At 37.3% G+C, this 72089-nt stretch overlaps 1 protein-coding gene across 1 annotated transcript; it reads right to left on the reverse strand.

Moving 5' to 3' along the window:
* Positions 1-15985: 15985 nt before the first annotated feature.
* Positions 15986-47288, reverse strand: LOC128664614 (olfactory receptor 1-like). The gene is made up of 2 exons (XM_053719430.1): positions 47058-47288; positions 15986-16942 (listed from the first exon to the last, which is right to left on the reverse strand). Exons 1-2 carry the CDS (start codon positions 47286-47288, stop codon positions 15986-15988), a joined length of 1188 nt encoding a protein of 395 aa, XP_053575405.1.
* Positions 47289-72089: the final 24801 nt, after the last annotated feature.

A 72089-nucleotide genomic window follows, 5' to 3' on the forward strand; every position in this document is an offset into this window, starting at 1 on the left:
CAGGCTCCACAGAGGACAGTTGCAGTATCTAGTCTGTTGGAAGGGCTATTCCTTGTAAGATGACACCTGGGAACCATTCTTTAACATCCATGCACCAAGATTGGTTTCTCTGTTCCATAGGCGATACCCAGACTGGCCTAGGCCTCAAGCTGTGGGACAGCTGGCCTGACAGGGGGGTCATGTCAGGATCTCTCGCTAGAGAGTGTGCATAAGATCAATCTATTTTCTCTTTAAAAAGCACTGTCTTTAGCCAGCATAAGTTCAACCCACTTCTCCTTTAAATACACCTCACATTCAGAACCAGGTGCTTAGTATTTTTAATTAGTTGCACAGCCAGCTAGTTGCTTCACTGAGCTCTTCCTTGTGGATTAACTTCTATTTGCTTACTGCAAACCTCTCCGGACTTTCTCTCCAGTTAAGTCCTTCTGCTACAAGGATACTACAAGATTACCTAAGTACCTTTTTCTTCTCAACATTAGAAGTTCAATATTGCAAGTAATCCTTCCTCATTGTTTGCAGCATCTGCAACATCTGTTTGTATACAGTGCCTACCCTCTTTCACTACTGAGAAGTCAAACCTGTATTTTACCGGAAAAGAATATTCTTTCTTATTCCACTCCTAACCAGGAGACTACTGTGACTTTCATCAGAGGAATAAAGGATTCGGCATATACGAGAATATATAAACTTTTGCATTTACCTTAAGGAATAATTATTTCTCCGGTCTCGGACTCTGACTCCGGGGGGGGGGGCAGTATATGACTACAACACGTATAGAGAGAAAATAAGCAAATCATGTGGGTTTCCAATGAGGAAAATGTGAGGGAAGATATTGGTTGTATTTGTTAAAAGGTGCAATAATATATATATATATATATATATATATATATATATATATAACATACATACATACAGTAATAAATTAACAAACAAAAGTGATAACAGCAACGTCAACTTGGGGTTCTGGGGAAGACGACAGCTGGATGAAAAAAGGCAGCTATTAAACTAAGAATTAAAACTTACAAAACTTAGAGATTTTCACTTTAAGCTGGTAATATGAAGAGACAACAAGATTTAACAGCAGTTAGGGGCTATTATGTTCTAGACCCAAGCCCTGTGTAACATCCTCTATCTGAAGTAAAATTCCACTTATCAATGGCTCTGCTTGGATTAAAATCTTTAATTGATGACCCATTGACAGCAACCATTAATAGGTAATCCAGATTCTCTAAATTTATTGAAGTTCGGTACACAGTCTTTTTGAGGTTCTGGAAACTGAAGCCGCGTTCACATAAAGCAGTTGTAGGTGGTAATGCAGCACATAAGTTTATCAGGGAGAGTAGGGTAGGGAACCTCTATTTCTGCTGGTTCATTTATTTCAAAGTTTCATTAAAAGATAGTCCACTTTAAACAGAAAGCTTCATGTCACTCAGTTTCTAAAAGGTCCATCTTTTCATCAAAGTCATTATAGATGTGCTTCCCAACTATGTGTAACTCCTTCACTCCATATTTGAGCATCTATGCCCTGTCTGGCCAGGATAAGCTGTCACATATAGTTAAAGACTGAACTACATCTGAGAAAAGTGAGTATTTGAAATAAATATTTTTAGTTTTTCAACACTAAAAGGCGTTTGGCCTGAAATTCTTTTTCACCAGGTTCTAGGTTTGTCAGTTGCACCTCATGTAGCTTTCCTTCAGTTGTAAGTTTACTTAATAGTTCAAGCTCATACTTTCCCTTATCTTTAATTTTATGTTGCAGATGATGAGTTCTTTCTACTGAAGGACCTCACACAGAGATTTTAGTTTCTCATAAAAATTAAACAAGAAATCCAAACTTCAGTTGCTTTAGGTCTTTCAATATACCCTTTACTCTTGCAGAACCTAGTGATCTTTCAGCCTAAAATACTCTCAAAATGTGTAACCATATTTTTTCATTTCTGGTGTAAAGCATGTAAACATCAACTTTGCTACATAACCAGCCAACTGTGTGAATATCTTTAAGCTTAAGAATCTCTTCGCTCAAATCTTTTGCAGTTTCTTGCACCTGGTGTAGGCATTTGGCTGAGCCACTGTAATATTTAAATACTATCCGGATAACTTTGTCAAATGTTTTTAAATAAGGCACTTCTTTACAGACATCCAGAATAGCAAGCTGAAGTTGATGAGCCACACAGTAGATACTAATGATCTTTGGGCTGATCTCTTTCATCTGAATAGCCAATCCAGACTTATGGCCTACCATGCTTGCAGCGCCATCTGTTCCTAAGCCAGCAATCCCGGATGTACCTCTGTACTCTAAATGCATTGCATCCAGAAATGCAGTCAGTCCTTTGAAATATTTTAAGGCTGCGGCGTTTCAAGTGCAATTGTGTACAAAAAATCTTCTTGTATTTCTCTGTCAAAAAAATGTTCTGTGGAGGAGCAGTCTGTAGACTCCATAATGCCTATGAATGTTGATTTTTTAACATTGACCAAAAGATCTTCCCTGATTATTTTTGCAATGAAATTAATAAATTATCTACATTGCACATCACTTCCATACTTGTTGAGAATTGGAATTTCAAGTTTAGCTGCCAGGGATAGTAAATCAAGGAAATCTCTAAATGACTTTTCAAATTTGGCTACAAAATAAGCAATGTTAAAACTATGTGTCATGTATTTGAACATAGTTGGATCTATTTTCTTCATGCACAGTGCCATGGGGCATTGTTCAAGTGCAGTTTTAGTCCTACTGTTCACAACATTATCTCTGTGCCTCTGAATTTTTTCATGCCATACCAAGGTTTTCCTTTTAAAAGGAGGCTTAAAACTATCTTTTCATTTTGGATTGCAACTTTGTGGGAACTGACTACAATCTGTGAAATTTATCATATCTGTGTCCTTTGAATAACCAAACCAAGAAAATTGTTGTTACCAATGTGGATTAAAATAGCGTTTCTTTGGATTTGTACCAGCATCACTATCCCTTGGTCTTTTAGCTTCTTGTGCAGGTAAGTTATTTTGTGCACTTGAAGAAGCGGCTGTCATATTGGAAACAGCACTTGTGCTCGTCCTTAATTCATCTTCTTTGCGTTGTTCTGACTGCGACTCTTCAATAGTGTAGAGTATTTGGTTTTGTTTGCAAGAAAGAGCTTTAATTTGAAGAGATGATGTTCAGTAGGATGAGAATGTCAACTTTTTTGATAACATTCAAAACAAAAACAGGACCACAAACGTAAAAGTTGACATATAGGAGTCTATTTAACAAGGGCCAAATGGCCCCTGTTCCCCTTGTTTCCACAAGAGCCTTCAGGCTCACCGGAAACTGGAGTTAAGAAGCAGCAGTCTTAAGACCGCTGCTCCCAAACTCATACGCAGCCTCTGAGGCGGCGTATAGCAATCCGCCCGATCATGTCCGATAGGGCTGATTGACACCCCCTGCTAGCGGCTGATTGGCCGCAAATTTGCAGGGGCGGAAATGCACCAACAGTTCACAAGAACTGCTGGTGCAATGATAAATGCCGACAGCGTATGCTGTCGCATTTATCGATGTGCGGCGGACATGGTTCGCTATAGTGGATCTTGTCCGTCCGCACATTATTAAATAGACCTGATAAGGTGAAACAGATTTCTGGGTTCCTTTTTGTCCAAAGATGGTCTTTGAAGACAGTATCTTCAGAGAGAACTATCCAAACTTCATTTTCTTTGTTACTGCTTCTCCATTCTACGTTGGCTACAGAAAACCCATTTTGATAGCTGATGAATAATTTACATTTCTTAATATATACAGAAAAAAAAAACAATCTGCCAGGAATGAACAACAGCTCAGTGGCTTGTTCTATGGTCCAAATACCACCTGGAAGTAGCTTCTTTTAATCCAATTGTGCTTTTCACAGATGATAACTATCCTGAAGTATATCAGTCTGATCCTGCCTAACAAGATCAGTCCAGCCCTGAAATACCAGGCAATTCTCCTCTATACATGGGGAATGACAACTCCAGACAATCATTTCAACCTTCTGTGGGTCTCATTGACATTTCTTGTCTGAAAAGGATTAAATGACGGGAAAAAAAAGAGAGGGCAACTCTGATCTCCAAACTATCGCTGCTCTTTGGCATAGAGATTTGTGCCAATGGAAGTAATAGGTTGGGAGGGGGGCACGTCAATTAATAGGGAATTATTATTATCTGTAGTCAATGATATTACTCAGAACTACAGTTATGTGTAATATAGTTAAACAATATGCAAAGGAATGAGCTATGATTCATTTTAAAAATTGTAAAAAATTGTAAAAAAAAACCATAAATACATTTTGTACATTTCTGCAAAAAAATAGCATTACAGCGGCTGCTTCCAATTTTTACCTGTCGAGTGTCTGCAGAGGTCTCCCTCATTCGCATTGTGTCCCAGCTGAAGAGGATGCAGTCAGTTCTTTGCAGTGTGAAGTCAAGTTTACATTTGACCAGGAGGAAACCTCGTTAGACAAATAATTGTGACCGGCAAGACCACATGGGACCAAGAAAAACTGTTTCACTGGACAGTGGCTCGAAATCTTCTGAGTTTCTTTATGGATTGCAGAGTGGAGTCTTTATATCTCTGGAATGTTTGACAGTTGATATATGGTGCTTCTGTGAGTAGTCATCTGCTTTGGATAACCACACAATTGGAAGCCTATATATTTTCCTATGCCTTCACATCTGTTGGAATTGGGTGACATTTTTTGGCAATAGACAGTTAGTGAGATGCTTTATATATATTAGTGGATTTTCATAAATTAACGCTGTGCCTCCAACTAAGAAGTCTAATAGTTTTATTTATAACTTCTGGGACTATTATGAGAATGACAAGGTCTTATGATTAGGTCCTAGATATATCTGATGTTTCTTATGCTTTTAATTTATATGCAGAGTCTTGTTCTGTTTTGCTCTTTCTGTATACCTAGCTTTAAATTTGGTTAGATATGTGTAAGATCTAAATATCATTAAGCCTTTTAAAATTGTTTATATCTTAGTTGCATCTCAAATGCTTCCCAGACTTGACAAATATAACAAAGATGGTACAGTATTCCCCTATCTACTTCCCCCAGTGTTACCTAATCTTGAGTTAGCTAAGGGTCTCGTTTGCTGTAAATATTGTCTTTTCTTTTTTGATACAATTTGTATATATCTCTGCTTCTTGCTGCACTCTAGATCATCATAAAATGTGTCAGAGAGTAGTTAACGTAAAGGGAAGTCTATCATCAACACATAACTTAGTGCCATAGTTCTGTTGATAAAATTAACTTTGGAAGAATGGAGAAAGCTGATATTGATCTACATAACAGCTACTTGCCATACCTACCCCCATAGATGGGCTGACTTCAGTCTGAATTCTACTAGCTGTCATATCATTAATAATATATACAAAAGAAGCAGTCTCTATATAGAATAGACTTCCTCCTTATATATGTAAATATGAATCTCATCATTTGATATCCTTTGTGCTAAGATCTTAATAGTTTCTAGGTTTCTTCAGCTAAGCTAAAAGGGGACTTTTTATACAACCAACAGCCTATTAATCTTTAACATATTAGAGTTAAGACTTAATCTGGACTCTGGTGGGTCCATAGGAAAATATATAATAAAGATATACAGTGGGGCAAAAAAGTATTTAGTCAGCCACCAATTGTGCAAGTTCTCCCACTTAAGAAGATGAGAGAGGCCTGTAATTTTCATCATAAGTATACCTCAACTATGAGAGACAAAATGTGGAAACAAATCCAGACAATTACATTGTCTGATTTGGAAAGAATTTATTTGCATATTATGTGGAAAATAAGTATTTGGTCACCTACAAGCAAGCCAGATTTCTGGCTCTCACAGACCTGTATCTTCTTCTTTAAGAGGCTCCTCTGTCCTCCACTCATTACCTGTATTAATGGCACCTGTTTGAACTTGTTATCAGTATAAAAGACATCTGTCCACAACCTCAAACAGTAACACTCCAAACTCCACTATGGTGAAGACCAAAGAGCTGGCGAAGGACACCAGAAACAAAATTGTAGACCTGCACCAGGCTGGGAAGACTGAATCTGCAATAGGCAAGCAGCTTGGTGTGAAGAAATCAACTGTGGGAGCAATAATTAGAAAATGGGAGACATACAAGACCACTGATAATCTCCCTCGATCTGGGGCTCCACGCAAGATCTCACCCCGTGGGATCAAAATGAACACAAGAACGGTGAGCAAGCATCCCAGAACCACACGGGGGGACCTAGTGAATAACCTGCAGAGAGCTGGGACCAACGTAACAAAGGCTACCATCAGTAACACACTACGCCGCCAGGGACTCAGATACTGCAGTGCCAGACATGTCCCCCTGCTTAAGCCAGTACATGTCCGGACCCGTCTGAAGTATGCTAGAGAGCATTTGGATGATCCAGAAGCAGATTGGGAGAATGTCATATGGTCAGATGAAACCAAAGTAGAACTGTTTGGTAGAAACACAACTCGTCGTGTTTGGAGGAGAGAGAATGCTGAGTTTCAACCAAAGAACACAATACCTACTGTGAAGCATGGGGGTGGCAACATCATGTTTTGGGGCTGTTTCTCTGCAAAGGGAACAGGACGACTGATCCGTGTACATGAAAGAATGAATGGGGCCATGTATCGTGAGATTTTGAGTGCAAACCTCCTTCCATCAGCAAGGGCATTGAAGATCAAATGTGGCTGGGTCTTTCAGCATGACAATGATCCCAAACACACCACCCAGGCAATGAAGGAGTGGCTTCGTAAGAAGCATTTCAAGGTCCTGGAGTGGCCTAGCCAGTCTCCAGATCTCAACCCCATAGAAAACCTTTGGAGGGAGTTGAAAGTCTGTGTTGCCCAGCGACAGCCCCAAAACATCACTGCTCTAGAGGAGATCTGCATGCAGGAATGGGCCAACATACCAGCAACATTGTGTGACAAACTTGTGAAGACTTACAGAAAACGTTTGACCTCTGTCATTGCCAACAAAGGATATATAACAAAGTATTGAGATGAACTTTTGATATTGACCAAATACTTATTTTGCACCATAATTTGCAAATAAATTATTTCCAAATCAGACAATGTGATTGTCTGGATTTGTTTCCACATTTTGTCTCTCATAGTTGAGGTATACAGGCCTCTCTCATCTTCTTAAGTGGAAGAACTTGCACAATTGGTGACTGACTAAATACTTTTTTGCCCCACTGTACATATAACAATACTTATCTTTATTAACCCTACAATTTGGTCAACGAAGGCTGAAACTAGTTTTTCTCTTTTGGTTCATGGGAGAATGGGTCATATTTCTAGCATGACCATTGATACATATTTTCTTACATTGTTTTAGTCCCACAATGTTTTTTTTTTTTTTTTTTTTAATAATAATTTTTATTGAGGTTCATAAATAGGTTTACAAACAATTATCATTTGAAACAAGATACAAATCATAGTACTACAACATTTTACAGTACTTATCCAAACTAAACATATAAGAGCTGCATCTATGTCCATAGAATCTTGAGCTTAGTACAGGAGCATATCAAATATCCTAACATATGTTTACAATCCAATTTGTTGTTGTAGCCTAGTATCTAACAATCAAAAGAAAGAAAAAGAAAAAAAAAAGGAGGAACCTCAGATTTTCAGTTTTTTCCATTCCTTTAGAAATAGTTCCCTTAATGAGCCTTAAGGACCTCCCGGGCCCAGTTCTTTACATAAGTGTTGCATAGGGAAAAGCAGTAACATAATAAACAACAGTGAACACTAAACATAAACAACCTGCTGATATGAGGATGAAAAAACATCACAGGGATGTTACAATTATTGAATAACTTATCAGGTTGCTGCCTGAATGAATATAAGTAATATTATACTAAAACTGTGTGAAGGGACATTTTCCCGCAGTGAGAAGAAGAATAACATATAAGTCTTTTAGAGCGGGGGAAGATAGATATTGAAGTAGAAGTAGAACTACCATGTGGCTTAAAGTTTATATATATATAGATTCCTTATTATAAAAATGCACAGTTATGCAATATGAAGCAAGGATATAAGGTTCAAACTTCAATACATAAGAAAAAATATGATTATATTTGCGGTATTTATCAAGAGAACCGCATTAAAACACGTCAAGCATATTTACAGATGCCTGAGTGTATTGGTGGTAAGGGGGGGCTATATATATATAGATATAACAAACAAGAGTAGGAATTAGTTATGAAAACAACAGAAATGTTAAGTAAGACCTCTGGGGCGCACGGTTGGCACACAGTGATATGGTGGGAGTGACAACTAAGTATGGTATTAAAAATTATCTCTAAGCTGGAGTAAAGTAATTATATATATGGCGTATATTAGCTCACAAAAGGTTGCCGGAAATTACTTTAAATAGTCAAACCATGGTGGGGTGGAAAACAGCAGAAATATATGCAAAACTTAAAATTGGTGGATTGGAGGGGGGAGTGAAGGGTGGCAAAATAAGTAATTAGCTTGGGACGTTAGACTGGTGACTGATATGGGTACTATGGAGGATATAAATATCATTACTATAATATAAGTATACTGCTGAAACAAGCAAATAAAATACAAAGCGCTGCCTCGGCCGATGACAGCCCCTTCACTCTAATCTTAGGGAAAGCAGTGTTAGAAGTAATATATATAACTTCCTCAATTCTATATAGGTTATACTAAGTGATGTTAAAGGTGTGTGAAAATTATTCTTTAACTAGCTATGTTGAGCTTAAGCAGAAATATTAGGAGGCCAAGCAAATACTCCCAGAGTATGTACATTGTACTCATATGGTTGAAGATTTAGTTTGAGAGGTCATATACTATACTACCCCGCCGCGTGGGCATGGGCCCTATGCCCCACAGCAAGGCAAAGCACAGTTTTAGACAGATATGCATACAGGTGATATGTATAATAATAAGCTAGACAAACATGCATCAGAGCAATTTCCATCATAAGGATTTGAACACATGTTTTAGGAGCTCAATAAACAGTATACGTTTTGCTTCAAGTCCCTATATCACCCCGCTTTCTCCAAAATGTAATGCAACTGAGAACCATAACATAGAAATAAAATGTACAGTATAACTCGAAAATGTAATGAGTATCTACATCAAACTTAAAAAATGTACCCAAGCGTTCAGCTAAAGTAAATAGTCTCTCTATTAATCAGCTGCTGAAAATAAAAGAAGTGTCCAGCAGTCCAAGTATAGGAGGTTGTGTAGATCCACACAATATTACCCTGCTTCAAAATAGGTCAGGGGCAGCCCAAATCCCATCGATAATCTCTCTCCCTGGAGCCCCTGATCTGCCGAAACATCCAAAGTGCCGCATCCACATGGCAACATGACCATAGCCGATATTTGTGCTTTTGTCACATCTAGTCCAGCATCAGTCCCGCATAACAAAGGGAGAATGTCCATGACTTTGCAGCCACCAGCGGAAGCTGCATGCACCGTGCTTAAAAAAGGTGCCGGCGGCAGGATCAGATCCCCTGCATAACACAACGGTCTTGCACACAGCTCAAAGCCAGGATTCACAGCAGCACAACCCACAGGTCCAAAGGTACAGCTTGGCAATTCACTGACCTGGTAAGTATAAGCATCTCTCTGCCGCATGGGGTCAGAAGGACCGTTCACAGACCCAGGATCAGGGGCGTCAGTGTAATTACCCTGATGAATGGTTGCGTTAAAAGGGTGCATATTGTGGGCGACATTCCAATCAGCTGGCCGTATATTTTTGTCATCTATTGCCTCTATGCCAGGATCGCATTCATTCAGTAGAAGTGTTAAGCTGGCAAAATGGTTATTAAGGAGCTGCGTCACAGCTAGCCTCCAGGCATCCAGGGCCTCCGGCATGGCAAATCCTCTAATCCTGTCTCAAGGTAGAAATGTCTATCCGGGATTCCCAGTAATCCTCGGTATGGCTGTATAGAAGAGGAGCCCCCAGCAATGTAGAAAAGGTTATTTTAAGAGTCAATAAACACAATTTATAGCATATATAACATATAGAAGCCAGGAGCTCCTGACATGCACATCCACTCTCTTTGATAGCTGGCTCCGCCCCCCCACAATGGTTTTTTAATACTTAAGTGTAAGGGTTATAACTTTAGTCTTGTGCTTTCATTGCTATAGCGCAAAATATATATCTTCTATTTAATAGACCATAATGTGTTTTATAGTTAACTGATTTGATCAGGAAGTACTAATGTCATCACTGCTTTTCTGGTTCATATGAGAATGGGTCATTTTACTAGCATGATCGTAATCAATTATTCTATTGCACTATTTGGTCTCATAATGGTTAATTTTATTTAAGCTTCAATATAAAATTTTACAAATCCTGACTGAAGGGTACAAAAGTGGCCCTATATTTGCAGTTATCCTCCTGCTATTGTGATTTATATAGATGGCTTCATCTTAATAAATGAGTTAAAAGATTTATTTAAAAATAGGTTTTAATCTTATGGGTCACAACTGTTAATAGAAATTATATTCTTGTATCTTTGACATTAGACTGTTTGAAGTGAACTTTGTCATATCCATGAGATTTTTTTTATTGTGTTATGACTATGTATATCTGTTTTTGTTATTGATTAAACCCCAATTAAAAAAAATAATAATAATGTGCATCTGATTTAAAGGGACAGTCAACACCAGTTTTTGTTGTTTTAAAAAGATAGATAATCCCTTTATTACCCATTCCCCAGTTTTGCTTATCCAACACAGTTATAATAATACACGTTTTACCTCTGTAATTACCTTGTTTCTATGCCTTTGCAAACTGCCCCCTTATTTCAGTTCTTTTGACAGACTTGCATTTTAGCCAATCAGTGCTGACTCCTAGGTAACTTCACGTGCGTGAGCTCAATGTTATCTATATGACACACATGAACTAACACCCTCTAGTGGTGAAAAACTGTCAAAATGCATTCAGATTAGAGGCGGCCTTTAAGGTCTAAGAAATTAGCATATGAGCTTTCCTAGGTATAGCTTTCAACTAAGAATACCAAGAGAACAAAGCAAAATTGGTAATAAAAGTAAATTGGAAAGTTGTTTAAAATTATATGCCCTATTTGAATCATGAAAGTTTATTTTGGACTTGACTGTCCCTTTAAATAACTCATTATACAAAATTTTTTTTATTAAAATGCTGTATTATATGAATGTTCTGCAGTGCTAACCATGGCAATGTTTCAAATAAAAAGACTGAAAAAAAATGGTATTCTTTTTAAAAAAAATATATATATATACGCTGTATATATATATATATATATATATATATATATATATATATATATATATATATATATATATATATATTGTTACAAACTGCTATTTGTAACTGGCCCTTTAAATGGAAAATTGCCCTGCTTCCCTGGATTGTGGAGAAGCCTATTTGCCAGCCTCCTTCCTCATGACTATGGCCCCTGGAAGATTGTGCCCCTGAAAACGTATTAACTTTTATTGGGTGTGTATGGCCCTTTAAGAACCGTCTGGGGACATACTGTGACTTTGGTGAACAATGCCCCTTTAAGACTATTGTTACAAAAGCATTAGTTTTCATTGTGTACCATTAAGTGCTATGTGACAGACCCTTCGGTCAGAACTGAAAGAGTTAACTTTGTTCAGCTTCAAGAAGCTATTTTCTAAATACAAGTTTGCTGGCATCAGCTCTAATTAAGTTTAGTGATAAACATTCCCATTGTCTAATCACCTCCAGAGTCAGACTGCTAGTTGATAAGATGGACTGCATTGTTTTCTTGTGTGTAACTTGTTATCTGCTGAAGTAATGTAATTCTATTGTGGCCTGTCAAAGGGCGTTGTCTCTCTATCTAAATGTACCAAATGTGTGATTGGGGATTTTATGCATCCCCCTGAGAGTGTCCTTTTTGCATGTAACCGCAATAAAAACCAGGCTGGGTGTTCCAGCACCTCAGACCTCTTCTGACCCTCTAACTTGCAGCCTTGACTCATGTTTGTAGGGGACAGCTATAATCACTACAGGGATTGCTATGCTCTTCATACTCCCTTAGCTACTGATCTCTTGTAAGAGCTCTTGTTCCTGATCCTGCTTCGCTTTACAGAAGGAAAAGGTTCACCTACTGGAGCCTGGTCGTAGGTCCAGGGCGCAGAGCAGACGGCGAGATACCAGCCCAGCAGCGGTGGTTCGTAGAGTCTGCATTACTTATGGTGGCTACGCAGTAGTTATGGTGTCTACGGTGCTGATGATCCTTTGGTGAGCGCTAGGAGCATCCTTTTCTACGGTCCAACTTCCAGCCAGCCTGGAGGCAACCGTAACATTTGGCGGCAGCGGTGGGATGGTGTCCTAGCGCAAGGAGCAGCACCCCAACAGCACTGGTATCGTATGAGAGTTATTGAGGGCAACGCTAGCCACTGCGCAGCGTCCCTACCTACAGCAGCATGGAGCTGACAAGACACTGGTCAGAACCCTGTGAAGAGCACCTCAACCTGATCCGTCGCTATGAGGGCACTGATTTCGTTCCAGAGGTAAAGAGGCGGCTAGTCCGATATGGTCCAGACCCTGCGCAGGAGATAGTCAGTCGAATCATCCGGGAATTGGATACTGAGAACGAAGCGGCACGAGCCTTTGAGCGCCAACTTTGGAGTTTGGGGGTATGGACACCTGGTCTCCAGCGAGAAAGTGAGTTACAGGGAGCGGAGAGCAACGACCTCCCTCCCCAGCGGCAGCCTGAGTTACAGGGAGAGGAGAGCAGCGACCTCCCTCCCCAGCGGCAGTATACCGTGCAGAGGGAAGAGACAACCGGTCTCCTTCCCCAACCCCAACCAGAGATACCCGAGGCAGCAGGCCTCATAGACTGGTCCTGGGAGGACCCCCAGCAGGCAGGTGGAGATGGGACCGCAGTCTCTCAACCGGCCCTACAGGGATGCTGGGCAGGCGGCCCAGATCCCCAGTGACAGACCCAGCTACAGGGAGGGGAGAGCATCGACCTCCCTCCCCAGCCGGAGTGTGCCTTCCAGGGAGAGGAGACAACCGGTCTCTCTCCCCAGCCGCAGCATGTTCCACAGGGAGCGGAGAGCATCGACCTCCCTTCCCAATGGCCGCCGGAGTATCAGGAGGAGGAGGTAAGCAAATCTCCCCCTCCCCAGCTAACTCCTAACTTGGGCCCAGGGTTAACAGTGGAGATGTTAACCCCCACTGACCCCCACATTCCCTTTGCCACCGGGCAGGACTATGCCCCAATTCCCCCAGCAGAAGAGCTGGCATCAGGACAGAGCGCTGCTGGCCTCTGCCCTACAGACCCCCTTGTTACAGGACTGGCCTGCAAACCCCTCACCCCAGCAGAAGCGCTGGCACCAGGGCAGAGTGCCGCTGGCCTCTGCCCCCCAAGTACCACCAGCTATTTGCCCAGCTGTGCCAGGAAGGCCGAGGATGCTACACTTTAATCCTACAACCTGGAACCGACAGGCCAGTACTACTTATTGTGGGGGGGCTACTTTGCTGCTAATGTTTATTTGTGGGTGGGTTGCGAGACTAACTTAGGCACTGACCGACAGAAGGTCAGGTGCCTGGTTAGTCTCCCTCCAAAAGGGGAGATATGTTACAAACTGCTATTTGTAACTGGCCCTTTAAATGGAAAATTGCCCTGCTTCCCTGGATTGTGGAGAAGCCTATTTGCCAGCCTCCTTCCTCATGACTATGGCCCCTGGAAGATTGTGCCCCTGAAAACGTATTAACTTTTATTGGGTGTGTATGGCCCTTTAAGAACCGTCTGGGGACATATTGTGACTTTGGTGAACAATGCCCCTTTAAGACTATTGTTACAAAAGCATTAGTTTTCATTGTGTACCATTAAGTGTTATGTGACAGACCCTTCGGTCAGAACTGAAAGAGTTAACTTTGTTCAGCTTCAAGAAGCTATTTTCTAAATACAAGTTTGCTGGCATCAGCTCTAATTAAGTTTAGTGATAAACATTCCCATTGTCTAATCACCTCCAGAGTCAGACTGCTAGTTGATAAGATGGACTGCATTGTTTTCTTGTGTGTAACTTGTTATCTGCTGAAGTAATGTAATTCTATTGTGGCCTGTCAAAGGGCGTTGTCTCTCTATCTAAATGTACCAAATGTGTGATTGGGGATTTTATGCCTCCCCCTGAGAGTGTCCTTTTTGCATGTAACCTCAATAAAAACCAGGCTGGGTGTTCCAGCACCTCAGACCTCTTCTGAACCTCTAACTTGCAGCCTTGACTCATGTTTGTAGGGGACAGCTATAATCACTACAGGGATTGCTATGCTCTTCATACTCCCTTAGCTACTGAGCTCTTGTAAGAGCTCTTGTTCCTGATCCTGCTTCGCTTTACAGAAGGAAGAGGTTCACCTACTGGAGCCTGGTTGTAGGTCCAGGGCGCAGAGCAAACGGCGAGATACCAGCCCAGCAGCGGTGGTTCGTAGAGTCTGCATTACTTATGGTGGCTACGCAGTAGTTATGGTGTCTACGGTGCTGATGATCCTTTGGTGAGCGCTAGGAGCATCCTTTTCTACGGTCCAACTTCCAGCCAGCCTGGAGGCAACCGTAACATATATATACTATATGTTGCAGCTATCAAGTGAGGACAGTAAAAGTTGCAAGTCCCAGAGCATTTTCTACTCTTCTGAGTGATGTAGCTAGTGTACACTCGGGCCCCTATTTAAGAAAGTCTGGCGGACCTGATCCGACAGTGTGGATCAGGTCCGCCAGACCTCACTGAATACGGCGACCAATATGCTTGCCGAATTCAGCAATGCACCAGCAGCTCACAAGAGCTGCTGGTGCAACGCCGCCCCCGCAGACTTCTGCCAATGGGCTGCCAGCAGGGGGGGGTCAATCAACTCGATCGTACTCGATCGGGTTGATTTCCGTCGATGTCTGTCCGCCTGCTCAGAGCAGGCGGACAGGTTATGGAGCAGCGGTCTTTGTGACCGCTGCTTCATAACTGCTGTTTCTGGCGAGCCTGCAGGCTCGCCAGGAACACGAGGCATCAAACTCCATTCGGAGCTTGATAGATAGGCCCCTATATCTAATGCAAATTCATGAATACACCTGGGACATGCAACCTCTTATTTAAATGGTTTGAGAGCATTTGTGGTTTTTAGTGTGGCTCTGTGATCTCCACAGGTAAAGAAGGCATGAAGTTATTAATCTAACATACAGAAACAAAGACAGCTCACAATGCTTTAAACACAGCTTTCATACACACTCCCCACACAGCCTGCACACTGTCTCTAGTTAATTATAAGAGCAGTCTATAGCACTAGCCTAAGGCTAAGATAACAATTTGCTAGTTCCCCTTCTTCTCTTCCCTCCCCAGCCTAGCAATGCTGCCGCTCCATGGTTCCTATAGGTAATAAATTAGGAGCTGCTGTCTTTGGGAGAAGGGATTTTAGGCTTCTGATAGTTGAGGTTGTAACTGTCTCAGTAATGTTGCTGACATTTGAACACTCTGCCCTGTGATTTTTAACCTATAATCTGTTATGTGCAAAACTAGGGTTAAAATCACAGAGAGTATACATTTCAACTGTGGTGTGTCTGCAACTTCTCATTTATTATCTACACAAGCTGTAGAGTGTCGGCATTGAGTGGGAAACTAACTTTGTTCCTCACTGTATCCGGCATCTATCTCTGGCTGACGATGTCATTCCTAACAGTGTATATATATATATATATATATATATATATATATATATATATATATATTTATATACAAAGTCTGTCTCTGGTGATCTCACTCCTAACAGTGTGTATATATATATATATATATATATATATATATATATATATATAGACTACTTCTGCCATTCTAGCTATGTATCAACTTGCTATCATTTAATTGATTTCTAGAAGGTCTACCCTTGATAATCAATTCATAATTTTGATGCAGTAAATGGTTTAAGTCCAACAGATCCAGCACAAAATACAAAACTAGATTAATATAAGTAATTTAATATTTTTTTTTTAATATAACATTTTTAGGAAATCATATTTTTTATTTGTCTACTAGTAATTTTGATCATAGCCCCCCTTACATCTTTGTTTCTAAGACTATACACAACAGGGTTTACCATAGGAATTAGTGCAACATATGCTAGTGAGAGAATGTTATCTTTGTTTTCAGAAACTTCAGAATATGGGGACATATACAAGCACAAGGCTGTCCCATAAAATATAAGAACAGTTGTGAGGTGGGAAGTACAGTTGGAAAATGCTTTAATTCTTCCTTGAGATGAATGGATCTTCAAGACAGTTGATATGATATATACGTAGGACATCATAGTAAGCATTGATGGGATAAAACCAATTAGCACATTATCCACCAGTATTATAGTTTGGATGAGTGTAGTATCACTACATGATAACTCTAGCATAGCTTTAAGATCACAAAAGAAATTATTAATTAGGTGTGACCTGCAATAAAAGAGATTGGATGTAAGCAGGGACAACAATAATGAATTTAGGAAACCGATCAACCATGAAGCAATTGCCAAAACAAAGCATGATGTCTTGTTCATGATTATGGAGTAGCGTAAAGGGTCGCAAATTGCCACATAGCGATCATAAGCCATAGAAGTTAGCAGTAAAGACTCTGTATTTGCAGTGGCGATAAAGAAGTACATTTGTGCTATGCAGTCATTAAATGACATTGTACCACAATCGGTCATGGTAATGGCCAGCAACTTTGGAAGAGTGACTGATATAAAAGTAATGTCTAAGATGGATAGATTACATAACAAGAAATACATAGGGTTATGTAGATTGTTATCCAGTATAATAACTGTTGTAATAATCAGATTTCCCAAGACTGACATCAGATAGATAACCAGAAGTCCAACAAATAGCACAAGTTGACTTTCAGGTCTGACTGAAAAGGGTAAAATGTTGAAATCTCTCTGCTGTGTTTTGTTGTGATCATTTTCATTACAAATCATCTAACAAAATAAAAAGATGATTAATTAATATGAAATACTAGAATCAAAGTGTATTAAGCTAATGTATGAAAAAAAGAAGAGAATATTCTATTTCAATTTTGTGGTTTAAATGTTTCTTTTTCCAAAACAACCATTAGATTCTCAGAGATGCACATTAATAAAGGCAAATTTTTTTTCTTTCTTTTTTTACATACTAAACAATCCTAAAAGGGAAGATATTTACTCCAGTTGAATAGCCTGATATGTTTAAGCAAACCAAACTGAAGTTCTCTTTTAAAGTATTTAAAAATATAATGACAAAATAACATTGTAATACACAAATGTTCTTCAAATTATCAGTCTAGTTAAAAAAATAGACTTCAAAAGTTTATTGTCGTGTGCAGAGTTAAATTCTGATAGAATTGTTCTGAAAAATATGCCAAGGTTTTCAAACAAGATATTGCAAACCAGCATCTTCTTAAGTATTAATACCTGTATTGTATGGATTTATATTAAAATGAACAGCTAATGTTGCAGAAGCCTGGCAAACTTGACAGAGCTGAAAAAGGTTCAGATTATAAGACCCACTAAATAGGCGAACATTCGGCTAGATTACGAGTTTTGCGTTAGGGTAAAAAAGCAGCGTTAACAGGTCCTAACACTGCTTTTTTACTCCCGCTGGTATTACGAGTCTTGAAGGTTTAGGGTCACTGCACACTTTTTTGGCCTTACCCCAAAATGACTTACGTAAACTTCGTAAAGTCTTTTTTCTATGGGATTTCCATAGCGCCGGTATTATGAGTCTGTCCTGGGAGGCCAAAAAGTGAGCGGTACACCCTACCCTGTCAAGAGTCCTACCGCATATAAAAGTCAGTAGTTATGAGTTTTTTGGTACAACGTCGTAACATAAAACTCATAACTAAAGTACTAAAAAGTACACTAACACCCATAAACTACCTATTAACCCCTAAACCGAGGCCCTCCCACATCGCAAACACTAAAATAAAATTATTAACCCCTAATCTTCCGCTCCGGACACCGCCGCCACCTACATTATACTTATGAACCCCTAATCTGCTGCCCCCAACATTGCCGACACCTACATTATTTTTATTAACCCCTAATCTGCCATCCCCAATGTCGCCGCCACCTACCTACACTTATTAACCCCTAATCTGCCGCCCCCAACGTCGCCGCCACTATAATAAACATATTAACCCCTAAACCGCCGCACTCCCACCTCGCAAACACTAGTTAAAAATTATTAACCCCTAATCTGCCTTCCCTAACATCGCCGCCACCTACCTACATTTATTAACCCCTAATCTGCCACCCCCAACATCGCTGCCACTATACTAAATGTATTAACCACTAAACCTAAGTCTAACCCTAACCCTAACACCCCTAACTGAAATATAATTTAAATAAATCTAAATACAAATTACTATAATTAACTACATTATTCCTATTTAAAACTAAATACTTACCTATAAAATAAACCCTAAGCTAGCTACAATATAACTAATAGTTACATTGTATCTATCTTAGGGTTTATTTTTATTTTACAGGCAAGTTTGTATTTATTTTAACTAGGTAGAGTAGTTACTAAATAGTGATTAACTATTTAATAACTACCTAGCTAAAATAAATACAAAAGTACCTGTAAAATAAAACCTAACCTAAGTTACAATAAAACCTAACACTACACTATAATAAAATAAATTAAATACATTAAATACAATTACATAAATTAAATTAAATTAGCTAAAGTACAAAAAACCCCCCACTAAATTACAGAAAATAATAAACAAATTACAAGATATTTAAACTAATTACAACTAATCTAAGAGCCCTATCAAAATAAAAAAAGCCCCCCAAAATAAAAAAAACCTTAGCCTAAACTAAACTACCAATAGCCCTTAAAAGGGCCTTTTGCGGGGCATTGCACCAAAGTAATCAGCTTTTTACCTGTTAAAAAAATACAAACAACCACCCAAACAGTAAAACCCGCCACCCACACAACCAACCCCCCAAATAAAATACTATCTAAAAAAACCTAAGCTCCCCATTGCCCTGAAAAGGGCATTTGGATGGGCATTGCCCTTAAAAGGGCAGTTAGCTCTTTTGCAGGCCCAAACCCTAACCTAAAAATAAAACCCACCCAATACACCCTTAAAAAAACCTAACACTAACCCCCTGAAGATCGACTTACTGGGAGAAGTCTTCATCCAAGCCGGGCCGAAGTCCTCAGCGAAGCCGGGAGAAGTCTTCATCCAAGCCGGGCGAAGAGGTCCTTCAGATGGGCAGAAGTCTTCATCCAGATGGCATCTTCTATCTTCATCCATCCGGCACGGAGCGGGTCCATCTTCAAGACATCCAACGCGGAGCATATTCTTCATCCGACAACTAAAGATGAATGAAGGTACCTTTAAGTGACGTCATCCAAGATGGCGTCCCTTAGATTCCAATTGGCTGATAGAATTCTATCAGCCAATCGGAATTAAGGTAGAAAAAATCCTATTGGCTGATGCAATCAGCCAATAGGATTGAGGTTCAATCCTATTGGCTGATCCAATCAGCCAATAGGATTGAGCTCGCATTCTATTGGCTGTTCCAATCAGCCAGTAGAATGCAAGCTCAATCCTATTGATTGATTGGATCAGCCAATAAGATTGAACTTCAATCCTATTGGCTGATTGCATCAGCCAATAGAATTTTTTCTACCTTAATTCCGATTGGCTGATAGAATTCTATCAGCCAATCGGAATCTAAGGGACGCCATCTTGGATGACATCACTTAAAGGTACCTTCATTCGTCGTTAGTCCGTCGGATGAAGAGGATGCTCCATCTGGAGGACCACTTCGCCCGGCTTGGATAAAGACTCTTCCCGGCTTCGTTGAGGACATTGGCCCAGTTGGATGAAGACTTCTGCCACTTCCTTGAGGATGGATGTCGGATCTTCAGAACAGTAAGTCGATCTTCAGGGCGTTAGTGTTAGGTTTTGATAGTAATTTGTTTATTATTTTCTGTAATTTAGTGGGGTTTTTTTGTACTTTAGCTAATTTAATTTAATTGTATTTAATTTATTTAATTTATTTAATTATAGTGTAGTGTTAGGTGTTATTGTAACTTAGGTTAGGTTTTATTTTACAGGTACTTTTGTATTTATTTTAGCTAGGTAGTTATTAAATAGTTAATAACTATTTAGTAACTATTCTACCTAGTTTAAATAAATACAAACTTGCCTGTAAAATAAAAATAAACCCTACGATAGATACAATGTAACTATTAGTTATATTGTAGCTAGCTTAGGGGTTATTTTATAGGTAAGTATTTAGTTTTAAATAGGAATTATTTAGTTATTAATAGTAATTTTATTTACATTTATTTAAATTATATTTAAGTTAGGGGGTGTTAGGATTAGGGTTAGACTTAGGTTTAGGGGTTAATAAATTTAGAATAGTGGCTGCGACTTTGGGGGCGGTAGATTAGGGGTTAATAAGTGTAGGTAGGTGGCAACGATGTCGGGGGCGGCAGATTAGGGGTTAATAAAAATAATGTAGGTGTCGGCGATGTTGGGGGCAGCAGATTAGGGGCTCATAAGTATAATGTAGGTGGCGGCGATATCCGGAGCGGCAGATTAGGGGTTAATAAATGTAGGTAGGTGGCGGCGACTTTGTGGGCGGTAGATTAGGGGTTAATAAGTGTAGGTAGGTGGCGACGATGTCGGGGGCGGCAGATTAGGGGTTAATAAAAATAATGTAGGTGTCAACGATGTTGGGGGAAGCAGATTAGGGGTTCATAAGTATAATGTAGGTGGCGGCGATGTCCGGAGCGGCAGATTAGGGGTTAATAAATATAGGTAGGTGGCAGCGATGTTAGGGGCAGCAGGTTAGGGGTTCATAAGTATAATGTAGGTGGCAGCGATGTCCGGAGCGGCAGATTAGGGCTTAATAAGTGTAGGTAGGTGGCGATGATGTCGGGGGCGGCAGATTAGGGGTTAATTAATATAATGTAGGTGTCGGCGATGTTGGGGGCAGCAGATTAGGGGTTCATAAGTATAATGTAGGTGGCGGCGATGTCCAGAGCGTCAGATTAGGGGTTAATAAGTATAATGCAGGTGTCGGCGATGTCGGGGGCAGCAGATTAGGGGTTAATAAGTGTAAGATTAGGGTGTTTAGACTCGGGGTTCATGTTAGGGTGTTATTGAGTTATACGCTGCTTTTTTGCAGGTGTTAGACTCTTTCTCAGCCGGCTCTCCCCGTTTCCTATGGGGAAATCGTGCACAAGCATGTTACACCAGCTCACCGCTGACTTAAGCAGCGCTGGTATTGAAGTGAAGTGTTGAGCAAAATTTTGCTTTATGCTCACGTTTTGTCTTTTAACGCCGGGTTTATAAAAACCTGTAATACCAGCGCTGTATGTAAGTGAGCGGTGACAATAAACTGCACGTTAGCCCCGCACCCCTCATAACGCAAAACTCATAATCTACCCATATGTTTCCATTTAGGGAATCTGTTTGCTTGTATTCCCAGTGAGCTGGCAGCGGAAGTTGTTCGTCTGCTGTTAGCATTTATTATTGCACAAAGAATTTCTTGTGCAGCTCCGGCCGCTGCTTTCGCACAGAGGCATTCATGAGTAAGCCTGCACTTCAAGGGCACTAAATCATCCTCCGCTGCTTGATAAATGGAGCCCTATGTGTGCACAATGCCTGTTTCTCCATTCTTAAAATACATAGCATATTTTTTAAATTAAAGAGACATTAGTAATACCATGTTTATATATTCATCAGATATTAAACACTGTGTGGCAAAAAATCTGTATACAAAATAAATGTATTTATATGGTTCAAAACCACAACCATTGGTGCTTTTTATCATTTCTAATTTTGTTTTGAACAATAAGGGACAGATATATAGTACATGAAATACTACTCATATTAGACAATCACTGTGCAGAATCTAGCTGTGTAAGGGTTCTGCATTTCACGGTGTCATGGCTCCAAAGTTGTACCAGTGCATGGTAAGGGCTAAGTTTGCTGCAAGACTGCTGTGAGAGTCCAGGGTGCACTAAGCTTAGGACTGTGAAAGCAGCCAAAGTCTGGGGCTGCACTAAGGGACACTAGATTAGCATTGCTGACAGTGCAGGATTCGTTGTGTGTTCCCCTGTGTTGTGTTGAAGATGGATCGTGGAAGGTGCGCTATGTTTAGCATACAGGACTTGCATGCCGCTTTTGTTATTAGTATTAACTGTGTTACATGTGCTAAGGCTATTACTATTTGTGACCAGGATGCTGTAAGTGACCCTGCAGGTGTTTGGGCACCAAGGTATTTAAGAAGGTGTTAAAAGGCCCCTGCTAACACCAGTCTGGTGGTTAGTTGGTTATTTTTTATGGAAGTCCTGACAATTGTGTTTCTGGCCTGCACCTTTGATCCTGACCATGGTGTGATTCCTGGTTTATGCTTCTTGTCTCAGCCTTACCTTTACTGATACTGTGGACTGATTATGTAGCTGCTGACCTAAGGAACAGTAATCTTTATTATGAATACTTATTATTATAATTATTCTCTTGGTTTATCCTTTTGCTGTGACATGTGGTTCCTGTCTGCTTGCCTGTTGTGAACCTGGGCCTTACTAACACCTACTCTTCTGACCTCCTGACTACTGGTTCTTGCTGCTCACCTATGGGAGTTGATTCAAGCTTGTACCAGCCCTGGGTCTGGGCCTGCAACACATCTCTTGCAGAGTTGGTTCCAGATTACAACCAAGGTAACTACCTATTTACTTAAAGCATTGATAGCACTCCAGCATCTTTAGGGGAGTGGACAACTTATTTAATAAAGTGTTAACTGTGTTTGTACTGTAAATATTTCAATGTTCTTTACATAGGGGAATAAGTATTTTTAAATATATATTCATATACAGGGAGTGCAGAATTATTAGGCAAGTTGTATTTTTGAGGATTAATTTTATTATTGAACAACAACCATGTTCTCAATGAACCCAAAAAACTCATTAATATCAAAGCTGAATAGTTTTGGAAGTAGTTTTTAGTTTGTTTTTAGTTATAGCTATTTTAGGGGGATATCTGTGTGTGCAGGTGACTATTACTGTGCATAATTATTAGGCAACTTAACAAAAAACAAATATATACCCATTTCAATTATTTATTTTTACCAGTGAAACCAATATAACATCTCAACATTCACAAATATACATTTCTGACATTCAAAAACAAAACAAAACAAATCAGTGACCAATATAGCCACCTTTCTTTGCAAGGACACTCAAAAGCCTGCCATCCATGGATTCTGTCAGTGTTTTGATCTGTTCACCATCAACATTGCGTGCAGCAGCAACCACAGCCTCCCACACACTGTTCAGAGAGGTGTACTGTTTTCCCTCCTTGTAAATCTCACATTTGATGATGGACCACAGGTTCTCAATGGGGTTCAGATCAGGTGAACAAGGAGGCCATGTCATTAGATTTTCTTCTTTTATACCCTTTCTTGCCAGCCACGCTGTGGAGTACTTGGACGCGTGTGATGGAGCATTGTCCTGCATGAAAATCATGTTTTTCTTGAAGGATGCAGACTTCTTCCTGTACCACTGCTTGAAGAAGGTGTCTTCCAGAAACTGGCAGTAGGACTGGGAGTTGAGCTTGACTCCATCCTCAACCCGAAAAGGCCCCACAAGCTCATCTTTGATTATACCAGCCCAAACCAGTACTCCACCTCCACCTTGCTGGCGTCTGAGTCGGACTGGAGCTCTCTGCCCTTTACCAATCCAGCCACGGGCCCATCCATCTGGCCCATCAAGACTCACTCTCATTTCATCAGTCCATAAAACCTTAGAAAAATCAGTCTTGAGATATTTCTTGGCCCAGTCTTGACGTTTCAGCTTGTGTGCCTTGTTCAGTGGTGGTCGTCTTTCAGACTTTCTTACCTTGGCCATGTCTCTGAGTATTGCACACCTTGTGCTCTTGGGCACTCCAGTAATGTTGCAGCTCTGAAATATGGCCAAACTGGTGGCAAGTGGCATCTTGGCAGCTGCACGCTTGACTTTTCTCAGTTCATGGGCAGTTATTTTGCGCCTTGGTTTTTCCACACGCTTCTTGCGACCCTGTTGACTATTTTGAATGAAACGCTTGATTGTTCGATGATCACGCTTCAGAAGCTTTGCAATTTTAAGAGTGCTGCATCCCTCTGCAAGATATCTCACTATTTTTTACTTTTCTGAGCCTGTCAAGTCCTTCTTTTGACCCATTTTGCCAAAGGAAAGGAAGTTGCCTAATAATTATGCACACCTGATATAGGGTGTTGATGTCATTAGACCACACCCCTTCTCATTACAGAGATGCACATCACCTAATATGCTTAATTGGTAGTAGGCTTTCGAGCCTATACAGCTTGGAGTAAGACAACATGCATAAAGAGGATGATGTGGTCAAAATACTAATTTGCCTAATAATTCTGCACTCCCTGTACATGTCTATATATATAGAAGAAAAACGAAAGCGATCCAGGGGCAAGGTAAAAACATTGCACTTTATTGTTCATCAGGTTAAAAATACCCAGGAGGGTCCAAGGTACATTCAGTAAAACATCACAGGCAAACTGAAGGCTGACATGTTTCGGCTAAAGTGCCGTAATCATAGCTAATTCAGTATAGCTGTGTTGCCTATTTAAAAGCAAACCTAGTAAATGATTGGTTGACAAATACACCAATGCCTGTGTTGCTATACAAGAATGTGTGGGATTAACCCTTACTTAAAATTCACATTATTACCTGTACCAATAGTATAAAGTGCTTTACTAGATAATACACACAATAAAACCTGATTTAAAGGTATAAGCACCCAATAATTTTACATATATAATGGGGATACTGGGGTATACTTGAATATAATTTGCACAATCCAAGTATTATATAGCTGACAAAAAGGTCAAAAACACCACTAAGTATTGTATCAAATGCACTTATTTACATATATATAGAAAGAGATACACGTGATCTGATAGATGACATAGGAGGATGTACAGTTCAGGCATCTTCTGAGTTAAGAACTATTCACTCTTAATATGAGTATGTGCGTATTTATATACAGTTTATATACAGTTTTGTTTACACATAAGTTCTTTCTCACATTACGCACTAATATATTTGCATATATTCCATCCTTATATATATATATTGTCATCATATATTGTGTTTTTATATATGTTTGTGCACTTAACCTGTGTAACAATAATCTTTGGTTTAGGCGGAACACCTTATTCCATTTTTTCTTAGACTAGATAGAGGTCCACTCTTCGATTATACATGTATACAAGTGTGTATATTTTGTGCCTATGTGTATATGTATTTATGTACAAGTGGTACAACTTTGTGTCCATATACATGTTGATACATGTATCTTTTGAGTGGGTCCGTCGGTGGATGTGAGTCTGTGTATGTGTGTATATACCTATATCCACTCATACATACACCCAGGGCCGGACTGGGACCAAAAACAGGCCCGGGCATTTTAAGGCAAAGCAGCCCACCCCCCAATTTTTTATTTAATAGCACATATATACCCACTCATATCACGCACGCCATACATATACCCACTTACATGCACGCACACCACGCATACACCCACTCACATGCACTCACCACACATACACACGCTTATGTGCACGCACACACCACACATACACACATTAATGTGCACACACACACCACACATACACACATTAATGTGCACACACACACCACACATACACACGATCATGTCATGTGCACGCACACACCCCACATACACATGCTCATGTGCACGCACACACCATACATACACATGCTCATATGCATGCACACACCACACATACACATGCTCATATGCATGCACACACCACACATACACATGCTCATATGCACGCACACACCACACATACACATGCTCATGTGCACGCACACCACACATGCTGCTGACCACAGTGCTGCTGCTGACCACCGTCCACAGGTACTGGCTGCCAGTGGTGGACCTAATGAAGAAAGGGCCCTGGTGCAAGATTTTTTTGGGGGCTCCCCAAAGACATGTACCCAGTATGCCCTAGAAAAGTATAAATAAATATATATTTTTAGATCTATATAAATATATTTATATATACATATAGATATATGTTTTGAAAAAAAGGCTTTCTGTAATGTGAGCTATACCTAGGTGTAGGCCACACTGGAGGCGCAAAAGCTGACACTATAAAAAGAAAAGCTGCTGGAGTGAGCCGATGAGTGTGTTCACACTACCCTTATGAGTAATCACACCGTATTAATTTAAGAAAAAGGCAAGATGTGGTTCACTTCACAGCGCTAATCTTCTAATATATGTTTAACCGATGTGGTATTGAGTATTGTTATAAATATAGAGGCTGACTGATGTGATGTAGTATTCTATGTTTCTCGCAGCCGTTAGGGATTTGTTTAAGATGTTGCTGTAATGTAACAAGCTAAATCTGGTATATAAAAAACCAAGAATCTAAAGAAGAATCTAAAGTTTCCCAGATTCTTGTTTTTTTATATACCAGATTTAGGTTGTTACATTACAGCAACATCTTAAACAAATCCCTAACGGCTGCGAGAAACATAGAATACTACATCACATCAGTCAGCCTCTATATTTATAACAATACTCAATACCACATCGGTTAAACATATATTAGAAGATTAGCGCTGTGAAGTGAACCACATCTTGCCTTTTTCTTACATATAGATATATATTTACATTTCACACACACACATAATTTATTTTAACATTAACAGCTATTAAGAGCAATAAATTATATAAAAATAAATTGTGTGGGTATTTTATATATATATATATATATATATATATATATATATATATATATATATATATTTTTTTATATATATATATATATATATCTAGATAGATAGATAGATACTTATATACAGTATACATACACACACATGTAGCAGTCTATGAAAAATATATTGTAATTTGTACATAATTTTAAATGCAATATTTAGATATTATGAAAATTACTGCCAATTGCCTATAAGTGTACAGTACACAACCCTGAACAGGCTATTTAAGATTTTATTTACAGAGATTAAAGGACTAAACAGTAAAATATATATATATATATACTTATTAAACAAACAGCTTAAGCCCCTTGACTGTCAGAGAGGGCTGCATATATGCTAGACAGTGCACTGCAGCCCTCCTTGACAATGAATGTGCAGCTTGTTCATAAAACTAAAAAAACTTAAAACAAGAAACTTATGGCTCACTCACAGCCTTGATATCACAATCCACAGGGCTTCCTTTCTTTCTCCATCTTACTTGGATGCCTCTCTGCAGCAAAGATACCCATCCCCCACAACACCACACACCACGGACAGAGAGAGAGAGAGCTCTGACAGCTCATAATTTAAAGCAGGCACAGCTAGGACTTCTAAAATGTAACGCTGCGCACTGGGAACTAAGAAGGTAGTCACTGACTGCAGGGAACGGAACTCAGACCTTAGCAATGTGTCACTGCCTCTGCGCTTCCTCTGCATGCTGCTCCTCACAAATCTAACGCCTAGGCTGACAATTTAAAATAAAAGCCTAATGTACAGCCTGCATTAGCCTCTCCAGCCAAAACTTGTATGAAAAAATGTGAGACATATATAAACAGCAGCCTGCTGATGCTCTTCTTGTTGGCTCCCACCTCTAGTAGTTCCGCCCCTGCTGGCTGCCACTCTAAGTATGATTAAAGGGCCATAATACCCAAATGTTTAAACACTTGAAAGTGATGCAGCATAGCTGTAAAAAGCTGACTAGAACATATCACCTGAACATCTCTATGTAAAAAAGAAAGATATTTTACCTCAAAAGTTCCTCAGTAGTCACCTCCCATTCTAAAGGATTTCTAAGCAGCATATTAGTATGTCTGTCCTGGGACAGCTGAAAGGATGAGCCTCGTGAACTCTCATATTATTTCACCAATCAGGTAAAGGAAGCTTACTATGAAATCTCATGAGAGTTAAGTCAAATCTCATGAGATCACAGTAAGAGTTCATGACCTCAGCACTGCTGATGCTGATTGGCTGCTGTTCATTTCTTTTTTTCTTTTTTTTTTTTTACCTGCAGCTGGGAGCAGGTGAAGTATAACTTTTTACACAGAACTTACGCTGCTGAGCTGAGGAAATTGTGAGGTAAATATCTTCCTTTTTTACATAGAGATGCTCAGGTGATATTTTCCTGTCAGCTTTTTACAGTTATGCTACATCAGTTTCAAGTGATTTAGCATATGAGTATTATGTCCCTTTAATGAAAGACTAACTCACTGACTGCAGGCTGCCTCTCTGCTCTCTTCCCTCCTGCACGTGCGGCTACACTGGAAGTGCTGGGGGAGCGGGAGGTCATATGACACATGTCACTTTTCAGTTCCTCCCAGCCAGGCCAGATCTCGGAGGCCCCTGCTGCTCCTCCCACCCTCAGCCGCATCAGTAGCAGCAGCATGTCTCACTCAAGTGCATACAGCGACCGTGAGACAAACTTGCAAGTAAGTAGATGCTTAGGCCTCTGTATGCAAGTCTGTGTCCCCTGCTCACTCCCTTCTGTGCTGTCCTTAAAAGGCGGTGCAGCCGTTAAACAGTCAGTGCAGATCATTCAGAGCAGCCCGGGGCAGCCACACCAGCACATTAACACAGTCCACTATAATAAACATTGTGGGGCACACACACTCGGTATGCACAGAAAATAGTGGGCGAGGCTAAGATAACCGGCGGCCCACCGGGCATATGCCCGGTATGTTCCATGGCCAGTCCGGACCTGCATACACCCCTAGTTATATTATATTATATAATGTATTACATTTTTATGTAACCTGGATATCATACTATAGTTATAGCTATTTCTTGGATCTGTCCATACCTGCTTTATTTAGCCCTCTCTAATTTTCTAACTAAAATGTTCGAGTTTGTGATGTAATACTCTTATACTTTTTGATTATCTTAACCTTTGTCCCTGTCCAGTGTAGAAGGGAGACATGATCTCTTTCTATATATATGTAAATAAGTGCATTTGATACAATACTTAGTGGTGTTTTTGACCTTTTTGTCAGCTATATAATACTTGGATTGTGCAAATTATATTTAAGTATACCACAGTATCCCCATTATATATGTAAAATTATTGGGCGCTTATACCTTTAAATCAGGTTTTATTGCGTGTATTATCTAGCAAAGCACTTTCTACTATTGGTACAGGTAATAATGTGAGTTTTAAGTAAGGGTTAATCCCACACATTCTTGTATAGCAACACAGGCATTGGTGTATTTGTCAACCAATCATTTACTAGGTTTGCTTTTAAATAGGCAACACAGCTATACTGAATTAGCTATGATTACGGCACTTTAGCCGAAACATGTCAGCCTTCAGTTTGCCTGTGATGTTTTACTGAATGTACCTTGGACCCTCCTGGGTATTTTAAACCTGATAAACAATAAAATGCAATGTTTTTACCTTGCCCCTGGATCGCTTTCGTTTTTCTTCGAACTATTGGCCAGGTTTCCAAGAGGCAAGTGGAGCTCGGCTACTTACTCGTTTGTTTCTAGAGGCAGCTTTGTTTGGAGCACCTGTGGATATAGCATACAGATTACATTGGCTACGGCTGAAACAGAGTGACCGGACACACACCCTAAACTATGGGACGCTGCTGTGTGTGGCAGAAGACTGTAGCGGAGCATCTGGAGGTCAGGGAATTTGGAGTTTGGGCCGCAGACACACTACAGAGTGGTAAGTGGAAAGATTGTAGATCCACTACCGTGTGTGTGCTGAGGATATTTGTCCACTAGCGTAGCATTGTATATGTGTATACGCTGGGCCCTCTGAATAATCCCTACACAGATTGCGTGTATTGAAACTGGGACTCTGTGAACTGTGATCAGCTGTGCAGCGGATTAAGATGTTTTATACAGGAGTGCAGTGTTTTATTTCATGGATTTAGCTGTACGAGTAAGCATCCAGTTTTTGGACTGTATATACATTCACCTATGCTACTAGTGAACTCTTTTGTATTTGTGTCATAGATATATATATATATATATATATATATATATATATATTTATATCTGTATATATCTATAACTATATATATATATATATATATAGGTATTGACACATATTTTACCACTATATAAATATGTATTTAAGAACAAATAGGACATATTCTGCTATGTGAAGAACATTGGAATGTCAAATATTAATATTTCATATCGGGTTAGCGCACTTGAGTAAACGCATTAAGGTTTTATGGGTGTTTTTATTTTCCTTTGAAGTATATATATGTATATTTGTGTATATCATTTTTTAAGTGTGGCCGAAAATATTGTGTGTGTTGTAGCCATACAAATAAAAATAAAGAAATGAACAAATGGATCATTAAAAATGACACAGAACAAATACCTACAGAGTGTTTTTAAACTGCAAATCTGATTTTGTGGTATAGAATGTTCATGTCAGAAATTCTATATAGGGCACACAAAAAGAAGTCTGAAAAGGCGAATGTTGGTGAACATATAAATAATATAATAGAAGCAGATTCAGAATATGAGTGAACACTTCACAATCAAAGCAATTAGTACAAGGTTCAAAAGGTAGAGAGAGACTGTTAGTATTACGCAAAAGAGAGACCTATTGGATTCATCATTTAAAAACTTTGCAACCAATGGGTCTGAATAAAGTCATAGGTCTCGCTGCTTTTCTTTAATCTTAAATGAAATACACTTAATTCACTCACGTCTTCGTTTGTTCTTATCGAAGATGTAAGCCAATATAGACTTTTCTTCTCATACTATAAAACTTAGTAAACAATGTAGTAATGCAGCGAGTAAGGCTAGCAGAATGCTTGGATGTATTGGTAGAGGTATTTGCAGCAGAAATAGTAAGGTTCTTATGCCACTTTATAGATCATTAGTTAGGCCTCATCTTGAGTATTGTGTGCAGTTCTGGAGACCATATCTTCAGAAGGATATTAACAAACTTGAATCTGTGCAAAGGAGGGCTACCAAAATGGTACATGGTCTAAAAAATAAAACTTACCAGGATAGGCTCAATGACCTAAATATGTATAGCTTAGAGGAGAGAAGGGAAAGAGGTGATATGATAGCAACTTTCAAGTACATTAAAGGGTTTAGTAAAACTGAGGCTGTGGGTATTTTACATAAAATGGAAAATTCAAGAACAAGGGGTCATGAGCTCAAGCTAAAGGGTAGTAGATTCAGAAGTAATTTGAGGAAGCACTTCTTTACAGAAAGAGTGATTGATTTATGGAATAAACTTCCTCAAGAGGTAGTAGCAACAAACACTGTGGGGGACTTTAAAAATGCATGGGACAAGCATAGGGCTATCCTACGAACTAGATAAGTTTATACTGTTAGGTAAGGTCGGGCAGACTTGCTGGGCCTATGGCTCTTATCTGCCGTCAATATCTATGTTTCTATGTTTCTATACTAAACAAAAATCAGTTTTTTCTATTCTTGTCCCCTTATTAAAGACAATTATACACTTAGAGAGACACATAGGATTATTATTTAATTTCAATATATCTTCTGTCCAAAGTGTGTCCTATGACAATACTGACCACACATGAGTGTATGTATAGTTTAAAGTACAAGAATTTACCTTCTTGTTTACACCGCCCCTATGATGCTTGAATAGGGATAAACACATAGGAAAATCCCCATTAGTGTTTAAATGTACAAATACGTTATGCATAGCAAGTTCTCCATAAATAATTTGACTCTCTATGTAGGGACATGTAAAATTTGTTAGCCATAATCTTTTGTATCTATGAAATAGCTCCACATTACACTATAAATATTGTTGCTATTCTGTGCATCTGATCTGCAAGTGCTATTAAGCAGATAGCTTGAAAAAGGCCGGTCTAGTCGGCTGAAACGCATAGCTTGAACTGCTGAAAATTTACCGACGATATTTTGGATAAAAAGACACTGCTCTGACCAAAGTGAGCACACGCAGGACCACAGAGCCGAAGAAACAGTGCAGAGTAATCCCTCCTCAAGACACAGACCTGTTACACCTTACGACAGATACAAAAGAAATCAACCGATAGGCTCCAGGACCGGTATGCGTGGTAAGCTCTACGGCAGACAGTGAGTATTGACTTATTATTTTAAACCTTACGGATATTCCCATTTAAAAGGGAGAAAGACTTCATAATACTCAAAACCTCCGGTTTTTCGACAATAGATATATTAACATGGACAACACTTTGTCACTGTAATAACATCGAAAAAGGAGACAAATACCACAGGAACAGTTTATAATGTAGACTTTACCCACTATACGAAACTTCAAACAATAACAGAGATTGAGGTCGCTTATAAACTTAGGGCTCCATGTACGAAGCAGCGAAAGCTGCTCCGGAGCCTTTGCGGGGCAGGTTTGCATATGCGAGCCTGCTTCCCGCAATGTAAGAAGCAGCGGTCATTAGACTGCTGCTTCCTACACCCTACGCCACCTCTTAGGTGGCGAGGCAAAATCACTGAGAGCACGCTCGCTCTCGGTGATTGACAGCCCCTTCAGTCGCGTGATTGGTCGTGCGATTGAAGGGGCGGGCATTACAAACTCCGATGAGTGTGTAATGATACATACGGGCAAGCAGATCAACAGATCTGCTGCCTGTGTGTAGCGAAGGCGGACGGACAGCTTCACGAATTGAGAAGCTGTCCGCCCACCATTTAGTACATGGAGCCCTTAATCTATTATATTGAACTACAAATGATTACAGAGACTGAGGTCACTTTCTTAATAGTGGGGTACCCTGAATTTTTTGTCTAACAGGTCGGCTGACCGCTTTTTATACATACAACTTAAAATACCCAGATTATCTGACTTTTATTGTTTTTTATATAATAAATGCATTTTATATCGCTATTCACACCGTGTAATTTTATATTGAATAGAAAATCATAGAAACACAAAGACATATATGAATTCTAACACCTTGGAAAATTTCTTTGTCATAACATATTGAATTTTATGCACACTAATAATAATTTTAATTTTAGTTGGGATTTGCTCTTAGAGTAAATCTGTAGAGGTTTAAGCACTCTTTGCGCTATATCTCCAAACCACACATCTTTTCCAAGTGCTAATAAGCAACCTTGCAAACACTATCGTTTAAATGCCAACAATTTTAAATTGTAAAAACGGAATCCTATGCATATTGTTAACAAATCATGATCAGTCTCATAAACATGTTTTTTAATGTAAATGTTGTTTTATTCAAATGATGACATCTGCGTAAATACATATATAAACCATTGGTCTTACTCTTTGCATACTGTTCACATAATATTAATAAGAAATTTGTGGCCATATGTAAATTGTAGTCAAAATTCTTTAAAGAAAAATACACCACTGCAAGCAATAAGGAAATACTTCACAATTAAGCCACTATTCACTATAAAAGGCTTCACAATAGCACCATAGGCAGACCCTCTGATGAAGTGAACTTAGTTCACAAAGCGTGTAAGGGCATGCCCATTCCTGACGTCATTTCCGGTCCGGCGAGACCAACGGATACTTTCTGTGCAATACAACATCGCTACGGACTCTGTTACTGACAGATTTTGAATCTTAAGACATCCACCCTTCAGGACCCGCGCATCACAAGGATTATTCAGGCATTGCTTCACTGTGAGTAACCAAAACGGGGAGAGCCGTTCCTCACTTGCCATCCTAAGCAGCCTGCACCAATATCATTTTGGGCACGACACAGAAACCACAGAGTAACAAAACTATTACACCATCTGTGTCTTTTGGACATTTGCAAGCCCATTTACATATTGAATGATATCTGGAGGACGGTATCTCCTAAAACATTTTGGGATTTTTTAGTGTATACTATTACACACTTGCGATCAACAATAATATATTAAGGTCAGTGCGCCAACAAAAAAAAGGATAACTGAAAATAATTAATAATCAAATTTGTGAACAGTGATATTAAATGTGAATTAATCACAAAAAAATGAAAAAAATGACATTTCATATATAAGCAAAACAAAGTCCCAATGGAAAAACACAGCGCTCCAAAAGGCACAGTAGACTTAGCTATAATGATGTAGGAAAGATCCCAGAATCAATCTGAATGTCAATCAGAAGAAAAGATCTTGTTTGCAAGATGTGGTGGCCAGCAGCTTCTTCAAATTGTTTGTTGGTGTCCCAGAACGAAGGAATCTGTAGAAATCTATGAGGAAAAAGAAGGCGCCACCATAGTGCACGATCAATAGAACAAACACGCCAAATTGCGCAAGTATAGCTATACTTACAAGCTCCCAGACACTCGAGAAGTGTCACAGACGCCTTCTGGACTCTTAGGAGTCGTCCAGCTAACTCTCACTCTCGCCATAGCTGATCCACTCTTTCTGGATTTCACTTCAGTAACAGGATCTGTTTCTCACCAAACACAAAACACAAATGGGGACTGGCATTGTATCTCTCTAGGTTTTTTAAGGGGGGATTGGGTGGGTTTTAGAGTAGGGTTGGGTTGGTTGTGTGGGTGGTGGGTTTTAATGTTGGGGGGGATTTGTAATTTTTTTACAGGTAAAAGAGCTGATTACTTTGTGGCAATGCCCCGCAAAAGGCCCTTTTAAGGGCTATTTGTAATTTAGTGTAGGGTAGGGATTTTTTTATTTTGGGGGGGGCTTTTTTATTTTGTTAGGGGTATTAGATTAGGTGTAATTAGTTTAAAAATCTTGTAATTTTTTTTATTATTTTCTGTAATTTAGTGTTTTGTTTTTTTGTACTTTAGATAATTTTATTTAATTTAGGGAATGAATTGAATTACAGGGAGTGCAGAATTATTAGGCAAATGAGTATTTTGACCACATCATCCTCTTTATGCATGTTGTCTTACTCCAAGCTGTATAGGCTCGAAAGCCTACTACCAATTAAGCATATTAGGTGATGTGCATCTCTGTAATGAGAAGGGGTGTGGTCTAATGACATCAACACCCTATATTAGGTGTGCATAATTATTAGGCAACTTCCTTTCCTTTGGCAAAATGGGTCAAAAGAAGGACTTGACAGGCTCAGAAAAGTAAAAAATAGTGAGATATCTTGCAGAGGGATGCAGCACTCTTAAAATTGCAAAGCTTCTGAAGCGTGATCATCGAACAATCAAGCGTTTCATTCAAAATAGTCAACAGGGTCGCAAGAAGCGTGTGGAAAAACCAAGGCGCAAAATAACTGCCCATGAACTGAGAAAAGTCAAGCATGCAGCTGCCAAGATGCCACTTGCCACCAGTTTGGCCATATTTCAGAGCTGCAACATCACTGGAGTGCCCAAAAGCACAAGGTGTGCAATACTCAGAGACATGACCAAGGTAAGAAAGGCTGAAAGACGACCACCACTGAACAAGACACACAAGCTGAAACGTCAAGACTGGGCCAAGAAATATCTCAAGACTGATTTTTCTAAGGTTTTATGGACTGATGAAATGAGAGTGAGTCTTGATGGGCCAGATGGATGGGCCCGTGGCTGTATTGGTAAAGGGCAGAGAGCTCCAGTCCGAATCAGACGCCAGCAAGGTGGAGGTGGAGTACTGGTTTGGGCTGGTATCATCAAAGATGAGCTTGTGGGGCCTTTTCGGGTTGAGGATGGAGTCAAGCTCAACTCCCAGTCCTACTGCCAGTTTCTGGAAGACACCTTCTTCAAGCAGTGGTACAGGAAGAAGTCTGCATCCTTCAAGAAAAACATGATTTTCATGCAGGACAATGCTCCATCACACGCGTCCAAGTACTCCACAGCGTGGCTGGCAAGAAAGGGTATAAAAGAAGAAAATCTAATGACATGGCCTCCTTGTTCACCTGATCTGAACCCCATTGAGAACCTGTGGTCCATCATCAAATGTGAGATTTACAAGGAGGGAAAACAGTACACCTCTCTGAACAGTGTCTGGGAGGCTGTGGTTGCTGCTGCACGCAATGTTGATGGTGAACAGATCAAAACACTGACAGAATCCATGGATGGCAGGCTTTTGAGTGTCCTTGCAAAGAAAGGTGGCTATATTGGTCACTGATTTGTTTTGTTTTTGAATGTCAGAAATGTATATTTGTGAATGTTGAGATGTTATATTGGTTTCACTGGTAACAATAAATAATTGAAATGGGTATATATTTGTTAAGTTGCCTAATAATTATGCACAGTAATAGTCACCTGCACACACAGATATCCCCCTAAAATAGCTATAACTAAAAACAAACTAAAAACTACTTCCAAAACTATTCAGCTTTGATATTAATGAGTTTTTTGGGTTCATTGAGAACATGGTTGTTGTTCAATAATAAAATTAATCGTCAAAAATACAACTTGCCTAATAATTCTGCACTCCCTGTATAGTGATAGTGTTAGGTGTAATTGTAACTTAGGTTAGGTTTTATTTTACAGGTACTTTTGTCTTTATTTTAGCTAGGTAGTTATAAAATAGTTAATAACTATTTAATAACTATTCTACCTAGTTAAAATAAATACAAACTTGCCTGTAAAATAAAAATAAACCTTAAGCTAGATACAATGTAACTATTAGTTATATTGTAGCTATCTTAGGGTTTATTTTATATTTAAGTATCTAGTTTTAAATAGGAATAATTTAGTTAATGATAGTTATTTTATTTATATTTATTTAAATTATATTTAAGTTAGGGGGGTTAGGTTAGGGTTAGACTTAGATTTAGGGGTTAATAACTTTAATATAGTGGCGGCGACGTTGGGGGCGGCAGATTAGGGTTTAATAAATGTAGGTAGGTGTCGGCGATGTTAGGGACAGCAGATTAGAGGTTAATAAAATTTAACTAGTGTTTGCGAGGCAGGAGTGCGGTGGTTTAGGGGTTAATATATTTATTATAGTGGCGGCAATGTCCGGTTTGGCAGATTAGGGGTTAAAATGGTTTTTTTTTAAGTGTTTGCGATGTGGGGGGCCTCGGTTAAGGGGTTAATAGGTAGTTTATGGGTATTAGTGTACTTTTTAGCACTTTAGTTAAGAGTTTTATGCTACGGCGTTGTAGTGTAAAACTCTTAACTACTGACTTTAAAATGCAGTACCAGGCTTGACAGGAGAGAGGAGAGGGTCTACCGCTCACTTTTTGGCAGACTCGTAATACTGGCGCTATGCAAGTCCCATTGAAAAAAGAGGATACGCAACTGACGTAAGTTGATTTGTGGTATTTCCGAGTCTGGCCAAAAAAGTGAGCGGTATACCTGTACCTTCAAGACTCGTAATACCAGCGGGCGTTAAAAAGCAGCGTTGGAACCGGCCAACGCTGCTTTTTAAGCCTAACGCCAAACCCGTAATTTAGCCTTTGGTTTTTAATGTTTGTACCTAATTAAAGGACATTTTAATTTCTCCTACCATAAGTGAATCGAATATATTCTTCAGACACATATCCCTCATTTATATAAGGGATTCCACCATACTCCATAGAGGAGAAGGAAAAAGTACCACTCCAAGAATTTCTACCATACCCCACAGAGGAGACGATATATAACCATACTTCAGGAGGCTATTAGGAAGAAATACCATACTCCAACAGGCAAAGGAGAGGATAACACCTTTAACACAGATAGGGATTAATATCCCCTCCATGCAATCCACATACCTCACATGTTTGAGGTTGAATCAGGTGAGCACTACTCCACCATTTATTATTATACACCTCACATACTGCACCATAAGTTGTTTTCTTATTTTTTCTCCCTTTTATGAGCGCTGACATCTGGAACCCCTAACTTTACACTCCAAACCAGTTTTCCATTGGTGATAGTGGAATCCTCAGATGTAGCAGCCATTGAAATAAACCAGGAGGAATTTTAAAAGCATATTAACATTTGCTACTCACACAGCGCAAGTTCAAAATACCTATTGACTATATATAAATACAGGTAGCCCTCAGTTTACGCCAGGGTTAGGTTCCAGAAGGAATGGTTGTAAATCGAAACCGTTGTAAATTGAAACCCAGTTTATAATGTAAGTCAGTGGGAAGTGAGGGAGATAGGTTCCAGGCCCCTCTCAAAATTGTCATAAGTAACACCTAATACATTATTTTTAAAGCTTTGAAATGAAGACTTTAAATGCTAAACAGCATTATAAACCTAGTAAAATAATCACACAACACAGAATATATAATTAAACTAAGCAAAATGAACAAAAACATTTGCTAAACAGCATTATAAACCTAATAAAATAATCACACAACACAGACTTCACTTGCATTTTTCTGCAAACAGTTCTTTCTATGCATTCCAATCTGGACTGATTTATAGACAAGAAGATCTTGTTCCTTTGAAATCTGCTCGATAGCTCAGGTCTTGTTAAACTGATTAATTTCAGCTTGCTTGGCTTTTTCTGCAACACAAACGGACAACTCCACCTACTGGCTGTTTTAATAAATGCACTGCTTCCCAATGCTTTTCAATAGCAGTCACATGACTGGAAAAAAAGGTTGTTATTCTGAAACGGTGTAAATGGAACCGTTGTAAAACGAGGGCCACCTGGATCCAAGCACTCACTGTAGGTGTGTGTTGCCTGGATGCACTCTATGGGAGATAGGCAGAAACTTTCATGAAAAGAAGAGGCACTCACAGGACTTAATTAACACAAAATGTATTAATAGTTCATCAGTTCAGTCAGTCAACGTTTCACTCCTCACAGGGACCTTTATCAAAAATGTTTCTCAGTAAGAGAGTGTATATTGTATTCAGCTGTGCCTATATATATATATATATATATATATATACACAACTCCATCTAATACTAATGTTAAATGTATATTGAGTGCTGTATTTAATTACATAAAGTAGCAACAACTGCTTTTCTAAAATGTAATATTGAATCTGTGCAGTGTGTGTGTATATAAAGTTTGCTAAAGGAAATCATTTGAAATAGGTTTTCTTAAATATTTAAAGATACAGTAAAAGACGTATAATTCGAATTTTGCATTCTTTAACAGTTTTTCGTCTCTACTTTTTGTAATACTTGTCCCAATCATTATGTGCTTGCTAGTGTTCATAGTGTGATGTTTCTACCACAGAAATATTTTCTTTCCGTTTCCTTTAATGATAAAACTTAAAGGGACATGAAACTCATTTTTTTTCTTTCATGATTCAGATAGATCATACAATTTTAAACAACTCTTAACTAACCTTTGTTGAAGGAACAGTAATGCACCAATGACAAGAGGCATGTGCAACCACCAATCAGCAGCTTCTGAGCCTACCTAGGTATACTTATCAACAAAGGATACAAAGAGAACAAAACAAATTAGAAAATAAATAAATGGTAAAGCTATTTAAAATTGCATGCTCTATCTGAAGCATGAAAGAATTGTAAAATAAAAATAAAAATTGGGTTTCATGTCCCTTAAATTATGCAAAAATTAGACAGAAAATGTTATACCACCTGCATTTTGAAAGGGATAGTAAACACTAAAAATGTTATTGTTTAAAAGATAGATAATCTCTTTATTTACCATTCCCCAGTTTTGCATAGCCAACACTGTTATAGAAATATACTTTTTACCTCTGTAATTACCTTTGTTCTAAGCTTCTGCAGACTGCCTCCTTATCTTAGATCTTTTGTCAGACTTGAATTTCAGGCAATTAGTGCTGACTCTTAAATAACTCCATGTGTGTGAGCACAATGTTATTTATATGAAACGCATTAACTAACGCCCTCTAGCTGAGAAAAACTGTCAAATGCATTAAGATAAGAGGCAGCCTTCAAGGGCTTAGAAATAAGAATATGAGCCTACCTAGGTTTAGCTTTCAACTAAGAATACCCAAAGAAAAAAAATCAAATTTGATGATAAAAATAAACTAGAAAGTTGTTTAAAATTACATGCCCTATCTGAATCACAAAACTTTAATTTGGACTTTACTATCCCTTAAACTTAATGAAAAACATAAACTTTTATATATATATATATATATATATGTGTTTATATCCGAATTCGAATGTTAGAATGAATGTTATTGTAGAAATTCGATTTACATAATAGAATGTTGATAAGAACGAATATTCTTAAAAATTCGATTTTCGAATGCTATTTACAGTTTTCGAATGTCACATTCGCATTCGAATGTCACATTCAAATTCGAATGTTACATTCGGATATCACATTCGAATTCGAATATTACATTTATAAAACACAATTGTAGACTAGAAACACTATTTCGAATGTCACATTCGAATCGAATATCACATTCGAATCGAATATCACATTCGAATCAAATGTCACATTCGAATTTGAATATTACATTTATAAAACACAGTATTAGACTAGAAATACTATTTCAAATTCGAATATTACATTTATTAAACACAGTTGTAGACTAGAAATACTATTTCAAATTTGAATATCACATTTGAATTCGAATGTCACATTCAAATTAGAATATTACATTTCGAAATTGAATGAATACATAGCTAAACATTCTATTATTCGAACGAATATTTTCTAATTTAATTGAAAAATTTGAAAACGAAAATTCGAAAATAGAATGTTAGAATGTTATATAAACATTCGAAATTCGATTCGAACGAACAAATGTATCAAAATTCATTTTAAATTTCGAATTTTTAGAAGCATTCGCCCATCCCTAATATATATATACATTTAACAAGCTGCTGAGGTACCTTTGGCGCCCTTGCAGTGCATTATAACCAGTGGTAGTCTCCTTGACACTAATTAAGAAGTTTGGGTTTTAAGTCTACGGCTTCCTAAACTCTACTCTACCTCAGAGGTGGTGACTTTTAAAATCTCATTGACTGTATTCGTTTTTGTTGACTGACAGAGCAGGGGGCTGCTCTGAACCAGCACTTGCTTGTGCATTATTTAAAGAACATAAAACACAAAAATGTTCTTTCATGATTCAGAGAGAGTGTGCTACTTTCTAACTGACTTCTTTTATCAAATTTCCTTCTTTTCTTTTGGTTTATTTCGTTAAAGAGAGCTCAGGGGCCTACCCATTTCTGGATTACTATATGACAGCAGTTTTGCAAGATCACTAGATGGCAGAACTATTTCCTATTATGTAGTGCTCCAGACACCTACCTAGGTTTCTCTTCAACAAAGAATATTGTACGAACAAAGCAAATGTTATAATATAAGTAAGTTGGAAACACTGCTCATCTGCTGTCTACTCGCCAATAATATAAGTAGAGAGGTTCCCTAACTGGGAAACCGGACCCTGCCCTTCTATAAATAGAGTCTTTTATGTCAAACACAATTTAATTAAATAAAATTACTCTAATTAGTTCTAGAAATAAAATGTAAACAGTATATATTTCCCAAAGTGATTATACTAAAGTGAAATTAAAGAAAAAAGACTCTGCTCATGTCCTATTTGTAATAGAGCAATAGTCAATAAAACTTAATACTTCTTTATTATAAACAGACTAAAAACAAAGCAACATTCTGGGGAGATCCCTTATTCACGCATAACTTGTTTACATACAAAGGCTTCTTTTTAAGCTTCAATTTTCGTGCCACAAGGCCCGGGAAGAAAGTTTAAAAAGAAGCCTTAAAAGGATCTCCCGAAATGTTGCTTTGTTCTTGGTCTGCTGCTAATAAAGATGGATTAAGTTTTATGTTTAGGAACAGGTATGCACTACTCAGAGCAACAATTCATATTTGTATTTATTTTACAAAGTGTAATTAAAATTGTAATATATGAATAAAGTTATACATAATGCAAATATCAAAAAGACTAGTAATTTGTAAATATAGTCATTATGTATAGCTTTGTCAATATCATGGTAAAGAATGGTAAAACTTTAAAATGGAGCTAAAATTGCTTCTGGGTATATGATATAATTTTAATATATAATTTTTAATTAGTTATGGATTGAAAAAAAAAGAAAAGAAAATTTAATAATTAAACATGTTTCTGCATGGACACTAAAGTCTTTTTTTTATATGTGTATAGTATTTTTGATCAATTAAATACACTGCAATAGATATATATGCAAAATAAATGTTTTTGTTATGAACTCTATGGGCTCCATTTAGAAAGAGCCGAACAGGCAGGGGCAGACATCTCTGCCCCTGTCTGCCTGGCATCATGGCTAGCCGGGAGCAATTTACCATTGCACAATTCGCCATGGGGATTTAGAAATACCACTCTACAGTTGGTGTAGCAGGTTCAGAAGTTTGATGGCCGCTACTTGTTAACTCTCGGCGGCAGGTTCGCTCGTGTGAGACTGCTGCCAAAGGCGTTCTGAGGCTGTATTTGCATCTTCTTAAATGGAGCCCTATGTGTAGAATGTTGCAAGATCAGAATTCCGGATACTACATGAAATATTCTAGGCTCTTTTTCAGAGTTGTATTACGGGGGAAAAATGCAAATAAATAATGATAATATGAAACGAGTATATCTGTAAAACACAACAAATGGAGCGCACAAAAGATCTAAGTGCAGTATTAAAAGTAACAATTTATTTTCAAACATAAAAACTTATGCACTCACAAAGGTGCCCTCAAACATATGAGGTATGTAGCTGCGATGATAAAAGTCACTTTGGCCCTTCCAAGCCGTTCAACCAGGCAATCACACTGGGTCCGTCCGTTTTCCAAACTCTTTGTCTCAGTCACAAGTCTCCCAAAAGTATTGTGTGGTCCTTTAAGGCTGTAACATTCATATGGCTAACAGGGTGAGAGAGTCTTAGGAGTTGGAGGAGATTGTGTGAAACAACTGCACAGCAGAACTGTAATAATGCCGGCTTCAGTCTGACTACACTGTGAACACACTCACGTCTCCTCGGTACAAACAATGGGCGCGGCTACGCCCCTTGAGTGAACACCAGTGGGATGAGAAGGAGCAGTACTTCTATCACATTGAGGATCAAACGACTTTATTGGGACTAAGTATTGCTTTTCAACACTTTTATGTTTTAGATACATTTATTTTGCTTTTGAACATTTGCCGTTTATTAACTATTTATTGTACTTTATTTATTCATTTATTTATTATTTGCTATTTTTAGAATAGACTTGTGCATGGTCGAAAAATTTGTTTCATTTCGGTTCGATTCAGATTTTTTCGAATTTCGTTTCGGATCCATTCGAATTCGGAAAAATTTGAATTAATTAGTTTCGGATTCGTTTCGGATTCATTCGGATTCGAATAAATTCGGCTGGATTCGGTTCGGTACGGTTCGGAAATTCGGAATTTCGGTACGTGTTAGGTGGGATGTGCTGTGTATTAGACTAGTATTATGTACTGTATATTAGGTGTAACCCATAGCAGAGTGATATAACCTAATATACTGTACAATACTAGTGTAATCTATGGCCATCCGAATTTACGAATAAATCCGAACTAATTCGGATTTATTCGGTAGATTCGGTACTACCGTAATTTGGAAATTCGAATCGATCTGAATCTCCGAATTTAACAAATTCGCCCGAATTTGGATTCGAAACGAATCGAAACGCACATGTCTATTGCATATATCCATGTAAGCGGGTGTATGTGGCGTTTCCTGTACTTTTTTCTTAAATAATGATAATATGTTGTATTTTTTTTAACTAATAAACATTTTATGGGAATGTAGTTTTTACTTTGATTTTTTTTAAGTGAAAACTGTTTAGACTTAAACTATCTGGAAATTTATTTTGTATACTACACTTCATATTCTATATTCTTATTGATTGATTTGGATTACAACCCACAGCTGCATTGGTGGACAGGGATATGAATAATCAAGATATAAAACTATGGCACAAATCACTTGGGACAGTGGATTATGGAATAGATTAAAATTCGGAATATTTGTATATAGGCATCTGTAAAAAGGGACAGCTTGGAGAGGTGATGAGACTAAGAGTACACAACAGTATCTTTTGTCAATTAGGCAATATTTTCATGTCATGATACAACATATACATACAGCCTTAAGGTAGTTTTATATCATTTTTAATATGTTTGTATATATATATATATATGAGATATAATGTGACCGCACCACCCTTTTTAGAAAATATGCTCAGGCACGGGATAAAGTCCGGTCACAGACTATATAATAATAATAAAAAATCAGAAATCCCAGCCAATGAGTCTTAGAATAAAGAAGTTTTTATTCTTCAACAAAAGATATGATCAGAGTGATCTTTCACACAATGCAATTATAACAAACATCGAGGAAACATCTGATGTAAGTTCACTCAGATCCACACATACCCCATCCACCAAACACATCCGTGTCCAACAATCAGCATAAATTATGAAAAAAGAAAACATCAGAAAATAAAAATAGTATCCAAAGTGAGAACTTCACTGACACTCCCAGGGCGTCCCCAGGGAGTGAAACTAGACACCACCAAAAAAGGACTATATTAAAGTTAGAACCCTTGAGAGTGTCCGCTAGATCCGTAACTCTGTAATATTATATGAACCAAGAGTGTCTCGTAATGTTGCGGATACTCCTAAAACAAGAGTGTCTCGTTATGTTACAAATCTTCCAACTGTAGAAATGTGTGATCACTTGAAAACATAAGCAAATATCTTGTTGCCAATATACGAAAGCAGTCACAGGAAACACAACATGTTACAGTATTTGTACTCCATAATGGTTAATTCTGGTAAAGACCTCAATGACAAATCTTGTAGTTATGATAATGTTACGGTTCAAATGTCCCTTTAACCTGACATGCTTCTGGCCATGTAATGTATAGTGGGGAGCTGTAAGCGTAATTTCGGCCCAAACACACACTCTCTTGAAACTTCACTCACGGTATCCTACACTACATCATATGTGTAATTCCTTACTGAAGAGGATACAGTATATTCCACAGTTAGCTTCTACCCAAGCTGCGAGTATCTCATACCCTCATGGCAGCTTGTGGCCTTTGATGTGTTGGAAACAGAGGAAATGCATAAACAACAGTGTTACCTCCTTCAGCGTATGTGTGCTTTTCTAGGTAATACCGTGAGGCTCGGTTCTCGCCGTCTATCTTCAGTGTGGTTATCGGGACCCTCCAATATAGAATTCTAGTCTCACCTCACAATTTCTATGGCTCAGACAGCAGGATAAGCAGGTCTCTGTGGTGGCGTCTAATCGTTCCGACGCGCGTTTCGGGACTCCGCCCCTTTCTCAAGGAATTTACAGGTAATGGTGGGGAGGTGCAATTTAAGCAAAATCGTATGTATCCCTATTGGCTAATCGCATACACACCTCCACTCTGACATCACGCTATACACATGCATTTTTGTTATCATTGCTTAGTTAGAAAACGAATATATCTAAGACTCACGAATGGCTATTAGTTACAGCCGGATGAACATTATCGAAGTTGAACAACCACCGCACTGTTAATACCGCAATAAAGTGCCAATGCCCGACACATTCCAAGACAAAACTCGCATATCCCACCGAATATGTAATCAAAACGAAACAAATGCACGGTAAATGCTTAAAAACTTTTTTACCGTTCACAACAATTCTCAATTTCAGCTTTATGATAGCTATCATCAATCACAACTTAATGGATAAACTCCCTGTCACTGGTATTCTGCATACAGGATGCCAGTGAGGGTTGACTTATATTTAATGTCATATGTGGCGGCTTAGCATCGGGGATCCCTGTACCGGATACCCTACTTGAAAACAGATTAAAAAATAAACCTCTTAAAAATTAAAGCTTAAGTTGAACTGAAATATATCTCCCACACAGAAAGACGTATCACACGGGTCTCAGAAGAAATCTTTCTTACCTTATTTAAAATTAATTCGCGAAATTGTATTTTATTTGACAAATGAGTCACACAGAAGAAATTCATCCCTATACAGTCAATAATATTTTCAGGATAGATAGTGGATTTCCAGCTACTTCTATAAATAGGGAACTGTACATCATATATAATATTTGCTTGTCACAAGACCATATCAAACCTATCCTACGTCTTGTCATGAGTCACGAACGTATTAATTGTTTGATCTTGGGATCCAAGGTGGCAGTGTTTTAATCCATTCCTTTTTCTCTTCCATTATTCATATCTTAAATAAGAAAACATTCTATTGATACCTACAGGAATGTGAGAAAGCAACTCACCACTTAGAGACTGAGAGCATTATGGCTCAAATGAAATTTCCCCAGGAAATGTCTCTATTAAGGCCTTTGGGGACCATGGTATCTAATTGTCTGATCCATTGTGCTTCTTTGCAAAATAATATTTTTTGTCTGTCCCCTCCTCTACGTAAGGGGAGGACTCCATCAATGACTTGAAAACGTAACTGACTCTTGTTGTGTGCCAATCGAGTAAAATGATGGGCCACAGGTGCATCTTTGTCATCCTTGCCTATGGCTGCTTTATGTTGACGTATCCTATCACGGACAGTCTGCGTGGTCTCTCCTACATATGACAGGCCACACGGGCACTTAATGACATATATGACATATTTAGAATTGCAGGAGAACCTTCCATTAATTGGAATCCTTTTGCCTGAAAGAGGATGAGTGATATGATCCCCTTGTAACATGGAATGACAAAGAGCACAATTCATACAGGAAAAAGAGCCTTTCTTAGTGACTGTAATGGGTTTTCTCATGGTACCCCAATCAGCCCGTATAAGTTCATCTTTCAAGTTTCTATTTCTCCTAAAAGAAAATAATGGAGTCTCATTGAAGATCTTACCCACGTGTATATCCTCTCTTAACAGGTGCCAGTGTTGTAGTATTATCCTTTTGAAGACTTTACTATGTGATCCAAAATGGCTCACAAAGGGCACCGAAAATTTTTTGGATTCACGAGTGGTCTTGCTCAGTAGGCTGGCCCTGTCAATATTCAATACTTTATTCATATTCTCTTCCAGAATTTGCATTGGATAACCTCTATCTAAGAATTTTTTAGACATTTCATCCAATCTCTGTAAGCAAATTATTGGATCATCCACAATCCTTTTGGTCCGCAGAAGCTGGCCTAATGGAAGGTTTTTAATCAGAGAGGGGGGATGGAAACTTTCATACCGTAAGGTATTATTCCTATCCGTTTCTTTAGAGAATAAATCACTTCTGAGTTTGTGATCTACAATCGATATCATAGTGTCTAAAAAGCTTACTTCAGACTTGCTTGCTTCTATGGTAAACTTTAAAGATTCATGTGCTGAATTGAGTTTTGATACAAATTGTGTCAAGCCATCGTCACTGCCAGTCCAAATAAAGAAGATATCATCTATGTAACAATACCAGCCCAAAATGGACTTCTTGTAACCTTCATCCCTGTAGACCACATCCTCCTCGAATTTCCCTACAAAGAGGTTCGCATAAGTCGGTGCTACATTTGAGCCCATTGCCGTGCCTTGTTTTTGGACATAGAATGTATCTTCAAATAGGAATTTTTTTTTCATAAAGAATGATCTTAAAGAGATCTTTAATGAGCCTTCTTTCACTCGGGGAATATAGGTTGTCCTTGTCTAAGAAATAGAATATTCCCTCGATTCCTAACTCATGAGGAATCGAAGTATATAGGCTGGCTATATCCATTGTTACAAGCTGGCTATTCACGGGAACTACCAGCGATGATATTTTGCACAAAAAGTCAGTCGTATCCTGTAGATACGAACTTAAATAGCCTAATAAAGGTCTAGTGAGTTGATCCAAGAATACTGCAATCGGTTGAAACATTGAATCAGTGCCTGCGACAATGGGTCGACCCGGAGGGTCAAGGAGTTTTTTATGTATCTTGGGTAATACATAAAACACCGGTATAATCGGATGTTCTTTAATCAGGAATTTCACCTGTTTCTTAGTAATGATGTCAGAGGCTAAAGATTCCTCAACAATCTTACTGATTTTGTTTTTTACCCTCAATGTGGGGTCAGCCGTCAATTTAGCATAGTTCTCTGTGTCTTGTAATTGTCAGAGGACCTCCTCCTTATATTTATTTTTATGCATAATAACAAGGGCACCGCCCTTGTCGGCTGGCTTAAGGATCAAATCCTCATTTTTCTGAATTGATTCAAGTGCTAACTTCTCTTGTTTAGAAATATTAGACTTAATTTTTGTACGAAAATTTCTTTTGAATTTTTCAAAATCCTTTTTGATTAAAGTGATGTATGCTTCAACTGAAGCATTAGTATGAGGAGGATTGAAAGTGCTTTTAGGTTTGATATTTCGTACATGAAATTGAAATGGACTGGTAGACTCAGCTTTGTTTATTTCCTCTTTATTCGCAAAAAAGCTCTGTAGTCTGAGATTCCTAAAGAAACGATGGAGGTCACATTCTAGTGCAAAAAAGTCTGGGGTAGTAGTTGGGACAAAAGATAATCCCTTTTGTAATACCCCTAAACTTGCCTCACTGATCTCAATCCCTGATATATTCACTACTAAACTCTCTGCTCCCTCCGATTCTGTCGGGTTGAGATCTGATATGTAGTGTCTCCTGTGTTTCCTCCCCCCCCTCCTCTTCTTCGATTCCTTGTGCCACGTCCTCTTAAGGGAAAAGGGACTGAAGAGTCACTGAAATCACTGTCAGATGAGGACTCACCCGGGAAATTATATAATTGTGCCCCTCTTCTAAACCTTCTAAAAGGTGTGAAGTCTGGATTCCGCCATCTATAGACTTTGTTATTTTGGTAATCAGTAAGATCTCTCTGAAATTTCTTGTATTTCTTACTTTCTAGACTTTTTTTAAAAGTAGAAAGATCATTGTCCAATTTAGATTTAAAATTGCTGAAATCTGTTTCAGTCTTTAACTCCTTGAGAGACAATTCCACTTTGTCAATCTCCTGCTGCATTTTAGGTAGTTCCTTCTGTATATACTCAATTGTCAAAATTAAGATATCATAGGAGCATTTATTTAAAATGCCCTCGAATTTGTCACAGTACTCTGAATTCTCCCTAAATAGTGTGGGATGAAGGTGACTTCTGAGACCCCTTGGAATACGCTTCTGTCTGAAGTATTCTGCTAAGGTAACCGAATGCAACTCATATACAATTTTTTGCTTAATCATCTGCTCTAAACTCGGCGGTTCCTTAACATCAGGTTCATTGTTCAAAAAATCTCTATTGCCAACACATAAGGTAGCTATTCGTGAGGCATCCAAATATGAGTAAGCAAACATCTTAGTCCCCTCCATCGTACTCATCACACTTGGGTGTGCACGTCACGGACCAAATTATTATATGAGATATAATGTGACCGCACCACCCTTTTTAGAAAATATGCTCAGGCACGGGATAAAGTCCGGTCACAGACTATATAATAATAATAAAAAATCAGAAATCCCAGCCAATGAGTCTTAGAATAAAGAAGTTTTTATTCTTCAACAAAAGATATGATCAGAGTGATCTTTCACACTATGCAATTATAACAAACATCGAGGAAACATCTTATGTAAGTTCACTCAGATCCACACATACCCCATCCACCAAACACATCCGTGTCCAACAATCAGCATAAATTATGAAAAAAGAAAACATCAGAAAATAAAAATAGTATCCAAAGTGAGAACTTCACTGACACTCCCAGGGCGTCCCCAGGGAGTGAAACTAGACACCACCAAATAAGGACTATATTAAAGTTAGAACCATTGAGAGTGTCCGCTAGATCTGTAACTCTGTAATATTATATGAACCAAGAGTGTCTCTTAATGTTGCGGATACTCCTAAAACAAGAGTGTCTCGTTATGTTACAAATCTTCCAACTGTAGCAATGTGTGATCACTTGAAAACATAAGCAAATATCTTGTTGCCAATATACGAAAGCAGTCACAGGAAACACAACATGTTACAGTATTTGTAATCCATAATGGTTAATTCTGGTAACGACCTCAATGACAAATCTTGTAGTTATGATAATGTTGCGGTTCAAATGTCCCTTTAACCTGACATGCTTCTGGCCATGTAATGTATAGTGGGGAGCTGTAAGCATAATTTCGGCCCAAACACACACTCTCTTGAAACTTCACTCACGGTATCCTACACTACATCATATGTGTAATTCCTTACTGAAGAGGATACAGTATATTCCACAGTTAGCTTCTACCCAAGCCGCGAGTATCTCATACCCTCATGGCAGCTTGTGGCCTTTGATGTGTTGGAAACAGAGGAAATGCATAAACATCCTCTTAAGGGAAAAGGGACTGAAGAGTCACTGAAATCACTGTCAGATGAGGACTCACCCGGGAAATTATATAATTGTGCCCCTCTTCTAAACCTTCTAAAAGGTGTGAAGTCTGGATTCCGCCATCTATAGACTTTGTTATTTTGGTAATCAGTAAGATCTCTCTGAAATTTCTTGTATTTCTTACTTTCTAGACTTTTTTAAAAAGTAGAAAGATCACTGTCCAATTTAGATTTAAAATTGCTGAAATCTGTTTCAGTCTTTAACTCCTTGAGAGACAATTCCACTTTGTCAATCTCCTGCTGCATTTTAGGTAGTTCCTTCTGTATATACTCAATTGTCAAAATTAAGATATCATAGGAGCATTTATTTAAAATGCCCTCGAATTTGTCACAGTACTCTGAATTCTCCCTAAATAGTGTGGGATGAAGGTGACTTCTGAGACCCCTTGGAATACGCTTCTGTCTGAAGTATTCTGCTAAGGTAACCGAATGCAACTCATATACAATTTTTTGCTTAATCATCTGCTCTAAACTCGGCGGTTCCTTAACATCAGGTTCATTGTTCAAAAAATCTCTATTGCCAACACATAAGGTAGCTATTCGTGAGGCATCCAAATCTGAGTAGCAAACATCTTAGTCCCCTCCATCGTACTCATCACACTTGGGTGTGCACGTCACGGACCAAATTATTATATGAGATATAATGTGACCGCACCACCCTTTTTAGAAAATATGCTCAGGCACGGGATAAAGTCCGGTCACAGACTATATAATAATAATAAAAAATCAGAAATCCCAGCCAATGAGTCTTAGAATAAAGAAGTTTTTATTCTTCAGCAAAAGATATGATCAGAGTGATCTTTCACACTATGCAATTATAACAAACATCGAGGAAACATCTGATGTAAGTTCACTCAGATCCACACATACCCCATCCACCAAACACATCCGTGTCCAACAATCAGCATAAATTATGAAAAAAGAAAACATCAGAAAATAAAAATAGTATCCAAAGTGAGAACTTCACTGACACTCCCAGGGCGTCCCCAGGGAGTGAAACTAGACACCACCAAATAAGGACTATATTAAAGTTAGAACCATTGAGAGTGTCCGCTAGATCCGTAACTCTGTAATATTATATGAACCAAGAGTGTCTCGTAATGTTGCGGATACTCCTAAAACAAGAGTGTCTCGTTATGTTACAAATCTTCCAACTGTAGCAATGTGTGATCACTTGAAAACATAAGCAAATATCTTGTTGCCAATATACGAAAGCAGTCACAGGAAACACAACATGTTACAGTATTTGTAATCCATAATGGTTAATTCTGGTAACGACCTCAATGACAAATCTTGTAGTTATGATAATGTTACGGTTCAAATGTCCCTTTAACCTGACATGCTTCTGGCCATGTAATGTATAGTGGGGAGCTGTAAGCATAATTTCGGCCCAAACACACACTCTCTTGAAACTTCACTCACGGTATCCTACACTACATCATATGTGTAATTCCTTACTGAAGAGGATACAGTATATTCCACAGTTAGCTTCTACCCAAGCTGCGAGTATCTCATACCCTCATGGCACTTTATTGCGGTATTAACAGTGCGGTGGTTGTTCAACTTCGATAATGTTCATCCGGCTGTAACTAATAGCCATTCGTGAGTCTTAGATATATTCGTTTTCTAACTAAGCAATGATAACAAAAATGCATGTGTATAGCGTGATGTCAGAGTGGAGGTGTGTATGCGATTAGCCAATAGGGATACATACGATTTTGCTTAAATTGCACCTCCCCACCATTACCTGTAAATTCCTTGAGAAAGGGGCGGAGTCCCGAAACGCGCGTCGGAACGATTAGACGCCACCACAGAGACCTGCTTATCCTGCTGTCTGAGCCATAGAAATTGTGAGGTGAGACTAGAATTCTATATTGGAGGGTCCCGATAACCACACTGAAGATAGACGGCGAGAACCGAGCCTCACGGTATTACCTAGAAAAGCACACATACGCTGAAGGAGGTAACACTGTTGTTTATGCATTTCCTCTGTTTCCAACACATCAAAGGCCACAAGCTGCCATGAGGGTATGAGATACTCGCAGCTTGGGTAGAAGCTAACTGTGGAATATACTGTATCCTCTTCAGTAAGGAATTACACATATGATGTAGTGTAGGATACCGTGAGTGAAGTTTCAAGAGAGTGTGTGTTTGGGCCGAAATTACGCTTACAGCTCCCCACTATACATTACATGGCCAGAAGCATGTCAGGTTAAAGGGACATTTGAACCATAACATTATCATAACTACAAGATTTGTCATTGAGGTCGTTACCAGAATTAACCATTATGGATTACAAATACTGTAACATGTTGTGTTTCCTGTGACTGCTTTCGTATATTGGCAACAAGATATTTGCTTATGTTTTCAAGTGATCACACATTGCTACAGTTGGAAGATTTGTAACATAACGAGACACTCTTGTTTTAGGAGTATCCGCAACATTACGAGACACTCTTGGTTCATATAATATTACAGAGTTACGGATCTAGCGGACACTCTCAATGGTTCTAACTTTAATATAGTCCTTATTTGGTGGTGTCTAGTTTCACTCCCTGGGGACGCCCTGGGAGTGTCAGTGAAGTTCTCACTTTGGATACTATTTTTATTTTCTGATGTTTTCTTTTTTCATAATTTATGCTGATTGTTGGACACGGATGTGTTTGGTGGATGGGGTATGTGTGGATCTGAGTGAACGTACATCAGATGTTTCCTCGATGTTTGTTATAATTGCATAGTGTGAAAGATCACTCTGATCATATCTTTTGTTGAAGAATAAAAACTTCTTTATTCTAAGACTCATTGGCTGGGATTTCTGATTATATATATATATGTTTGTATATAGTACAATTCTGCAATCAGAAAGGTAATAATTGTTTTAAATAAATATAGACTATTATTTACATTTTAGAACACAAAAACAAAGACACTGGCACAGAAGATTGTGACTTTCTGGTGGGGAAAAATAGTAATTTTTAATAATTTTATTTAAAAAAAATGAAAGTATGGATTTCGGAACACTTCTGGATTTAAAAATGTTGGATTTGGGGATTAGTACCTGTAGAACTATTATGAAGAACTATTATATATATATATATATATATATATATATATATATATATATATATATATATATATATATATATAGGTTGTCTGTTTGAAAACGGAGGTAAAACTCTGAAACGTTACATGTTATAAGGAATAAAAAGCTGTTTTCCTTGTTAAACCCGGTGAGTGCCTTCCTTTTTGCAAGTACATGGGATCTTCGAAGTATGTTTGATCGTTTGATGTGCATCCCGGTGGTTCAAAGGTTACCGTGAGTACTAGGCCATGCCATAGAAAATATATATATATATATTTTATATATACAGTGTCCTCAACTAATATTGGCACCCTTTGTAAATATGAGCAAAGAAGGTGTTTAATCTTTTAATATTTTGTTAAAAAAATACTCTGCTCTCATTGATATCAAACAACTGCAAACACAACATAGGTTTATCCAATATATATATATATATATATATATATATATATATATATATAAAACTTTGTTAAATATATGTGTGGCACAATTATTGGCATCCCTATGAATTCATATATATATTTTTTATAATTTTTTTAGTACACCTGTTTCACAGGGGTATAAATATGACATAACACATAGGGCACATTCCCTTAGCCATTCATCACAATGGCTAAGATCAAGGAATATAGCTGTGATGTGATGCAAAAGGTTTAAGTTTCACAAAATGTAAAGTGGCTATAAGAAATTTGCAAAAGCATTGAAAATGCCCTTTTTCCACCACCAAGGCAGTAATTAAGAAGTTCCATTCAACTGGAAATTTTATGAATTAACCTGGAAGTGGACATGTGTCTATATTGTCTAAAGGCACTATGAAGAGGATGGTTCGAGTGGCCAAAATATCTCTAAAGATCACAGCTGGAGAATTGCAGAAGAAAATTGCATCTTGGGGTCAGAAAGTCTCCAGAATTACAATTTGACGTCACCTACATCACCACAAGTTGTTTGGAAGGGTTTCAGGAAAAAAAGCCTTTACTCTCATCCAAAAACAAAGTCGAGCATCTTCAGTTTGCCAGATACTACTGGAACTTCAAATGGGATCAGGTTCTATGGTCAGATGAAACAAAAAGAGAGCTTTTTGGTAATAAACACCAGAGGTGGGTTTGGCGCACACAGAGAAGTAGTTATATGGAAAAGTACCTCATGCCCACGGTTAAATATTGTGCTGACTTTTTAATGCTTTGGGGATGTTTTTCTGCCAGAGGACCTTTACATTTTGTTAGCATACATGGCATCATGGATTCTATCAAATATCAACAGATATTAAATGGACACCTGACTTCCTCTGCCAGAAAGCTTAAAATGGGCTGTGGTTGCATCTTCCAGCAGGACAATGATCCAAAACTTATATCAAAATCAACACAAAAAATTATTTACTGACCACAAAATCAAGGTACTGTCATAACCATCCCAGTCCCCTTACTTGAACCCATAGAAAACCTGTGGGGGTCCCCTGCGTCAACCTAGAAATTTGAAGGATCTGGAAAGATTCTGTATGGAGGAATGGTCTCAGATCCCTTATCATGTATTCTCCAACCTCATCAGGCATTATAGGAGAAGACTCAGAGCTGTTATCTTGGCAAAGGGAGGTAGCACAAAGTATTGACTAAAAGGGTGCCAATAATTGTGGCACACATATTTTTAAATCTTTTTATATCTTAATTTTTAAGATTTTGTATTTTTTGGATACACCTGTGTTGTGTTTGCAATTGTTTGATATCCATGAGGGCAGAGTATTTTTTAATAGTTTTGAACAAAAGATCAAAAGGTTAAACAATAAAGACAATTTTCACAGCCTTCTTTGCTCATATTATTATTATTATTATCCGTTATTTGTAGAGCACCAACAGATTCTGCAGCGCTAATTTACCAAGTGTGCCAATATGTTTTTGAGCAAAAGATCAAAAGGTTAAACAATAAAGAATTTTTTCACAGCCTTCTTTGCTCATATTTACCAAGGATGTCAATATTAGTGGAGGGCACTGTGTGTATAGAATATATATAGAATAAAATATATTAAAATATGAAAATATGCAATACATGTAAAAAATTTAAATATGTTCATAATATATAACACAATTAATCAATACATTATTATTATTATTATTATTATTATTATTATTATTATTATTATTATTATTAACAATCTGCAATATATATATATATATATATATATATATATATATATATATATATATATATATTTAATGATTATTATCTAAGTATTAATGATTTGAATAGATTTTATATATATTTTAACACAAGCAAAATGTATAAAAAATAATGTTATGGTCATTGTAATGGAAAATTCAGATAAAATGTAATTAAAAATTAGTTGAGGTGGTTGAGGCAACTGATTCTTTTGTAGCAAAACCTATGGTAAAACCAAATAGAATATTTAATAACTATTACAATTTTATGGAAAAAAGATGAATAGATTCCTTTACTTTTAGCAATTGTCTAACTTAAAATAATAAAGAAATAAAGAAAGAAATAATTATTCTTGATACATACAACACAATAACAATAAATTTAGACCATTGAATACTACATTCAAGTGAATATGTAACATTTTACATGAGAAAAATAACATTACTTACAGTTCCCCTTTCATGTATACATTACCTTGCTTATCTTGACAAAATTTTGATTTCACAATGAAAGCTGAAGGTTAGCAGGTTTTATAGATTTATGGAACCTTAGGGAAATGATCCCTGAAGCAGATTATCTCCTCTCTAGTATCTTTTAAAGTGTCTGTTAATTACAATCTGTTGTGAACAAAAAAATAATCATTAAGAGTAGTCACAAAGGGGCCTTGGTTTGTATATTATTGTCTTAAAAATATAGTAATACATTGTGTATGTGTGTGTGTGTGTGTGTGTGTAAATTAAAATGAATACATAAATAAATGAATAAATAAATAAACAGTGTATATGGCTACATCTCAGTCTGTATTTTATTATTCAGTTTAATTTAGGTTCAAATAAATATAGTAAGTGACAAAAATGTTGTAGGGTTAATGCTCAGCCTGTATTTTACTTACATGGCCATTTAATTTTAGGTTTAAAGGGCCACTAAACCCAAAATCTTTCTTTCATGATTCAGATAGAGAATACAAATTTAAACAACATTACAATTTACTTCTATTATTTATTTTGCTTCATTTTTTAGATATCCTTAGTTGAAGAAAAAGCAATAACATGGGTGAGCCAATCACACGAGGCTTCTATGTGCAGCAACCAATCAGCAGCTACTGAGCATATCTAGATATGCTTTTCAGCAAAGAATATCAAGAGAATAAAACAAATTAAATAATAGAAGTAAATTAGAAAGATGTTTAAAATTGCATTTTCTTTCTAAATCATGAAAGAAAAAATTTGGGTTTCATGTCCCTTTAAGTCATTGTGATCTAAAGAATAACTATAGTTATAAAGATCCTGGTACAATGGGTCATGCTTTTAAGTATGAATCTCATTTGAAATAAGTCCAGCCCTCAGCTTTGTTTTTTCAGTTATGCTGCATCTTATTAATCACTATGACTAGTATTTTTTTTTCTATAAAAAGGTGACTGGATACTATGCACATGTATAGTAAGTACATTTACCTACTTATATGTTTTTATATGCAACACTTTGCATCATTCATCTAAACCAGCATCACCACTCTCATTGAGGGTCTACCGCTGCATCTGTTTACAAGACTTAAACATGCCCATATACTTTTATATAGGTGGGGTCTGCTAGCCATTCTCCCTTTTTGTTATGTTTATTAAATAACTCTGTAGTACAGGTAGTTGACTTACTACATTGTCATGAGGGATCCTAACCTCCCTACTGTTATGGTTCTTCCCTAGACTTGTGCATCAGCAAATAATTTGTTTTGGATGAATAATTTTTAACGAATATTATGAAAAATTAGTTTTTCAGAATATTCGTTGGCTGCACTATTTGGTATTTGTTTAGTTTAAAACAAAACGAATGCTGAATGTTCGATAACATTTACATTTGTTTTCGTTAAAACTAATGTAATGGTTTCTTTGCTGCTGGTGAAAAAGTGTCACCTTTCATACTTACCTATAGTGCGCTGTGGAGCCACGCTAATCCTGACCCTCCTTCACAGAGCCCAGGGCCGGGTAAGTAGGTCACTTAGCATGGTGGATTCCAAAGCCTGCGCTAATAGAGAAGGTCTGGGATCCACCGTGCTAAGCCTCATATAAGCGCAGCTCTGGGCTCTGTAAATAAGAGTTGTGATTAGTGTTGGCTCCCCAGCACACTATAGATAAGTATTTTACCTTTTAAAGCTAATTTAAGGGAAACTAATGTATATTAATGAATTTAATGAGTATATATTCATTTTCTTTCAATTAGTTTATGTATTTGATTGGATATTTGTTTTGTGAAAAATGTTCATTACAAATATGCATTCATAAGGAAACAAATACACATGTCGAGTTCTCCTCTTCTTGTGCACAGAAAAAGGCAATAACGATATAATTAATTGTCTATGATCTCCTGGCACTGACTTGCAAAGCTTTACCTTTTTCAGGCAGATATTAGATAAATGTTTACAAAGTACTTATTACTAACATTATGGGCTCCAAGTACGAAGCAGCGAGCAATGTAAGAAGCACCGGTCATTAGACCGCTGCTTCTTACACCCTACGCGACCTCTGAGGTGGCGAGGGAAAATTACAGAGAGCTCGCTCGCTCTCGGTGATTGACAGACCCTTCAGTCGCGCGGAAGAAGGGGCGGGCATTACACACTCCGATGAGTGTGTAATGATACATACGGGCAAGCGGATCAACAGATCCGCTGCCCGTGTGTAGCAAAGGCGGGCGGACAGTTTTGCGACTTGAGAAGCTGTCCGCCCGCCGCTTAGTACATGGAGCCCTATAACTGCATAACATTAAGGCTTATTTAAAACAACTTAAATGGACAGTAAAGTCAAAATTAAACATTCATGCTTTAGCATGCAATATTAAACCACTTTCCTATTTACTTCTATGATAAAAATGGCTTTTTTTCTATTGGCATCATTTGTTGAGGAGTAAACCTAAGTAGGCTTATCAGAGCTCAGGAGTGTGCATGTGTCTGTAGAACTCTACGGCAGTAGTAAATGAAACAATGTTTATAGCAATGTAGTGTATTGTTCCAAACACATCTTTGAATTAATTCATTTACCAGATAAGATTTGTAAAATTCAAATGTTTATGTATAGTGAATTGAAAGAAAAAATCCAAGAGCGCTATCAATATATGGTTCACAAATACACACCACAACACAATTGTTTACAATAAAAAAAAAAAATGTAGGTATTTATAAATAAGTCAAATTCAATTATGTGAGTGGCTATTAGAAACACCTTTTATTTTTTATTTTTCTCCCAAATGAAAGTATTTAAAGAGAAGAGAGCATGAGAAGCCGGCCCATTTAAAAAACCTCTAAATAAATAAAAATTGTCACTACAAGTCTAAAAGAATATAAAAATATCAAATATCACAATGGAATCACTGCTGATAATGATATGTTCCATGTGTCTCCCATATGTGAAAATGTATGAACAAGTTATTGTTCCAATAGGAGATATATGGCTCTCTGAGGCGAACCTCTGAAGAAGCAGATGGTTGGTGAAACGTCTAAGGATATGCCCCCTTGATATGGCTCTGACTCAGTTTTTCGGAAAAAGAAGCAACGGTATCTGTTTGTTTTACACGGGAATATTCAATATACTGTTTGCTGCACATTGAGGAAGTAGGAACCTCAGAGAGTCATATATCTCCTATTGGAACGATCACTTGTTCATACGTTTTCACATAAGGACATAAATGGGACATTTCGTTGTCAGCATTGATTCCATAGTGATATTTGATATTTTTATATTCTTTTAGACTTGTAGTGACAATTTTTATTTATTTAGAGGTTTCTTTTTCATTTGAAATGGGACGGCTTCGCATGCTCTCTTCTCTTCAAATACTTTAATTTGGGAGAAAAAATAAATAAAAGGTGTTTTCAAATAGCCAGTCACATAAATGTGTTTGACTTGTTTATAAATACCATAATAATGTGTGTGGGGAGCTCCAAAAGGCTAAAAAATATAAAAAGGCAACAGGATTACAAGAACATGTAAATAATAATCCTTAAAAAATAGGATATAACCTTTTTATTAAATAATAGTAGGGTACCCTAATGTAACAATATTCAAATATAAAATAATACAATTAAAAGGGATGAGTCTAAATGGGTAATCCTAGGAATAATGTCCAGTTGCAATTAGTGCCTACTAATAATGAAAGAAAATCTTCTTAGCGTGTGTCCATCCTTAGTGTATGTAGCAATATTCTATGGGAAAAAAATTATCCCAAAGGAAGTTAAAAATGAAATTGAAAAAATATAATCCCCAAAAAATTAAAATTTAAAAAGTCATAAAAATAAAAATGGAGATCCAAAAATAAAAAAAATACAACAAAGGGGTAAATCCAAAATAGGCTCCAAGGATGTGATTCTAAATAGTGTGAGGCATAAACCTGTGAAAAGAAAGCAACAGTGCAATAATGCAAATAACCCAGTAAACCCCCTAGTGGAGGAGGCTTACCAAATCCAAATGTATCTTGGAAACTCAAGCAGTAAATAATCGACACGTTTTAGCCCTAGACTGGGGCCTTTATCAAGAATAGTTGCTGCTCATAAAATAAACCATGATGTAAAAAGATATATGATATGTTAATTGCAAAAATACAAGAATACCAAGATGGAATAGAAATAGAAAATTAGAAAAGAGGTATAAGAGAGAGGTTCCATAAATGTTAAAGAGTTAGAATCATTATAAAAATGTATGAACCTAAGGTAAACCGTCATGAAATAGCATTGGGAGATTGTTGAATTATTTTTGTAAGAAGTGGAAGATTTCAATATTAACATTTAAACCTCTGGGATATAAGCAGTCAATGTGGAAAATCCACTTAGCCTCATTTAGTAATAGTTTCTTCCCATAATTCCCACCTCTCCATTGTTTATAAAATTTACATATACCCATATATTTTAGGCTTGAATTATAGCCTCCATGTTTATCTTTGAAATGTTTATACAATGGAATATCTTCTCTATTATTTCTGATAGTTGAGAGGTGTTTCCTAATTCTGTCTCTCAGATTACGTGAGGTTTGTTCCGACATATTGTACACCGCATCCACATTAATTAGGTATATAACACCCTTATCCTGACATTGAATCATTTTGTTTATCTTAAACGTCTCTTTGTTAGTTTTTGTTGAAAATATTTTTTTTATTGAGTATTTTCAATGAGAAAAAATTTGAAACATACATAAGAGAATGAATGATAAGATAATGCGATACAGTATTTGGTCAAAATACAATGATGCAAGAATAGATTATATCTAGTCCATGTCAGTAAAATAAGTACAATACATAAGTGTCCTAAAAATACAATTATTTTGCTATTTAGGTCTGGAGACAATACTACAAGTCAATTCACCAACATTTTCTATGCAGAAAATTCAGGGCTCCCATAATGCAAGGAAAAGGTCTTTCATGTCTAAGAGGTCTGCTGATGAACTGCTCATTTGATAATAATAATTGATTTTGTTTTTTATGATATGGTATGAGGAAATCATAGTTTTCCAGTATCTAGCTATTACTAGTTTAACTATTGTACAGATAAAGGCGACCAGTTTATTGGCTCTCGAGTGTAGCCCTTTAATTGGCTCATGTATAAGGGCTTGTGTAGAAGTTAGTTGGATATCTTTTTCAAATATGTCACTTAATAAACTAGCTGTCTGGTTTCAAAGGTCAGTCACATGGGGGCAGTCCCACCACACATGTGAGTTTGAGCCTTGATCGTCGCAGCCTCTAAGACATTTTGTTTTGGTTTGGTCAACCTGATACAGTCTAGTAGGGTGAAAGTACCATCTGAATGCTACCTTTAGGTAATTTTCTTTAAGATGTGCACAGATTGAGAATGATGATCCCCTATTTAATACCTCACACCATTTTTCTCTCGTCCAATTGAAGATTAACTCACATTTTTGGGAATGTTAAATAATGGATAAATTTGAGAAAGCTCCCTTTGTTCTTTTTGGTGAGAGACATAAGTATTCTAGAAAGGTAATCGTCTAACGTGAATCCTTGCCTAAAACTTTGTTTACGCTTGCTCGGAGTTGTAGGTATGGAAACCAGTTTGATGTGTCCTGGATGTTCAGTTCAGTATATTGAATGTAGCAGCTTAAAAACGTATTGCCTTGTAAACTGTCTGCGATTCTATATAAGCCTCTATTAGTCCATTTATTTTGTATGCACAGCTAAAATTATTAGATAGAGTTATTAGTGATGTTGCCCTGGAGTTCATAGAAATCAGAGAATATTTAGGTACTAGAGAGTCCCTTAATGTGACTGTATGAGATATTAAGATATATCTTCTCCATGCTTGTGGTCTATGTGCTTTATCAGACCATAATAGTCTGTATATTGGTGAGATCCGCATAAGATCTGATTCAATGTGTACCCATTATAAATTATCAGAGGTATTGTGCCAGAGTGAAGTTTGGGCTATTCTGGCTGTGTATTAATATGCCAATAAGTCTGGAAGTCCCAAGACAGGCTTCCGTACACGTGTTATACCGGATGTGATGTAGGGGAACACACACGGCAGCAGACGGAGATCGAAAGCTGTACTCACGCCAAAAGATACAGCGTGGAACGCAGATCCTGTGAGAATTGGCAGCAATATATCCCCACAAATGGAAGGTCAGTCCGTTACGTCGGCGGGGGCACACCGGTAGCGGCGCAGGGAAAAATCTAATTCGGCTGCCCATTCCCTGGGGGGAAAAAACACTGCTCATAAGTAATCCCAATTAGATGCCTACTTTGGTGGTGGCCGTGTGAAGGTGTGAGTTGAAAATCTCGATACGGCTGGTACTTGGTAGAACTTACTGAAATTGTTGTTCCGCTCCCCCCCCAAGGTCATGGGACCGTGTGTTTTATCAGGCGGCTTTGTAGTGGTGCACACTTTTTTGGTGCCATTTTGTGAAGCTAGGCTCGAATAAGAGAGCCTTTCTGGAGTTGGAGTTTCAACTGCATCCAAGTTGGAAGCCTCTATTAGGCCTTATGTTTGCCCGACTGGCCAAGGGCAATACCCTTTTGTGTCTTCAAGTTGTATTTCATTCAGCAATTTTAATCAAGTTAATACAAGTCTGAGTCCCTGGGAAGTATTGAGAGAGAGGGCTTCATCTATGAACTGTGAGTACAACATATAGCTTCAGTCAAGAAGCCACAACTTGGGAATCTGTATTTTATGGAAAGTGCCTCTGATGTAACTGAGCTAAATGTGTGTATACAGCGTGTACACAGTGTTATATTATCATCTGGGTTTACAACTTAAAGTCCTCTGAAAGAAAACGGGTCCTCATATTGACCAAAATATATGTAAGGGTCGAAAGCCCATAAGCACTAAGTTGGCAATTGTTTCCTGACTGTTTTGAAAAACAATGTTTTTAACCATTAAGTGGCATTCTCCTATCTGCCCCCCTCACTTCCTGGGTGTCCTCAGTGAAGATAACTTTGTCTATGGAAATCCACAGCCAGCTAAAAGCTTAAATAAAGGCTGAATCTTTTCTATAAAAAACTTATATTGTATAAGGAGAAGCTCAATTACAGTTATACCAGAAGTGACTTTCAATGTATCATTTGTTCTCTTGCTGTCTCCCCCCCCCCCTTTTTGTTTCCCTTTTTCTTTCTTGCCTATAACAGATGTATAACTGGGGAAAATAAGAAGGAAAAAAAAAGAGAAGGAAAGGACGGGAAAGATAAAGAAAGGGGAGAAAATGGGGGGAAAAGAAAAAACATATAAAAAGAAAGGGGAATAAGGGGAAGTGGAAAAAAAATCGAAAAATAAAATCAAGGCATATTGGGATAGCCCTTTATGTATTTTCTATATGGTTAAAAAGGAACTGAAGAGCTTAATGTAAAAGGTATCTACTTGGTACAATATTATTACCAAAATGGAAATGCGTACAAATTCAGTAAATCTGGAATTGTAGAGGTGATATAGAAGCACTAAGGCTAATAAGAAAAAAAAGTATAAATTAGTTTTTGTAAATAATCTGGGTACTTACCTATAAAGAAAGCGATATGTACTAGATGCAATATTGAGTCAGCCTGCTATAAAGAGTTGTGTATTGACATTCTGCAGAAAGTATTTCTGGTTCTAATATTGTGATATTTTTCCTAGATTAGAAAATGTGTAGGTCTATGGTCCTTTTACTTTATTTGGTAATAGTGAGGTGGTATATGTAATTTGATTATATATTGATGCTGGAAAAGGATTACTAAAATTAGATATGTTCAATGTTTCTAATATTACGTAGAAATTATTTTAAACATATCTACTAGAAAGTCTATTGTATTAGGGACCAGTATTCTATGGTAGTTGGAAATTTATCACAATTCAAAAATTCCTTGTTAAACAAAAATATGAAACAAGTTACTCTATGTATCAATTCTATGTACTGGTGTTAGACCAAAGATTCGCAACAAGACTCTCTAGTATTAAAATTACAGGCCAAAATTGTTGAACTTGAGGATCGATCAAGAAGAAACAATTTATGTTTCATTGGTATTACTGACTCGATTGATTCCTCAGGCCTTTATGATTTTATATCTGAGAAATTACCCAAACTGTTAGAAATGCCAAGCGAGAAAACCACAATAAGAGTGGAAAGAGACCATAGTATTGGGCAGATACATAAGGTCCAGACAGCAAATCAGGTCTCAAGAGCAGTAATAGTAAAATTGTTAAGATATCAGGATAAGTTAGACACTTTGTTCCATTTAAAAAAAAAGAAAAAAAAAAGAAAACTGTGAGAGAACAATATTCTTATATTATAAGATTTTTCATACAAGACCTCTGTAAAAAGAAAAGAACTGGCTGGTATTTGTTCATAAATAATAGAAACAGGTTTGATAGCATATACAATATATCCTGCAATACTTAAGGTTAAAAAAGAGGGTGAGACCCTCACATTAAATACAGTGGATGAGGCAAAAAAATGTCTTAAAAATCTATAAAAGACTGGATATGTTGTCTGGTTACAAGTTAACATGTGTGTGTTTTTTGTTTTGTTTATTCCTCTCTCTTTTGTTTGCTTTTTTCCCTCTCTCCCCCCTCTCTCGTTATCTACAGGCATATTCTTAGGGGCTTGGGAAATAAGAAGGAAAAAAAAAGAGAAGGAAAGGACGGGAAAGATAAAGAAAGGGGAGAAAATGGGGGGAAAAGAAAAAACATATAAAAAGAAAGGGGAATAAGGGGAAGTGGAAAAAAAATCGAAAAATAAAATCAAGGCATATTGGGATAGCCCTTTATGTATTTTCTATATGGTTAAAAAGGAACTGAGGAGCTTAATGTAAAAGGTATCTACTTGGTACAATATTATTACCAAAATGGAAATGCGTACAAATTCAGTAAATCTGGAATTGTAGAGGTGATATAGAAGCACTAAGGCTAATAAGAAAAAAAAGTATAAATTAGTTTTTGTAAATAATCTGGGTACTTACCTATAAAGAAAGCGATATGTACTAGATGCAATATTGAGTCAGCCTGCTATAAAGAGTTGTGTATTGACATTCTGCAGAAAGTATTTCTGGTTCTAATATTGTGATATTTTTCCTAGATTAGAAAATGTGTAGGTCTATGGTCCTTTTACTTTATTTGGTAATAGTGAGGTGGTATATGTAATTTGATTATATATTGATGCTGGAAAAGGATTACTAAAATTAGATATGTTCAATGTTTCTAATATTACGTAGAAATTATTTTAAACATATCTACTAGAAAGTCTATTGTATTAGGGACCAGTATTCTATGGTAGTTGGAAATTTATCACAATTCAAAAATTCCTTGTTAAACAAAAATATGAAACAAGTTACTCTATGTATCAATTCTATGTACTGGTGTTAGACCAAAGATTCGCAACAAGACTCTCTAGTATTAAAATTACAGGCCAAAATTGTTGAACTTGAGGATCGATCAAGAAGAAACAATTTATGTTTCATTGGTATTACTGACTCGATTGATTCCTCAGGCCTTTATGATTTTATATCTGAGAAATTACCCAAACTGTTAGAAATGCCAAGCGAGAAAACCACAATAAGAGTGGAAAGAGACCATAGTATTGGGCAGATACATAAGGTCCAGACAGCAAATCAGGTCTCAAGAGCAGTAATAGTAAAATTGTTAAGATATCAGGATAAGTTAGACACTTTGTTCCATTTAAAAAAAAAGAAAAAAAAAAGAAAACTGTGAGAGAACAATATTCTTATATTATAAGATTTTTCATACAAGACCTCTGTAAAAAGAAAAGAACTGGCTGGTATTTGTTCATAAATAATAGAAACAGGTTTGATAGCATATACAATATATCCTGCAATACTTAAGGTTAAAAAAGAGGGTGAGACCCTCACATTAAATACAGTGGATGAGGCAAAAAAATGTCTTAAAAATCTATAAAAGACTGGATATGTTGTCTGGTTACAAGTTAACATGTGTGTGTTTTTTGTTTTGTTTATTCCTCTCTCTTTTGTTTGCTTTTTTCCCTCTCTCCCCCCTCTCTCGTTATCTACAGGCATATTCTTAGGGGCTTGGGAATATATTTTTAAGGGCTTAAAAGGGTATAAGTAGAGTTTGGATTAAATTTGATTTCTTGCAATGTTAGGGGTATTCTAACACAATTAAAGAGGAAACTTATTTTAAAACATGTAGGCAGTCTGAAGTCACATTTGGCACTGTTGCAGGATACCTATTTGAGATTTAAAAATTAAAATCAGGTTGGTTTTGGGAAGTCATTGCTACTGTGTGCCCTAAAAGGAAAAGAGGGGTAGCTATTCTCCTACATAAAGAACTCTCCTATGAAATAATACAAAAAAGATATAGATCCAGATGGCAGATGTATCCTACTATCTATCAAAATAGGAAGTCAAACTTATTGGAAATGTAACATTTATGGTCCAAATACACCAGATAAATGATTCTGGGATAAAATCATTAAAAACTTTCAGATTATATGAATGATAAATTGATAATAAGAGGGGACTTTAATCTAATTTCACAGCTCCCAATAGATAGATTAGATAAAAGGAATAAAATCCTTAGAAAACTTAGACAATACACATGTGCATCTAAATCTTATAAATCCTTTTCTAGGATTGACATGTTTCTGGTTAATGAAAAAAATGCTTGGTCATGATGTGAAATCGAAGATTAATCCGATTATAATATCAGACCATCTTTAAATGTCCCTCTGCGTCCAATAATAAATCGACCTCCTACTTTTTTTCCCCCAAAATATTTGTTCACTAATATTAAGTTTACAAACTGGCTAGTTTCTTCCTGGCAACAATATAAAAATCTCATGGCTAGATTACGAGTTTTGCGTTATGAGCGGCTCGGTGCTTGGATCAGCCAATAGGATTGCATCAGCCAATAGAATTTTTTCACCTTTAATTCCGATTGGCTGATAGAATTCTATCAGCCAATCGGAATTCAAGGGAGCCCATCTTGGATGACGTCCCTTAAAGGAACCTTCATTCTTGAAGAGCCGTCGACAGAAGAGGATGCTCCGCGCTGGATGTCTTGAAAATGGAGCCGCTCCGCGTCGGAAAGCATGAAGATAGAAGATGCCGTCTGGATGAAGACTTCTGCCCGTCTGGAGGACCACTTCTTGCCGCTTGGATGAAGACTTCTCCCGGCTTCGTTGAGGACTTCTTGTTGCTTGGATGAAGACTTCTCCCGGCTTCATTGAGGATGGATGTCCGGTCTTCAAAAACTGTAAGTGGATCTTCGGGGGTTAGTGTTAGGTTTTTTTTAAGGGTTTATTGGGTGGGTTTTATTTTTTGCTTAGGGTTTGGGCTGAAAAAAAGCTAAATGCCCTTTTAAGGGCAATGCAAATCCAAATGCCCTTTTCAGGGCAATGGGGAGCTTAGTTTTTTTTAGATAGGATTTTATTTGGGGGGTTTGGTTGTGTGGGTGGTGGGTTTTACTGTTGGGGAGTTGTTTGTATTTTTTTTACAGGTAAAAGAGCTGATTTCTTTGGGGCAATGCCTCACAAAAGGCTCTTTTAAGCGCCATTGGCAGTTTAGTTTAGGCTAGGGTTTTTTTTTTATTTTGGTTTTTATTTTATTTTGATAGGGCTATTAGATTAGGAGTAATTAGTTTAAAGAGGTGATGTTGTCCCCTATTAGGTAAATATATATATTTGCAAGTGTGACGGGTCTATCATAAAGCCATCCTATCACAATGATGTACCTGCCATTTTTGGAGAGCTGAGTCCTGGACACAGCTCTCCAGAGCAGCAGGCAGGATGGCTTTCTGGTATGCACAGATTGTTGTGTCTGCCCCTGTTGTCCAGATTCTCTGTTTTTTTTCTAAGAGATGATGTGTTATTTCCTCTTGGTCATAAACCAGCCGATATATATGCTGTATATCATTATAGGTGGTGTTATGGTTTTCTTCAAGATTTGAAACTCTTTAAAGGGACAGTATACTATAAAATAGTGTTTCCCTTAATGTGTTTCCAATTACTTTTTTTTTTACCAGCTGCAGAGTATAAAATCTATGAGATTTACTTTTTAAGGTTTATTTGTGTATATTAAATAGCTTATTTTGTGTTTTGAAGCCACAACCTAATAAAATGGGTTGAGTTTGTAGGTATAAACAGATCTCATTACTTTATCACATTGTGTACATATACCTGCTTCTTTATCTTATATCTGTCCATAAACCATTCACCAAAACTTGGAGAGAACAATGGAAAATTAACATTGTATTACCTTATCTCTTCTATAACCCACTGGGAGTGTAATTTCTTCTACTGGCTGTGTTTACACAGCTTGGCCTTGAGGCCAAAAACTTTCAGGATGGGTGGGGATACCACAGGCTAAATACATTATTTCAAATGCCAATATAAGGGTAATGGGAATACTTGAAAACAATTTAAAACACCCCAGCAGGTAAAGTGGATCATTGGGAACAAATTAAAGGGGAGAACATTTTTGAGTAAACTGTCCTTTTAAGTTACTTTTGACATATCTCTTTTCAGCTCTCCATACCAGCTCTTTACTTTGTTTATCAATTCTCTGATATCATATTTTGTACATAGGGACTGCAGATCTTCTTTGGTTAGCCCTGTTGAGCTAGTGAAGGTGGGAGGATGCTGTTGGACCTCTGGAGGCTGTGCAGAATTAGGGGAATCCATTTTGGTTACTGTGGATGCATGGTCTTGTTGTTTTAAGTATTTTTGCATCAGTTTTAATTAGCTGGAGCCCTCAGATTTATTGTGTCTCTTATTAATGAGCTTGCCCAGTCCTATAAGTCATTATAGGCCATATAAGGTAAGATATGTGATGCAGTTTAGAATTTGTAGAGCATAAAAGTTTCTCTTTTTACTTTATAAACCTCCTCTGCGGCCAGGCTCCGCCCCCCAAGTTGCTGCCTATTTAAACATTGATTGTTTTTTCGAACCCAAAGGAGCATGGCAAAAAACTTAAATCTGAAAAAAACAAAAGAGTGCAACTCTGACTCATATGAATTTAATAAAGAAAGAACAAGCACACAGAATAAACACATTACAAAGTAAAGTTTCTAGCACATCATAATATTTAAAAAAAAAAGTTGTCCTTATCTCTCTGGATTGTCCATTTCTGTGTAAACCTTAAAGGGACACTAAAGTAAAATAAAAAACTCTTCTTCATTCGCTATATTCATAAATATGTAACAATTACATATGTAAATCGCTTACTGTGTCCGATTATTACCGTTTTCGAGATATACTTGTGTAAACTTTTATTTTTTTCCAAACCCACCGCTGACACTTTATTTATCATCCACAAATTAGCTACGATAACCTGAGTTATCAAAATATCGGCATTCGTCCCTAATGCGCATGCGCAATGTCTCGTTCCTAATGCGCATGCGCGATGTTATGCCATTGTCATCAGATACGTCACTCTCCATCGATACAGGAGACGATCTGAATAGATTTCACAAAGCACAATAGATTTCACAAAGCAGCGCTGCACTGGGAGAATATCTCTTGAAATAACTAGTATTAAATCGCTTTTAATTTTACATATACTGTATACCTTTGTATGGGTAAGTTCGGTCTTAAAGGTACATTCTGCACATGCACGAGTTACGTACATTCTGCGCATGTGCGTGTTACTGGAACGCAGAGCACATGCGTACTGTGACGAAATGTGCTTTTAATGATATGCGTAAAAATAGATTGTGATTGGAGATTCGTTTGGTTAGTGAACGGCCCATAATAGGGGGTTTGGCTTCAATGATGTCAGTATGGCAATATAAAATATAATTTTATTACATTTACAGACTTCGTTTTCGTGTATAAGTAGGTAAGTGCAGAAATATTAACTTTAGTGATACGAGTGTGATTATCTAATAGCACTTAAAAACCAAAAGTTTTGGAATCCTTTAAGATGTCTTACTTGCTGTAAACTTTTTGTGTCCGGTATAGATTTCCTTTTTTCCCAGAATTGGGAACTTTTTAGACACTTGGAAAAGCTTCTAACCACCGATGCTAAAGAATGGCAGGATTTAATTTTATTAGAAAATTATATATTGCACAATATCATTCCCAGGGGACTTAGAATTTTTAAATTTCCCGCATTTGACCTAGAGGAGGTCGAGTTTAGTACAGAGTGGGATCAGATATTGCATGACTGCTCTATTAAACTAATTAAATTACTCATTAAATATAGGGAAATGAAGCTTGAGAAAGTAAAATTAGAAATAGAATCAGCTTTGAAAACAGTACAGCCTTATAAAAATGAACAAAAGTGGAAAGAATTAAATGACAATATTCAAAAAAGAATTGATAACTTTGATAAGGAATTAGCAGCTAATAAAGCGAAAAAACTCAAACGTGATCTGGAAGATTATAAAAATAATACAGTATATAGTTATAAAAATAAAGCTGATAAAGCACCAACGACAAATATAGAAACTGATGGTGAAAGGATAACAGAAAGGGTTAAAGAAACACTAACTATGACCCCACCTAGACCAAGGACACCCATTTTTCCTAAAGTAACTAAAACTAAACCAATAATGAAACAACCATACAAAAATAATTATCATAACAAAGGAAATTCATACCAAAATTATAAACCAAATTATAACAGAACATATCATAACAATAATAATAATTATCATAATAATCAAAATTCAAAATTAGAGAAACAGTTCTATCAAGATAATGAATATATGGAGAGATCAGAATCCCACAACCATAGGGAATATCCCAAGAATAGTAACTATAAAGGTCACTATGACATCCCAGTTACTAGCTATAATAGATATACACCACTACAGAGGGATGAATATAGGGATGGTTGGGAAATACAGGGGGCTAAGCCAAAACTATCATGGCGTCAAAATCAAAATGAAATTACACATAATGATCAACATTTTTTAGGGGGGTCCCCCTGGAAACAGGGGAAACCTCAAAGAAGCAGATTTCAAAGCAACAATGGGGAACAAGAAAAACAAAGAAACCCGAAAAGACGTTTAGAATCAAACGAGGAGTCAGGGGAGGAAAAAGAGTTAGAAGACAGGAACAGAAAAAGAGGGAGATAGATAATTGCAAAAGAGAAATCTTCAATCTCTCTAGCAAAAAGTTCACAGAAAATGAATATAAGCTTTTAAGTAAAGGTCTTAATTTTGCACCTAAAACTTTTGCAAATAAATTCGAAACGTATATGGATGTTCAAAAACTAATTCGCAAACTAACTCTACAACGATATTTCCTCATTAAAAATAATAACAAAAAATCTATAATTGAAAAAATCCCTAATGATGAATCTGGTAATAGAATGGATCATAATGATATAGCTTTATTTCTCACATTACGAGAACTAAATAATGAGAGTTTCGGCGATAATGTTCCGACACTTACTCAGGATATTGTGACAGAAGAAATTTTGGAGTTTAGTTTACATGAGGAAAATGACACAATTGTACACAGTGGACTAAAAAAACAGTCTACATTCTATCCAGTATATAACCAAGGTGAATATGTATCTCTGTTTAATAAATTAGTATGTGATGATTTAACTAAGGTATTGGAAAAAAATAATAAGATGCATCCAAAACAAAATAACTTGACTACACAAGAAAAAATATCTCTTAAAAATTTAACAGAGGACACTTGCTTAGTTTTTAGGGCCGCTGATAAGGGAGGGGGTTTAGTTGTACAGGATCGTAAAGATTACTTACGTGAAGCCTATAACCTACTAGGAGATACTAAAACATATAAAAAAATCACTTTTGATCCCACTGTCAAATACAATAAGAGATTAGTGGAGATTTTAACAAAAGCAAGAGAGTCTAGTGTAATGAACAATGAAGAATACAACTTTATCTATATTCCAAACCCAAAGGTGGCAATATTTTACCACCTCCCAAAAGTCCATAAGGATAAATTAAACCCACCCGGTAGACCCATCGTCTCGGGTATAGGTTCGTTATGTAGCAATCTATCAAAATATATAGACCATTATCTCCAACCTGTAGTAGTTAACATTAAAGCATATCTAAAAGACACCACCGATGTGATCAAAAAATTCGAGGATCAGAATTGGGATAAGAACAACTTGTGGATCACTTGTGATGCCACATCCCTGTACACTAATATACCACACATAAAGGGTACAGAAGCTATTGTAAATCAACTCAAACAAAATAGTCTCCTCCCTAATAAACATATTGATTTTATTGAAGATAGCATACAATTTATTTTGAATCACAATTATTTTTATTTTGATGGCATTTTCTATGAACAAATAAAAGGTACGGCGATGGG

Source organism: Bombina bombina, chromosome 6 (genome assembly GCF_027579735.1).
Source record: "Bombina bombina isolate aBomBom1 chromosome 6, aBomBom1.pri, whole genome shotgun sequence".
In the NCBI taxonomy this organism is placed as follows: domain Eukaryota; kingdom Metazoa; phylum Chordata; class Amphibia; order Anura; family Bombinatoridae; genus Bombina; species Bombina bombina.

Bases quoted from the DNA above. Each gene is read 5' to 3' on its own strand.
- LOC128664614 (XM_053719430.1), bottom strand. From the start codon at position 47,288: ATGGGCTCAAATGTAGCACCGACTTATGCGAACCTCTTTGTAGGGAAA. The intron at 16,943-47,057 runs GTAAGCTTTTTA...TTATTTTGTTAG, and splicing joins TAGAAGCAAGCAAGTCTGAA to ATGATTTGTAATGAAAATGA.